The sequence below is a fragment of the Myodes glareolus genome, chromosome 6 (assembly GCF_982192425.1).
Source record: "Myodes glareolus chromosome 6, mMyoGla1.1, whole genome shotgun sequence".
Classification (NCBI taxonomy): Eukaryota; Metazoa; Chordata; class Mammalia; order Rodentia; family Cricetidae; genus Myodes; species Myodes glareolus.
Genome location: NC_142031.1, coordinates 15101453 through 15158783, shown reverse-complemented (window position 1 = coordinate 15158783; position 57331 = coordinate 15101453). Strand labels below are relative to the sequence as shown.

At 51.5% G+C, this 57331-nt stretch overlaps 2 protein-coding genes across 2 annotated transcripts; both read left to right on the top strand.

Annotated features, from left to right (window-relative positions):
* Window positions 1–570: 570 nt before the first annotated feature.
* Aldh4a1 (aldehyde dehydrogenase 4 family member A1) lies at window positions 571–27408 on the top strand. The gene is made up of 15 exons (XM_048426603.3): window positions 571–813; window positions 11320–11413; window positions 11503–11595; window positions 12547–12594; window positions 13247–13402; window positions 14856–15005; window positions 15082–15156; window positions 16222–16409; window positions 18643–18716; window positions 20191–20387; window positions 20565–20612; window positions 21324–21476; window positions 22060–22181; window positions 22933–23051; window positions 25817–27408. Exons 1-15 carry the CDS (start codon window positions 755–757, stop codon window positions 25927–25929), a joined length of 1689 nt encoding a protein of 562 aa, XP_048282560.2. The 5' UTR covers window positions 571–754; the 3' UTR covers window positions 25930–27408.
* A 3616-nt stretch (window positions 27409–31024) lies between these two features.
* Tas1r2 (taste 1 receptor member 2) lies at window positions 31025–46054 on the top strand. Its single transcript, XM_048426690.3, has 6 exons — window positions 31025–31481; window positions 33247–33547; window positions 36374–37150; window positions 38519–38728; window positions 43309–43432; window positions 44666–46054. The coding sequence occupies exons 1-6, from the start codon at window positions 31294–31296 to the stop codon at window positions 45592–45594; spliced, it is 2529 nt and encodes an 842-aa protein (XP_048282647.3). The 5' UTR covers window positions 31025–31293; the 3' UTR covers window positions 45595–46054.
* Window positions 46055–57331: the final 11277 nt, after the last annotated feature.

Sequence of the window (57331 nt, the reverse complement as noted above, 5' to 3'; positions counted from 1 at the left end):
CAGAGGCTGGGGAAAAAAATGGAGAAAGAAAAAAATAGAAGGAAGGAAAGAAAAAGAAAAATGCTAAGCACAGGCCCGCTATGGTTTTATCTCATACTGATCCCAATCTGGAAGGAAGCAGGCCCTGGCAGCTGTCTTGGCCCTGTGCCAGGCTGGAAGAGCAGACCAAGCTCCATCCAGGGCGGTAGCCCGAGGGGTGGCGGCGGGAGCTGGCCATAGTGTCACCCCGCGGGCTCGTGCAGAATCGTGATCCGCAAGTGGCCAGGTTCTGGGACCCCTGCTGCACCTGTCGCGTGGACCTGGTCCCTCTGCCCCATCTACTAATGAGCACATGCTCCAATCAGGATCTGGCATTAGCTACTGCAACTCTCCGACCAGACCTAAGAAGTATGCAACTTGCGGGTCCCGCAGATTGGCCCGGAGGCTTCCATGTGTGACTGTGATTGGTCAATGAGGCTCACGCCCTCTTGTCTTGGGTCATACCATAAGGAGAGGAGGAGAGGAGAAAAGATCATCTATTTTAGCGCATTTCTGCCAGGTTCTCTTACCCCGAGGTTGACAGTGGCATTTGTGATGTTAATTAACGCTGCTGTTTATTGACAGGAGGGGGTATCAGCAGAGGGAACCCAAGGCAGGTGGAAAGGATGATACTGCGCCTCCCTCAGAGGTGGTGCGCTCCAGGTTTGACTAGTCCAACCTCGCAGGGAGGATTTGGAGCTTCCCACAGACGCACGGGACCTTCAGAGTCCACTCGATGCTCTTCGTTCCAGTGCTGAGCCGAGCCATGCTTTCCCACGTCTGGAGGAGCGCAGGGTGAGTGAACCCTTTGCTATCAGAGCCCTGAGAACGGGGGGCGACTCTCTCCCTGCGGGTGCTCCGAGCTGCAGTCACCCTCTCCCAAGTCCCCAAGACTCCCCTAAGCTGGAGGGTCGCGTCCTGCAGAGTCACTCTCCCATGGAGACCCGGCGGCGTCTTCCTCGGTCTCCTTAGATGGTGTCTGTTTCTTAGCCAAGTACTCCCACGCCCCAGCGCTGACTCCTGCGGTCGGGTGCGGTGCCTGGACAGTGTCGCATGTCCCGTTTCTTCACTCCTCTTCCTCCGAACGCGGAATATTCCAAATTTGTTGACTCTCCCAGCCCTAGGACATCCCTCAGTTCACATTCTGTAGCCTGCTGATAATCCCGGGGACTTCTCTACCCCACTCCCTTTGCAGTTCAATAATGAGTTTTTGTTTTTCAGTGGGTGCCATGACTTTTATAACGTGTGATGCTGGGTTTTGAATGGTTTACAGCTTGAGATTTGAATAAATTCATTAAGATAAATTTTTGCCAGGTGGTGGTTGCACACACCTTTAATCCCAGCTCTGTGAAGACCTAGGCAGATGAATCCCTATGAGTTCAAGGCTGGCGTGGTCTACAAAGCGAGTTCCAGGACAACCAGGACTACACAGAGAAACCCTGTCTCATTGGGGGGAAAAGCAGTGTTTGGTTCGCACTTGGAAGGCAGAGGCAAGGTTCAAGGCCAGGGCTACCACACCTGTCTAAACTGCCACTTTTGTTCAGATTTCTCATAAGACGTAGATACAGTCATTACAATAATGAAGACTCTGACAATCTGCAGGACAGTGCTCTCTTCAGATCCAATTGCACACAGCTTTTCAACCAGAACCTTAGCACCCTCACCAAGATCCTGGTCCAGTGGGACTCAACAGCCAGTTGGGTGTGGGTGTTATTCCATCCATTCTGTCTGCCTTTTAGACAGCACCCCCACTTTAGTTGCTATTTGGCTCTGTGGCCTGCAACCCATTGCATCTTCTGCCACTGAATTGTGATCTTTCTGAGTTAATCAGTGACCCTCTCCCTGCCGCCCCTCCCCACCCCGCCACGCCCCGCCATGGGATGTTATGGGCGAGTTCCAACTCTTCTGTATGTTCTAGTGGGGAGCTGTCAGGAAGAGGAGATGGGATTGGAGTGTGTGTGCTTCTCTTTTCAGATTGAGACTCCAGTTCTTCACCTTCTTCTGGACTGAGACCACCCACTGCTTAGTGGTGAGAAAGGCTTATAGACACAAAGACCCCCGATTGACTATAGAAAGCGGTCCACATTAGAAAACAGTTCCGAATAGCAGTATCATTTAGCAAGCTAACAAGTACCGTGGAGTCCACGCCGAGCCTAGGAACTGGCTTGTCCCTGTTCGCAGCTGGGGAACTAACTCTCTGCCTGTTCGGACAGATGGAATTGGAGTTGCAGTTTGGTCTAGATCCAGATCCCCGCTCTTCAGTGTGCCGCCTTCTGAACTACTCGCTGGTGGGAAGAGGATTTTGCAACCAGTTCTCTGGGCTCTGGCTGCCTGCTTTTTATACAGTGCGGCTGGCCTGGCAGGATGCCCAGAAAGGTTTCTTAACAACAGCGGCGTTTGTTAATTTGTTCATTCATTCATTCATTCATTCACCCACCTTTGGGGCAGGTACTGGGGGTGGGGGCTGCTCTACCCTGCAAATGCTTTGCCACACTTCCGACCTGTGCCTCTAGTGCCAGTGGCTTCTTCAGCCGTGACAGTCTTCAGATGTGTTTTTGTTGTCACGGGTTGAGGGGCACAATCCTAGGACAACTGTAGTTGTTTGGTTCCTCTTTTTTTGTTTGTTTGTTTTTATTTGTTTTTTGTGTTTTCAAGACAACAGCCCCGGCTATCCTGGACTCACTTTGTCGATCAGGCTGGTTTTGAACTCGCAGAGATCCACCTGCCTCAGTCTCCTAAGGACTGGGATCAAAGATGTGCACCACCGCACCTGGTCTTTTCTTTTTCTTGTTTTTCTTTGTTTTCTTTTTTGTCATTTTGTGTTCTTAATAGATTGTGGACTCACATCTGATCCTTGCTTCCATGCCCAAGGTTATGTGAATGAAAATATTTTAAAATCTGAAGAGATATGAAATCCGAAAGACTGGTGATCCTACACATTGTGGGTACAAGCTGCATAACTTAACCTTTGTTTTCATAGGTCTATCATCCCTTCCTGGATGTCCCCAGGACATGGAGCTGTGACTGACACCTGTTAATTAATCCCTGGGCAAACACTGAGTAAATGAATGAACTTGTCGGTGAGCCCTTCCTTGTTAGCAGACATTTTGTCATTAAATCACCATGTGACCTTGGAGGAGGGGGTGGTGACAGTGGGGTGGCTTTTGTTTGTCTTTTTCTTCTTTTCTTTCTTTTCTTTTCTTCCCAGAGCCCAGACTGGCCTTGCAGTTACTAGGTAGCTGAGGGTGGCTTTGAATTTCTGATCCTTCAGAAGGCTTTCACATCTGAGGCGCTGGGACTGCGAGTATGCACCACTATGCTGAGGTTACACAGTGCTGAGGACGGAAGCCTGGGCTTTTTGTTTGAGTTTTTGTGTAAGGGCTGGGAATACAGCCTGGTGTTGAGTGTTTCCCTAGGGTCTGAGTCCCATCTCCAGCAATGCATTGTGCACACATGTGCACATCCACAGATGCAAATTCACATCGAGATAGGTACCTCGCGTGTTTGAAGGATCTGTGCAGCGATGTATCACTAAGAATATGGATGAGAAAGTGAACACAGAAAGGGGCAGAGGTCAAGGTCAAGGCGGAAAGGAAACAGGCTGCTGGGAAGACTGATGTTCATTAGCTTGAGACCCTCAACATGATCCCCTTCATTTCCACTGGCCTCGGTTGTTTAATCTGTGAAATGAGGAGAACAAACATCTATTATAGGCTGCCAAGAGGCTGAGAAAGACAGTCTATGTAAAAGATGAATCTGGGGGATAGGAGAGGCCTGGGGAAGTGACTCAGTAGAACATGTGCCTAGCCTGCACTGAGAACTAGCCAGGTATATTGTTGGATTATAAAGAATGTCCATTTCTGTCCCTTACTTGCCTTTGTACCAGATCCTTTGGTGAGTCTTCCTGTGCCCTGCCATTGTTACCGTGTATTCTTGGCCCATCTACATGCTTGGTTTTTGTCATGCATGGGCACTGGCTGTGTTGTCGGGTGCTGGCCTTTTGCATTGCTCCTAAGCCTGGTGCAGAATCCTGCAAGTGGAGCGTTCCCTACCTCGCCTGCTATATTGTTCCATAGCATATCTTCCCTTTTGTCTAATTAAAAAGGAAGGTTTCAACTTTAACATAGTGAAATTATATACAACAAAAACCATTACCAAGTAGGAAGTACACAGTTACAATATCCAGTCCATTTGTATTTAACAAAATAGAGAAAATAAATACTGTCTGTACTGCAGCCTGCATGAGAGACTGCGGGACTAGGAAATTGTGTTTGACTCCAGTTTTGTGTGTTTAGAACCTTTTATTAAGTTTTTTTTTTAATGTTTAAATGAATAGACATGGCTCCACATTGGGTGCCATTTGTAGGTGGGTTTTTTTAAATATTTATTTATTTATTATGTATACAATATTCTGTCTGTGTGTATGCCTGCAGGCCAGAAGAGGGCACCAGACCCCATTACAGATGACTGTGAGCCACCATGTGGTTGCTGGGAATTGAACTCAGGACCTTTGGAAGAGTAGGCAATGCTCTTAACCTCTGAGCCATCTCTCCAGCCCCCTAGGTGGGGTTTTTCATAGGGACTTCAGATCAACTCTATCCCGCCAGCTGGCTCCCAAATAACCACATAGAGCACATAGAGATATATGCTCAGCCTTAGCCTAGGCCCATTAGTAACTAGCTCTTACAACTTAAATTTAACTATATATATATGTAGATATATGCTCTACCTTTTCTCAGCATAGCTTGTTCATCTGCTTCCTCTGTGTCTGGCTGACAGCCCTCTTTTCTTCTTCCCAGCATCCCCCTCCCCCTGCACATCTCGCCTAACCTCTACCTACCTAGCTGTTGGCCACTTAGCCCTTTATTAAACCAATGAGAGCAACAGATATCCACAGCGTACAAACAGATTGCTCCGTAGCAGAGGACTAGATGGTGTCTGAGGTCCTCACCATGCTTCTGACATTGTTCTGGTTGGCTGACACTGGCGCCTGGCAACAGTGTGCGCCTGGCCACAGTAGGTGTTGCTGTCTGAATGGCTGGGAACAGAGTGCAGCTTGGACCCTCGCCCCACTGCTAAGCAGCTCTGTGACCCTGGGCAGGTGGCTTGGCTTCTCTGTTGTCATGGGGACAATAGCAGGAGCTGACTCACAGGGCTGTCTTTTCTTTGGAGATTTTTTTTTTCTTGTGCAGTACAGGAACTTTGTGCCTGTAACCCAAGTGCTTTACCATGGGGCTGAATGTCCAGCCATTTTTTTAACTGTTATTTTGAGGCAGAATCTTGCTAAGTTGCACAGGCTGGCTTTGAACTTGGCAATCCTCCTGCCCCAGCCTCGGGGAGTAACTGGGATTGTAGTTAACTTCATTACTAGGTTCATCTTGGGGGTTGTGTGAGTTCATGAATGCTGAGTAGCTTGACCCATCTCTCAGCCACAGTGGGCTGCCTTGGGTGGTCAGCCCTGACAGGAATACCAAGGATAGCAGGGCAACACTTGATCCCAGCACTTAGGAAGCAGAGGCAGGCAGATCTTTGTGAGGTCAAGGCCAGCCTGGTCTACACAGTACCTGAAGCTGTGCTGGTGACTGTCTAACCAAGGAGGTCTCCTTCTCTAGATGGAAAGTGAGTGATTCTGCTATAATGTGTGTGGTCAGGGGATTGACCTGTCCTGTCACCCAGGCTGGGTCACTGAGCTGTTCTTTGACCAGAGATTATCTCTCTTAAGTAAGAAGAGCCATAAACTAAGCTGGGCATGGTGGCACATGCCTTTAATCCAGCTCTAAGGAGACAGAGGCAGGTAGATCTCTGAGTTCAAGGCCAGTCTGGTCTACAGAGCAAGTTCTAGGACAAAAAGAGCCATAAGTATGTTCCATCACAGATGAGCTGCAAGGGAGTAATCCGGTGTACTCCTCTGTAAAAAGAGGCCACAGTGCAACCCGCTGCCTTTGGAGGGTGGATAAGTGAGATGGTACCTGGGTAGCTTTGTCAACTTGACACAACCTGAGAACAACCTGGGAAAAGTCTTAGCGAGAGATCAGCTACCTTGGGTTGACCTGGGGGGAATGTTTTAATTAAGTTAATTGTGAAAAGGGCCAGCCTGGTGTGGGTGGCACCATTCCCTAGGCGGGAGCTCCTGAGCTGAGCATGTGACACAGAGCATGTATGTGTTTCCTCTGCTCTTGACTGTGACTGTTACGTCTCAAGCACCTGCCTCTGACTTCCCCACAGCGTCAGACCTGGATTGTGAGCCAGCATAAACCCCTTTCCCCCTAAGCTGCTTTTCGCCAGAGTGTTTTATCATAGCAACAGAAAGAAATGATGCGGGCTCTGTGCCCAGCACCCTCAGAGCTCAGGAGATGATCTGTATTGTCTCCCAGGGCATCAAGTAAAGTGCTCGCATAACCTGCCCCTCCCTGAGCCCTGTACTTTCCTCTCCCCAGAAGCCTCCGCTGCTACCCTGATTACACCTAATTGCCTGATAAGGGGATTTGCCTTATCAGGCCCCAGATTACAGCTGGGAAACAGGAGGCCAAAGAAAGCAAGACAGCTCCTTTTGCTTTCTTCTTGACCTGGTATTCAGCTGGCAGGAGCGTGCGGGCCAAGTTCAGGTCCAGAGGTCTGGTACTGTTCAAGCTTTTTCTGTGGTGGTGGTTATTACGTGCTGGAATGGACACAGGCTGCTCCGAGGAGCCGGATGCTTTCTCAAGAGCAAGATGCTCAGGCTCTGTCAGGAATCCCTTCTTGGCTTGGAGATAATGGGAAAGGAACCCTCTTCAGACTGGGGGTTCACCTATGAGGGGCATCCAGGCATGGTGGGGATCTGAGGAAAAGGTAGGGCAGCTGGGCGTGTCCTGCAAGGGATGTGGTGGTGGGGAACGAACCTGAGGACTCCTGAGGATCCAGAATCTTCATTTTAGAAAGAGTGGTTTTAGGTTGAGTCTCCCCTGATCCAGTTTTCATGTTAAGCGCTGGGTCTTGGGGCCGCAAGCTGGCTTAGTGGGTAAAGGCGCTTGCTGCCAAGGCTGACAACCTGCATTTGGTTCTTTGGACCCACCTGGTCTAAGGAGACAACCGACTCTTACAGGTCATTTTCTGGTCGTCACTGGTGGGCTGCGACACGTTGGAAAAAAAGAAATGAAATATAGTCCTCACTGTGCTGTGAAGACCGTCATGGACCTCACTCCCTCATTCAGTAGTGGTCCCATATAATTCTCACAGAGGGCAGGGGGTTCATGGCGGAGCCCAAGGAGCATCTGCTCTTTGAGTACTTGCCTAACATGTGTGAAACTCTGTGCTCCATCCCCAACGCTGCATAAACCCAGTACAGAGAATCACTCCTATAATCCCAGCCTGTACTTTAGGAGGTTCAAAGTCATCTTTTTTGTTATTGTTGTTGTTTGCTTTTGTTTTTGTTTTTGATACAGGGTTTCTCTGTGGCTTTGGAGCCTGTCCTGGCACTAGCTCTTGTAGGCCAGGCTGGCCTCGAACTCACAGATATCCTCTTGCTTCTGCCTCTCAAGTGCTGGGATTAAAGGCATGTGCCACCACCACCGGTTTCAAAGTCATCTTTTACATAGAGAGTTTGGAGCTAGTCTGGGCTACGTAGTGAGACCCTGTCTCAAAATAAAATACAATAAGCTCGCTGTCTGCGGAACAGGGTGCCATATTGCAGCCTGTCCGTGTTGTACATGCCCTGTACACAGCATCGCCCGGTTGACAGAGGCCCCCGCTTGAGTGGCTTCCATCTGTGAGGTTTCTGAATTGATGATCTATGGTGCATTTACAATGACTAAGGTGCTTAGATGTGTGTTTCTCAGAGCACGTACCCGGTGCTGGCTTGACGGGGTTGCGTAGCTTTGGTTTTGGCACGAGCAGCCTGGAGATGGAGGAGGGGATATGACTGATGAATCAGTTCTGAATTGAGCTGGTGGCACTTTGACCCTTGGACGGGGTAGAGCCTTCGCCCTCCACCTCCCCATCTCCTCCCCTAAAGAGTGCTGAGTTTGCTGGCCCAGGCTCTTCCTGGAAATCCTGACATCTCCTGCTTCTAGGGCGAAGGGGAACATGGGCTCTGAAGCTTGGACTGGGGAGAATCTCTTACTGGCTCAGGTCCTGGATGCAGGTCCCGGGGGCTGGGTTGTTCCGGGTTGCTAAGGAAACCTGAGTTGGGTGCAACCCCTACCCTGTACTTCCTCTCCACAGAGGGAGGATTGAGAGCAGGGTCAAGTCTGCATCCAGAACCAGGCACCTTTGAGTCCTGGAAGTGTGCGGAGAATAAACAACTGGGTAGGTGGATTAACTTTGTATTGGTGCTGTGGGGTAGGTGTGCTGGCTGCATGAATGAATGAAACCATCCTGCCTAGAAGGTCCCTGGGGAGGCCTCCTAGCGCAGTGGTTCTTAACCTGTGGGTCGAAACCCCTTTTGACAAACCTCTATCTCAAAAAAAAAAAAAAAAAAAAAAAAAAGAAAGAAAGAAAGAAAGAAAGAAACTGCATTGTGATTTGTAACAGTAGCAAAATTGCAGTTACAAAGCAGCAAGGAAAGTATTTTTATGGTTGGGGGTCACCACAACATGAGGAACTGTATTGCAAGGTTGTGACATTAGGAAGGTTGAGAACCTTTGTCGTAGAGGCCCTGAGTCTTGTGGACTGATCCAGCTCCATCTTCATCTCAGCTCGTTGAGGGTGCCTGTCAAACAGGGTGGGACCACGAACCTAAGGGGGGAAGATCGCCTGTTGGAAGAGCCGCCTGTTATTTTTGGCACCACTTGACTCAGGTTCAACTTGATCTTTGAACTAGTCTCTCCCGGGCCTGGAGACTTTCCAGGGCCAGAGAAAGTCCCTGTGAGCCTGAGGTCACAGTGGGCCACTGCCCCAGGAAAGGTGGAGGGAGGTCTGTGGGGTTACTGTTTCTGGCATCACATTTGGGGGTGGCAGGGAGGAGAGACCTGGTGTGGGTGGGGTACACGCTGACTTTTTCCTACCTGAATGCGGTCCTGGTGTGTGAGGCCTTTGGAAACTCCTGGGCCTGGGTAAGTCTGTCCAGAGCTGGTGGGTGAGGAATGGCTGGCCTGTTCACACACAGCTGGAGGTGAGCTTGATTCTGGTTCCTCTGCTGAGACGGTGATGAATGTTGCTGACCAGGAGGAATCTTGACAGGCAGGAGTGCTGGTTTTGGTTTATCTGTTCCTAGAAATGGCAGTGTCCAACCTGGTAGGTGGTAGGGTGAGGCCTGGAGCCCTGCTGGACTCAGTCTATGTCCAGCTAAGGAACCACGGGCGAGGTTTTTACCATTCTACAGTCAGTCCCTAGAAATGTCTGCCTCTGCTCTCCCTGTTCCCGGGACTGCAGGGGGAGGAGACATGGTGGGTTTCTCAACTTTGCCTTCTTTTAGCTGTCCTGTCTCCATAGTAACCCTAGGAGGCTAGCCTCACTGTCCTGTACTGGAATGTGAGGCTAATGGGAGCCAGGATTGGGTAGCCTTGGGGGCTGCAGCTGTCTTATCCTACCTACACTTTCTTGGCCAGACAAGAGTGGGAGGAAGGAGGGTGACTTGGCTTGTGGGTGTGACTGTGGGGAGCATGGACATTCTCCCTGCCTCCAGCTAGGTGCTTACCCTCCCTCCTCTTCAAGATCTTGCCAGCAAATGTCTTTCTTCCTCATCTTCAACCCTATAGGCCTCTCCTTGCCTGTATTTATACCTCCTTTCTGCTCTTCCTTCCCTCTGGAATGTGGCCTAGGGCTGCACCCACCCCACGTGGGTTTGTTTTCTCCCTCCAGGGGACCTCTGGGCCCTCACATTCCTTCCCATGATAAAAGAAACGCATGACCCCACACCCTCAGCCTGGCCACTCTGTCCTGCTGAGCATGGTTGCACCAGTGGAGGCCCAGCCAACAGCATCGCTCTGACCCAGATAGACGAAACCTAGACAGCTCCCATTTTGTCTAAGCACTGTCCAGACCACTGTGTACCCACAGAGTAGTGTTTGCAGAGGGGTAGTTTTTCTCCCAACTCTAGCATCCCTTTTGTTTCCCAGCAACACCAATCCAGGGCACGCCCCAGCTTTCTGTGCTGTTCCCCCAGATCACCCAGTCAGTTATGGGCTGTCTGAGATGCAGCAGGGTTTGGAGAGAAATGGAAGAGGGAGGGCGCTGGGGGTGGAACTTCTTCCTGAACATTCCTTATAAACTTTCCTTATAAAAATGCCTGAATGACTTATTCTGTCAGGGGCAGCTGTTTGAGCAGCTGGTGAGGCCTGGCCTGGGGCCTTGTGCTCTGTGAATGTTGCCGACATTAAGATGTCCTCTGAGCTGTCCTCATTTACAGAAGAAACTGACGGCTGAGAGGACATCTCATGTCTGGGAAGTGGAAGAGCTGGGCCTTTAGCTCCGGAATGATGGACCCCGAGTGCTGGTTCTAATCCTCTCCATCTTCCCTCCTTTGCACACCCAGACAAGGAAGAAGGTGGAGGTCAATGATCAGTTAGGTTGTGGAAACCTGACCCTGGTTCCCCAGACCAAGGTTGCTGTGCCCAGCACTCAGCCAGTCATCCAAGTTCATGGTCCGTGTCTGGTGCTCTTGCTCACCTGAATGCTGGCTCTCTGCTCAGGGCATCTCCCTGGCTCACACCGAGAGACTCAGCTCTCACAGGCTTGCCTGTTCTGTGTCAGAGAAAGCTTGGCGCCCAATGTGGGACTTGCCTGCGTGCGCACATGCGCCCCCCCCCCCCCCAGCCTCCTGGTTGCCACCGCGGAACACAGCCCACCACTCCTACTACAGAGTGGCACAATGGGCAGGTGGTGGGAAGCGGCCCACTGCTCTTACTACAGAATGGCGGTGTTATTTCGGCTGTAAAGCTAGCCATGCATGAGCTGGGCAGGAATGCAGCCCGCTGCTCCTTTCTACAAAATAAGGTGCCCCTTATTTTGGGTAAAGCTAGCCAGGCGGACAGCGGGAAGTGGCCTGCTGTTCCTTTTACAAAAGCCTGATTCTGTGGGGGTAATTTTTAGAAAAGAAGAGACAGTGGCCTCTAACCTATACAAAATTGGCTTCAAGTGACCATGTGGGTTCTCATTCAGTTGCTTTAGAAGTACTCAGAGCAGGTAAGTCATGTGACGGAAGACACACAGAGGTAGAGTTATGACTTCTAAGTATTAGACTCGAACCAAAGCTGGCTGTCTCCTCAGACTCTGGATTTGCTTGGATTTTAGCCATTGTGGGTCAGCCCAGGACCACCCTGGAGACAGAGGGACTGGCATGGCGGCTGCTGACTTATCTGGTTTGTTCCCATGCTTTGTTTCCAGGCTGCGTTGGAAGCACACCTCCTCTCTGAAGGTGGCCAATGAGCCCATCTTAGCGTTCACTCAGGGCAGCCCCGAGCGGGATGCGCTGCTGAAGGTAACAGGGTGGGCTGTCCCCAGGGTGTGTGGGCCATGGAGCAAAGAGAGACCGGAAGTTCCCATCCACATTTCTGTGCCTCTCCCCAGGCTCTGAAGAACCTGAAAGGCCAGACAGAAGCCATCCCCTGTGTTGTTGGGGACGAGGAGGTGTGGACTTCTGATGTGCGGTACCAGCTGTCGGTAGGTCGTTGTCACCTCCCAGAATTTGAATTTCTAGGATGTCTAAAACTTCTAGAACAAAGGGTACCATACCCAGCCCACTCATGAGTCATGTCCACAGAAGGATCCTGGGAAGAGTGTGTCTGTCCCTGGCAGTTTCTTCTATGGGTCAGTTGCAAGCTAGGGACAGAGAACTGGGTTCAGCCCTGTAGAAACCAGGGTAGACCACAGTGAGCCGGGAAACTCAGAGTGTTCAGTTGCGGTGGGGAGGGGTAAAGGGCTCACCTTTTTTTTTTTTTTAATTTTTATTATTTTATTTTATGTTCATCAGTGTTTTGGATGTCCATGTGAGGGTGTCAGATCCCCTGGAACTTGAGTTACAGACAGTTGTGAGCTGCCAGGTGGGTGCTGGGAACTGAACGCAGGTCCTCTGAAAGAGCAGCCAGTGCTCCTAACCTCTGAGCCATCTCCCCAGCCCCAAATCAGGGCTGGCCTTTTTGCCCATGAGTCTATTTAGCTAGAACTCCAAGAGCACCGTGTGCTGGATCCAGTTTGACAGAACTACCCTTCCTTTCCCTGTGTCTTCCCATAGCTTTGTGACTGAGCCCAGGGTACCTGTGGGGGTCAGAGGACAGCATTGTGGTGTCGGTTCTCTCCTTTCGCCCTTATGTGGGTACTGGGAAATGAACTCGGATCTCTAAGCCAGAGTGGCAAGTGCTTTTACCCACCGAGCTGTCTCACGGGCCTGTTGGGAGGACTTTTAACAGAGGCTGGTGTGCAGCTTCTAGGCATGGAGAAAGGAGGAGGAGGAGGGAGCTGCCATGACCTAGTGCCGTAGGTGAATGAGCTGGGATGTGTAACTGAACAGGCATGTGTAACTGAACACAGAGGCTATGCTTCCCCCAAAAGGCAGAGACTTCTGTGGTCTTAGCCTTACTTATGAACCATGATGCTCCCTGCCCTTTCTTCCAGCCCTTTAACCATGGACACAAGGTGGCCAAGTTCTGTTATGCGGACAAGGTGAGTCCCTGGTGACCATGGCTGCCCTGCCGGTTTGGGGTGCACCCCCCTACCTCTCTCCCTGATCCTGGGAGTCTTTGGGTTGAGCCTGCAACCGCACCAGTCACATCCAGGTTAACTTAAGCCAAATTCTAGCTGTGTTGGTCAGAGTGGGAGCAGCACCGAACGTTCCCTGTCACGTGCCCAATGCTTCAGGGAGACCTGGGGAGGAAATGTTGGGGAGGGAAGGGGTAGATTCTGTAAATTTGCACCAGAGAAGTTAGAGACATAGAAGGAAACCAGGCAGAGAGTGAGAGAGGGGGCCCATGGGAGGGGCTGATGGCTCGTGCCACATGGTCACGAGTGTCGGTGGGGTCTGGGTCACCTGCAGCTACTAGTGTGTCAAGCCATGATTTTAATAGCAAGGATGGAGCCCCTCAGATCCCAAGGATGTGGTACTCCCTTAGTTAGACCATGGGAGAAAGGGAAGCAGGGGCTTTCTTTTGTAGCAGCTGAAAGGCTTTAGAATGACAGCAGGACAGACTGCCTCTAGCAGCGTGGACAGGACTGGGGGCTTTCTGCTGGTAGGTAGTGCCCTCCCTGTCTTTCTTCTCTGCCCTGGAACTCTTCCTGCTGGGCAGGGCAGAAGGAAGCCCTTTACTTCTCTCTCCAGGCCTTGCTCAACAAAGCCATCGAAGCTGCCTTGGCTGCCAGGAAAGAGTGGGACCTGAAGCCCGTGGCAGACCGGGCCCAGATCTTCCTGAAGGCGGCAGATATGCTGAGCGGGCCACGAAGGGCTGAGGTTCTTGCCAAGACCATGGTGGGACAGGTGAGGATTGACAGGCCCCGTCAGGCTGGCTTACTCCATTCCTGTCACTAGACATCAGCTGAAAAGCCTCTGTGTGCCAGGAGCTGTTGGAGACCTGGAGACAGTCCCAGAAACTTTTCTTGGAGTCGGGGATGTAACATAGGTTACCACGCTGGGCAGATTGTGCTGAGCCCACGTGTCCTGTCATGGCCCATGACCTCCCCTTTGTTTCTGTCCCCCTACTCTGGGCCAAGCCTTTGTCATTCAGGATACTCAGTTGCCCTGCTAACCTTCCGACATCGCTGTATGGCACTGCCATCTACAAATGTGTCAGGCGGTAGGCGGAGCCATCCAGGGATTCACAGGGCTCATGAGCTGCAGGTCGGACCCTGCCTCTGGTCTCCCTGCAGCCCTCAGAGGGAGCTTTTAAACATCCACATAGTTGTTCCTGACTCAGGGACCACCTGGGTCTCTCTCCCAGGTTCTCATCTCATAGCCGGGGCCCCTCCACCCATCCACTGTCTGGTTCCTCCAGTCACTGTTCCTTCCTTGCCAGGCTGTTCTGCCCGTGATGGACTTTGGACACAGCAGGAGTCTGTGGGAAACCCAGGCCTCCTCTAGTTCTGCCCAGTATCCCCTGCCTAGAAGGGACTCTGCCCATGTGGTCTGGCTCCACCCTGTCCTCTGGGGCTTCTTGGCATTCCAGGCCCAGAAGGGCCATTCTGTTCCTTTCAGGAGTGTTCTGTCCCTTGTCACTTAACAGTTGCAGCTCAGGTAGCTGCCAGATGCTAAGCGTATATATTTGCTGCCCCTGCGAGAAGTGTCTTCCTCAGTCTTCATCTTTAAGTTGTCAAAGGCGTCTCCTGAGAAATGGAGTCTGAGAAATGGACTTTTCAACTGAGTCACATACTGCTAGGAAGGAGCTAGTGTTAGGGGCACGGTTTGGCTTCCTCCAAGTGTTCCCCTAACAGAAGCTAAAACCCCTGCTGCGTGTGGCGTCCCACGGCTCACCTGTCTCCATGGTGAGAGCGCCCTCTGCTGCATAGAGGCGGGATAACAGCTCCCCGCCTTTTCAGTGTTGAACTTGTGATGTGAGTGAAATTGTCAGGAAGATATAGACATATAGACATAGACATGTGGGCTGTCACACTGGGGGTCTCTTTTTATTTAGATTGAGACTCAAGGGATTCTAGGTAGCATTCTGCAAGCAAGTCTTAGCCTCCTAGGCACCACACTCCAACAGTATGCCAGGAATTTTGAGCCGTGTAGCTCCCCAAGATGGTCAGGGGGTGTTTTTCTGGTCCAGTGTGCATTAGTCTGTCTGATGGAGGAGGTTTGGATGCCTGATAACCAGGTCCTTTCCTTCCTCAGTCCTGGGACCAGGCCTGGTCAGCCCACTGAAGGTTTCTGTTCCCTTCGGGGGGCTGGCTCTGGCCTGTCTGCCGTCCTTGAACATAGGCTGCCCTCCTACCAGGGAAAAACCGTGATCCAAGCGGAGATCGATGCTGCAGCGGAGCTCATTGACTTCTTTCGATTCAACGCCAAGTTCGCCGTGGAGCTGGAGGGGGAGCAGCCCATCAGCGTGCCCCCCAGCACCAACCACGTGGTGTACCGGGGGCTGGAGGTACTGCAGGGCAGGCAGTGGGCCAGGGGCTGCTAGGAGCCTCAAGCTGTGCCTCACCCTCACCCTCTGTCCTCAGGGCTTTGTGGCAGCTATCTCCCCCTTCAACTTCACCGCAATCGGAGGCAACCTGGCGGGTGCACCCGCCTTAATGGTGAGGAGCCGGGGACAAGGGGAGTTAGAGTTAGTCATGGCCCAGATCTCAAACCAGCACAGCCCCCGCCTTCAGGCATGGGAGAAGCGCAGATGGTAGCAGCAGGGGCTGCGGATAAGCTCTGGGTTCCAGCATAGCCTTGTTTGTTTGTGGGAGACCGCAAGCTGAGGCACAGTATTCGCCTCAGTTAAACAGGAGCAATTATGTGTGTTTGGCAGAGTGCATATCATTGGGTTTCAGAGATGGAGGGAGATCTAGACACCAGGGAGGTCCAGGCAAGAGCGAGCCACAGGTCCAGCCACTGCCGATGGCAATGGTGTGTGACAGCCGTTGGCACTGGGCTGATGATGTCATTTAACTAAAAAAGCAGTGAGAGAAGTGGTCGCCCCTATGCTCCTTGCCAGGTGACACCAGAGGTACACAGTAGGGACCTCCTTGTCGAGGCTAGTAAACAGTGGAGCAGATAGGAATTTGTTCAGGGAAGGTGTCAGTACCTGTGGGAGTTCTCAGTCTGATATGGGGGATACAGGCCAATCCTCAATAGACTGGGCAGGAGGAGGGCTGGTGCTGACCCAGTAGCCTGGACCCCAGGCAGGGCATCTGTGTCCCATGTGCGTCTTATGTCCAGGCACAGGAACAGCCTCTTGCATCCTCAGATGGGCCCCTCTGGTGCCTATGATAGATGCTGCACGTGTTCAGACCCAGCACACGTGCTCCAACCCAGCACACGTGCAAAAACGTCTGTACTTGCTCAGCCACACCCAGGAGTGGCCCAGAACACCGAGAACAGCCCTCGCCTGCAGTGAGGGCAGGACTCCGCCCAGGCTTGTAGAGGAAGGGAACCCAGGCTCGAGTCAGAGTCGAAGCCTAGGGCCTCCGTGGCAGGCAGGATCCTCTGGAGACAGTGAAGATAAATATTACCTGGTGGGCTTAGGTTGGGGGGACATGGGGTGTCGTGGTTCCAGGTAGGGGTGACCGTGTTATCAGGTGAGGTGCAGTGGGGTACATGGTTGGTGTGGTTGGTATCCCACTACCTTGTGAGCCACGTTCACACCTTTTTGGCAGGGCAACGTGGTCCTGTGGAAGCCCAGTGACACCGCCATGCTGGCTAGCTATGCCGTCTACCGCATCCTCCGGGAGGCTGGCTTGCCCCCCAACATAATCCAGTTTGTGCCAGCTGATGGGCCAACATTTGGGGACACAGTCACCAGCTCAGAGCACCTCTGCGGCATCAACTTCACAGGCAGTGTGCCGTAAGTCCGTGCGGGGGTGGGGTCGGGCACAGGTATAGGGAAAAGGTGCTGCTGTCTGGGGCTGTGAACCCAGAGGTCACACATTGGTAATACCTACGTTCGCTCTGTGACCATCCTCTCTCAATTTAATTTTGTTTTGTTTTTTTATCGGTCAGATAACAGAGGGCCCTTAGCTTTTTTTTTTTCCTTTCATATTTTGGTTTTGGTTTTTTTCACAACAGGGTTTCTCTGGCTGTCGTGGAACTAGTTTTGTAGACCAGGCTGGCCTCGAACTCACTGAGATTCGCCTGCCTCTGCCTCCCAAGTGCTATGATTAAAGGCGTGCCCCACCACCTCCTGGCGGTGGTCCCTGTCTTGCTGAGTGTTTGAAAGGATAGGAAAGGAGAATTCTGTGTGGCTGAGAGCAGCCTTCTACCACACAGGGCATGAATGGGCGGACTGAAGACAGGAGATATTGGCCTTGCTTCTTGGAAAAGGGTGAAGGATTTGCTAGGCATAGGTGAGGAGGCGGGGACAGGGTGATAGGAAGGGGAAGGACACCAAGGGGGCCTGCAGGCTAAGCCACGTCCCTTGGGCCTGGAGGGTGGAGTTGGGGGAGGGCTGGACCAGCTGCCCCAGTCACCAGCTCACTGACTCAGCAGGTGGCTTCCATCCCCTGCAGTACAGGGTTCTGTGCTATGGCTGGAAATAGCTAGAAGTAAGTGAATAGTGAAGTCCCTGGCTCGCCATCCCCAGCCCTGCCTCCCTTGGCCCCACCTCTCAGGTTTAGCCCCAGCGGCTCCTAGGAGCCTTTGGAATCTGCAGAAATGTCTGGGCTGTATGCTGAAGGTGACAGGAGACACAGAAGGTCGTAGGGAACGCTGTAAGCACAGTTCTGTCTCAGGCTGGGGCTGCCCATTGGACCTGGGGAGTGGCTGGCTTCATTTTCTTGCATTTCTAATAGCGATGGCCCGGCCATGTCTAACTGGGACTGTTTTATTTTAGAAGTCCATATTATGTATGCTCTGGTCTTCCTGGGCCTGTGTGTGCCATGGTGCCATTAGCTAGAGGTGGACAGCACTTTGTAGGGTCCTCCAGTCCCACTCTAGGCCCTGGGTCTGTATATCTTGGGTCTGCCCATTGCTGGCCCTCCTGGCCATTGCAACTGTACCCCATCCTAGGAACCGGCTGGGGCTGCTCCAGAAGGCCTGCTCAGGAGGTTGTGGGTGCCAGGGATTGGAGTAATGGCCACGGACCAGGCAGGGATGTTAGAACCTAGGGCAGAGCAGCGTGGCAAGCCGCTGGCAGTCTGCAGGGCTGGGGTGTGGGTCCAGGACCCTCTGGCCTTGGCAGAGAGGACATCGTTGACCGGGATAGACCCTGTCAGACATATAGGCTTGGGGGAAGTGGAGTCCTGTGTAGATCATTGACCGAGGAGCCTTCTGGGCATCTGGGTAGAGGCGACAGGGACAGCCTGGTGTCCTGTTTTGCATCTGTAGCTCTTGCTGTGGGGTACCTACAATGGCTTCTTTGCACCTTCCCTGCCTGGATCACTGGTGTGGGTGGCAGCGTGAGGGTTGCTGAGGAGGCCTTTTCCCCAGAGGCCTTCTCTGCCAGTGCTCGGGTCTCTGCCTGTTAGCAGGCGGAGTGGGCCTGGCCCCCGCTTGCCACGCTCTGGCAAGCTACTAGGCCGAAGGTAGGAAAGCCGTAAATTAGCGTTAGCTACTGTGGCTGGGTGATTAGCATTTTTATTGTTTTGTGGTGTTGAGGTTGGTCACAGTGAAGCCTAGGGAGGAGGTGGAGTCTCTGGGGCGGCAGGTGGGGGCACAGCCTGAGTTGTTGGGTTGGTCCATCAGCCAGGCACTGGGCCAGGATGCCCCTCATAGCCACAGGTTTGTGTATTCCTTCTCAGGCCTGCAGTGTGCCCAGCGTGCCCCGAAATTTTGACTCACACTGCAGTCCATGCACACGGACGGTTCTTGTTCTAGGCGAGGTGCAGAATTGAAGGCTTGGAGATATTACGTCATGAGCCCAAGATCACACAGCCCTGTGTCAGACCAGCACTTTCTGTTTTCGCATCTGGGCCTTCTTTGTGCCACCTTGCTCCCTAACCCCCTTCCCAGCTGCCACCACCCACTTAGTTACATCCTGGTACTACGATGACTCCTTCCACACTGCCGGCGCTCCTCCCAAGGTCTTTTAGCCTCTTCCTAGTGAGACATCTTGACACTGACGCTCTACTCTTTGGTTTTAGCACCTTCAAACACCTGTGGAAGCAGGTGGCCCAGAATCTGGACCGTTTCCGTACCTTCCCACGCCTGGCCGGAGGTAAGCCCCGCCCCTCACATGCTTTCAGGGATCTTCTTCCTGGGCTTGTATGAGAGAGCAGGAGATAGAGCAGAATGGTCAGGATTCTCTCGGGTTGCTGGGAACCCATAGTGAAGAGTTCTCTCCCTGCCTCTTCAGCAGCCCGCTTGGGAGCCACGTGTGGCTACGGAGCATTTAAACATGCCTGTGTGTGGAACTGAGGGCTGTGTTCCTGTTAGCCGTTAGCACACATATGTGGTGTGGTGTGGGGGATGCTGTGGTGGATGGCATGGGTCTGAGCAGGAGAACCAGGAGCCTGGTTTGTGCATGTGTGTATCTCTGTGTAGGGGGACAGGAGTAGGAAATTGGCTGAGAAGACAGCAGGGCCACCTCTCGTTGACAGTGATAACTCCTAACTCCTGAGAAACCATTCCTTGGTCACAAAAGCTTGACACATGTTGTGTGGAGCAAAGCCAGTGAGTCCTCTTCTGCAGGGCTTTGCAGAGCCTTTAGTACTCCATTTATAGACTTGGAAAACGTGACTGGTGTGCGATGTTTCCCAGACTCCCCGGGCCACAGAACCCCGTTTTTGCAAAGCCCCTGTTTGTAGAACATACTCTGTCTGGGGCACACTTGGCAGCAGAAGCTGTGGCTGGCGGTTTAACCCTCTAACCGCTAGTGTGAGGTGGGCCCGTGGGAAGGCCCTTCCTGAGCTGGCTGGCCTCTGACAGTGAGCCTGGGTAGGCTGTAGCATTTGAGTTTCCCAGCCCTAGGCCGGACGGTAGAGGTGTACGCCTTTAATCCCAGCACTCAGGAGGCAGAGGCAGGTGGATCTCTGTGAGTTCGAGGCCAGCCTGGTCTGCAAGAGCTAGTTTCAGGACTGGCTCAAAAGCAACACGGGAACGGTCCTTTCATTTGTGAGATGAATGGGGGACTCTGCAGGGGAGGGTGTGGGTGGCCCTTTCCTCTCAGGGCCTCGGCCCAACATGGAGCCAATGACTTCGTTGCTTTGCCTCAGTTTACTCATCTTTGAGATGAGAGGGTGACAATGGGGTAGTCCTTGAGACACCGGGAGACAGCTCAGGGTGCTTCCTCCAGCACCTGGCAGGTGGCATGTGCCTTTGTCTGCTGTTATCTGTTGTTACTGAGCAGGTAAACTGAGGCTGAACAGTGCTGTGACAGTCTGAAGGTCTTCACTAAGGGAATCGGAGGGCTTCCCTGAGAGGTTTCAGGAAAGCCTGGGTGGGCTCTTGGGAGCTTGGCTTGCTGTGCTCCTGCCTCATGTTGACCATTTGGTTTTCTCATCTGTGACGGGGAGCAGGTGCCGATGCTCTCTGCTTTCCTGTTCCCCTTCCGGGGAGTGGGGCAGGCCTGGCTCCTCTCTGTTCTAATTGCTCTCTCTCACTGTCTGAATGCAGGGCTGTGGATTGCTGTGGGTGGCGGCTTGGGCTGCAGCCAGCACCCTCCATTCACGTCCACCCCCTGTGCCCTGTAGAGTGTGGCGGGAAGAATTTCCATTTCGTGCACAGCTCGGCCGATGTGGACAGCGTGGTGAGCGGGACGGTGCGCTCGGCCTTCGAATACGGAGGTCAGAAGTGCTCAGCCTGCTCGCGCCTCTACGTTCCCCAGTCTCTGTGGCCACAGATCAAAGGGCGGCTGCTGGAGGAGCACAGCAGGATCAAAGTGGGCGACGTGAGTGGCACCTCTGCTGCGCCCAGCAGGTGGCTGATGGGATTGGCTGCAGCTCTCTCTGGCTCTTTGAGGCAGGGTGCTTTCCTTGGGGCTCTGTGCATGTGGGGTGGGCTGTGGGGAAGGGACTCCCTTTGTCTCTGGCCTGCAGGGTCTCATTGCTCCTTCCCTTGTCCCCAGCCTGCAGAGGACTTTGGGACCTTCTTCTCCGCAGTGATTGATGCCAAGGTAGGAAGGGGTGGGGTACAGTACATTCTGGCGGAGGGATGCTGCGCACAGATGTAGGACAGAGAGGGGCAGACTAGTCAGTGTGACTTCTAACCAGGCACGCCCCCTCCCCCCACGCCTTGAAGAGGACAGGATCACCCGTGGCCAGAAATAGCTCTTGTCTACACACCCTTGAGCCAGGCAGACTCAGCAAGCCCCTAGAGCACATATGTGTGCACACACTCATGTACACACACAGAGACAGGCCCACATACGTGCACTTGAGATCACAGCTCTGAAACCATAGTGTAAATGACCATGAAAACATATCTCTAGTCACATGCACATATCATGTGCTTAAGTGTAAACATGTAGCTATATATGCACCTGTTTGTATGTATTCTCAGAGTGTTTATATATGTTTATAAAGTGTGTGGCTTTACCACACAGGAGCTTACGTACATACTACGTAACACTCTTATATACATGCACACGGATCCCACATACATAGCATACATACTCACATGCACACACCATATACATACACAACACATACATGCACTTATATACACACTACACACACACTACATAATCACAGATACATATACACTATGCATACAATCAGACACAGACACACACTACCGATACACATAGGCCCTTTAGGTAGAGGTGTTTTGGGGCAAGTGTAAGGGACAGCTGTCTTTGACCTCCTGCCCTGCTCACCTGCCCTAGGCCTTCGCCCGCATCAAGAAGTGGCTGGAGCATGCACGCTCCTCTCCCAGCCTCAGTGTCCTGGCAGGGGGCCAGTGCAACGAGTCGGTGGGTTACTATGTGGAGCCGTGCATCATCGAGAGCAAGGACCCCCAGGAGCCCATCATGAAGGAGGTGATTGCAATGGGCTGTCCTTGGGCAGGGCGTCATGCTGGTTTCTAATGCTGTCTGGTTTCATGGATGAGGAGGTCTGAGGAGGGGTGGCCTGGCAGGAATGGCTCACAGCTGGAGTAAACAGACCTGGGTCTTGTGCTCCGGAGCTCGGCCCTGTCCAAGACTCTGTCCTTGCCACTGTCGGTTCTGGCTGTGACCTGCCACTCTGTTGCCACAGCTACCACAGCCACTGTGGGATTATGGCAGCTTGGGCTCACTGGCTCACTATCTGGCTGTGGCTGATGCCTGAGACGGGGAAGGGGCAGGATCAGGGAAAACCCCAGCCCCTCGCTGGGAGAGGGACCCTGAGGAGGGGTGCCTTAGCACCTACTGTTGAGGAAGCCTCCTGCTCCTCAGGACCTGGCTGCTTTACTGTCCAGGTGAGGGCATGGCAGGGAGGCTGAAAAGTTCTAGGTTTTTTGCCAAATGGTAAGGAAGCCAGGCGTGCAGAGACCAGAGGGAGCCTGGAGGAATCTGCCCGGCTCTGCCCGTGCTCAGGGCCAGAAGGGGATGTCAGGTGGCTAACCCTTCTCTCCTCTCCCAGGAGATCTTTGGTCCAGTGCTCACAGTGTTTGTGTACCCCGATGAGAAGTACAGAGAGACGCTGCAGCTGGTCGACAGCACTACCAGCTATGGCCTCACGGGGGCAGTGTTCGCCCAGGATAAGTAAGTGGCCTCAGCCCGAGAGCAGTGCTAGCTGGTCAACTGGCAACTGAAAAGCTAGCAGTGCTAGCTGGTCAACTGAAAGTTGAGTGCCAGCTCAACTTTCATCCCCACCTCCTGGACGCAGTTCCTGCTAACCTCTCTGCCTTCCCTCTGCACGTTTAGACCGATAGGCAGGCCACCCCATACAGGGCACACAGCAGGCTGACTTGTTAGAAACAGATATCGGGAGCCCCCGGTGACCACTGTCTGAATCTCTAGGGACAGACCTAGGAGCTCATGATCGGCCTGTTGGGGCCCCACTGAGCTAGGTGACTACTCTGCCCCGACTGCCTTGCCCTGGAGACTTGCCACAGCGGGAGGCACATCTAATCTGGGTCCTGCCACCCTAACCCCAACTCTTTGCATTTTCCTTCCTCCTTTGCCCTGCAAGCGACTGCGTCTGCCTCCAAGAGAGCAGTAGTGGGACTGGAGCCCAAGAGGAAGCATGGGGTGTGACTGTTAGCTAAGTTTCCATGAATGGCCGGGTTAGACTGAGGCCCCCACTCCCATTGCCCCACAGCTGTAGCCTGATCCCCTGTGTTCTCCACCCAGGCCTCCCATTGGCCCCAGGGGAGGAGCTGAGCCTGGGAGACTAACTTGCCCGGGGCTCACTCTAGCAGCTGGAGTGTCCTGTTCCTACCATGGCTGCTTGCTTAGCTGAGAGGCCAGACCTGGGGCTGGCGGCCCCTCTGATCACTGTCCTGTCTCCTAGGGCAATTGTCCAGGAGGCCACGAGGATGCTGAGGAATGCCGCTGGCAACTTCTACATCAACGACAAGTCTACTGGGTCCGTGGTGGGCCAGCAGCCCTTCGGGGGTGCCCGGGCCTCTGGTGAGTGAGTGGGAGGTGGGTCCTGGTCAGAGGCCATAGGAAGGCTGTGACTAGGAACAGAACAGCCCACTGTGGGCTGTATGGATGTTCAAATGCAATCATGTCAGGGGCTTCCAAAGCTAGGAGGGCTTTCTTCTGTTGTACAGGGGAAGAAGCTGAGGAATGGGGGAGGGCTGTGAATGTTAGCTTCAGTGCCCACGCTTTTACCACCAGGCACAAATCACCTGAGTCCAGGGCTCTCTAGGTGATCATAGATGGAGAATCTCTGGACGCGTAATGAATTGCCAGGGGCTACTATGCCCTAGTGGCAGCCAGGGTCAGAACACACGTTAATAAGGGATGGATGTTTCTACCCATGTAACCAGCATATAACATTTACGGCTGTCTCTTCAAATGTGTGTGTGTGTGTGTGTGTGTGTGTGTGTGTGTATGAGAGAGAGAGAGAGAGAGAGAGAGAGAGAGAGAGAGAGAGAGAGAGAGAGAGAGAGAAAGAGAGTAAAAACACTCAAAGGCTTTTCTTCTAGGTCTTTGAAATATGTGGCTTAGTTGTTACCCATATTCACCCTATGGTACAGAATGTAGTTCCCCAAGAGTTATTCCTGACTTTAACTCAGTGTCCCCCAAATTCCCAGCTTCTAGTAACTGCTGTTATTGCCAGCTTCTGTGAGGTCAGCTCTGTCAGGTCCCGCGAGAGCACGCCATTCTCATCTTTCTGAGCCTGGCTTATTTCTTACAGGATAATGGTTCCTAGTTCCCTTTTCGTGACTGAATAACATCCCAGGATGTGTAGGTGCCATATTTTTTCAACCACCCATGTGTCAATGGGTCCTTTGGTTGTTCCCATTTCTTGGCAGTTGTGAGCAGAGAGGTGAAGGCTGGTGCACAGATATTTCTTTAGCATGCTGGTTTGATTTCCTTTTCTGGATAAATACCCAGGAGGGATTGTTGTAGGTTTCTTTGAGGGGGCATGGTACACAGGTATAGTCCTAGCTGTCTTGGAACCAGCTCCGTAGACCAGGTTGACCTTGAACTCACAGAAATCCACCTGCCTCTGCCTGCAGAGTGCTGGGAATAAAGGCATGCCCCACTGCCCGGCTGATTGTTGTAGTTTTTAAAGAGTGATTTCTAAACCATTTCATAATCTTGTACTAACTTACTTTTCTATGTGTAAGGCTTACTTTTCCTTTACATCATCCTTAGCATGTGTGCATGCGTGTATTGGTGCATGCATGTATGCATATGTGTGGTGTGTGCATGTGTTCGTGCGTGTGGTGTGTGCGTGCGTGTGTGTGTGTGTGTGTGTGTGTGTGTGTGTGTGTGTGTGTGATTAGCTTCTTTGTTGATTTCCTTTCTGGGCGATCTGCCCTTTGCTGGAAGTGGAGTATTTAGTTTTTGCCATTGTATTGGTGTCTCCTTCTCTCTTTGTGTCTGTTACTATTTGCTTTCTGTGTTTTGGCGTTCTGTGTATTACAGCTGCCCTTCTCTGTCCCAGACTTTCTTGTTTATACCCCTCCCTCTCACCGCCCCCTGCAGCTTTAGCTGTTTAGCTTTTATCTGCTGTGAACTACTCCTGGGTCTTTAGATTCCCTTCATATCTTCTTCCTGTGTCCTCAGGGGTGAAGTGAGTTTCTTGTAAACCATATGTAATTGGGTCTTGTTTATTTATTTACTTAAAAATAAATAAACTTTTTTGGCTGGGTAAGATGGAACATGCCTTTGATGCCAACTCTTAGAAGACAAAGGCAGGTGGATCTCCTAGAGTTCAAGGCTATCCTGGTCTATATAGAGAATTCCAGGCCAGCCAAGACTGCATAGTGAAACCCTGTCTCAAAACACTTTGGCCTAGAATGTGCTATGTAGAATAGACTGGTTTTGAACTCACAGAGATCCACCTGTCTCTGCTTCCCAAATGCTTGAATTAAAGGCATACACCACCACACCTGACCCAGCATCTTTTTTTTTTAAAAAAAAAAGATAACTAAAAAGATTATATGTATGTGTGTGAGTAACAGGTCATGTGTATGTAGGTACATAGAAATCCAGATGATGGTGTCAGATCCCCAGGAGCTGGAGTTACTAGAGGTTGTGAGCTGCTTTGTGAAGATGCTGGGAACTAAACTCTGGTCCTCTAGAAGACCAGGAAGTGATCTCTTCAGTCTGGGCCTTGTTTTTTTTTTGTTTTTTGTTTTTTGTTTTTTGTTTTTAAATCCATTTACTCACTGCAACTTTTAATTGCAGAATTTAACCCATTTACATTTAAGGTGATTATGGATAGGTAAGGCTTGCTTCTTTCTTTCTTTCTTTCTTTCTTTCTTTCTTTCTTTCTTTCTTTCTTTCTTCCTTTCTTTCTTCCTTTCTTTCTTTCCAGCTTCCTTTCTTTCTTTCCAGCTTCCTTTATGTTCAAGTGATTCACTCAGAGATTGTGTTTTAATTCCTGTCTTGGACTGTCCACCTCTCTGTTTCTAAAGAGCAGCTTGGCTGGACAGTGTTATTTTTGGTTGATGTTTTATCTCTTTGGTACTGTGAGCCTCAGCTTCTCAGCTGCCCTCTGGCTGTGCACACTTTGGCCCCTGGCCATGCACGTTTGGCCCTGATGTGCTCAGCCAGCTCTGAGACTGTGCATGTGTTTAGTGTCTCCTTCTCTAAGCTTCTCAGCGGGGTGCATTGTAGGTGGAGCCACCATTTGCCCCATGCTGCCCCATTCACTCTGCCAGCCTGCGTGCCCACCACCTGCCAAGAACCAGTGTGCATTCTCTTTTCCACAGGAACCAATGACAAGCCGGGAGGCCCCCACTACATCCTGCGCTGGACATCGCCCCAGGTCATCAAGGAAACTCATACGCCCTTGGGGGACTGGCGATACTCCTACATGCAGTGAGCTCTGCTCATCACCTGTACCGTCCACCTGTCTGTCCATCCCGATGACTGACATCTCTGCACTGACCCCCCGGTTCCCCACCAGCTCCTCCTGGACTCTTCGCAGTTGAACTTGACCCGGTCCTGGCCTTTGGGCTGCATCCTGACCCCTCCTCATTTGGTGTCAGGTGCCCAGGCTTTGGCTTTGGGTTATACTGGGGAGGAAGAACCAGTTCACCCAGAAATCTCATCGTCTACAGAACACCCTGGTGCCTGGCAGGTTCTCCACCTGTCTGCTTCTCTCCTCTCATCCCAGGCCTGGTGGCTCAGAGACTCTCGGGACAGAGAGACACTCTCGGGATCCTCTGGGGAAAGGAGATCGCTTTGGTGCATCCTCATCACTCAGACTCCCGACCTTGGCCTTGGCCCTTCCACATATTCAGTGAGATAGAACCTCAGTCAGGAGGCAAAGGGGTGCCAGCTGGTTTTGCCCCTTGGTCTTCTAGATCCTTCTGCAGGCACTTGTGCCCAGCCATATGCCTTAGACCCATGTGCCTTCCTCTAGGTCACCTGGGTGTCCCTGAGCCCTCATCCCTCCTGGCCATCTGCTGGGAGTGGTGGTCATCTGGGAAGCCTTGATGTGGGCCTCCATTTTATACCCTTGTCAGAGCAGCCAGCCCAGGGGTGGCTAGGGTGAGTTCCTACTTGAGTCCCGGATGATGTTGAGAGCCTTTCCCTTCAAGGGGTCCACATAGAGCTGGTGTGGCTGTCCCCCAGGACCACTCCAGGTCACCACAGTCTACACTCAGGGGCAGGTACCAGTACCAGGCCTGCTCTGAGCTCTTCCTTTCAGGGTCTGTGCTGTCTCCCAGGGAACAGGGCTGGGCTGCAGTGTTCCCAGTTCTGCTGGTTCTATACAGAGAGAGGGTGGGGCACATTTACAGCCACCCAGAAAAACACCAGCTACCAAGTCAAAGTTGTGGTGGTTGTGAAGGGAGATGAGGGGCTGGTTAGCTTCTCTTTCCAAATCTAGTGTATTGCCAGTGTCTGGTCATACGGTGCATTCGATGACCTTGGTGGGATGAGTGGGCTCTGAGGCTGGGGAGTCCCTGCTAGAGGAAATAGTGACTCCAGAGCCTGATCTGAACTCTGGGTTTAGAGCATGGCTTTCTCTCTCCCACCAATGTCATTGCCAAAACACTATGCAAATTCCCCAGCCTTCCATCTCTCCAGCTCTAAAATGGCGATGATTCCCCATGTACACAGAGGATCAAGTGAGCTAATCCATGTGGGTTCTGGATAGCGTAAGACACGTGATCAGACATGTCACCTGTTTGCACACTGTTTCACCACCACCGCTGTGTGCTGTGGTGCTTCATTTTGTGTATCAGTTTTGCTGGACCACAGTCCCCAGAGACCTGGTCAACCATTGTCAAAGTTTCTGTGAAGGTATCTTTTGGATGAGAGTAAGATTTAAATAAGTGGGCTTTTAAAAATTTTATTGTGTGTTTGTGTGTTTGTATGTACACACGTGTGTACTGGTTTTTCACAGAGGCCAGAAGGGGAGGATTGAAACAGTTGGGGCTGGTGTTGCAGGCATTTGTGAGCTGTGCAGTGTGTGTGCTCAGACCCAAACTCTAGGTGTCTGACAGCACTCTAACCAATGAGCCATCTTTCCAGCCCCAGCATGTTTGTTTTGAGACATGGTCTTGCTGTGTAACCCAGACTGCCTCAAATCCGGATGTCTCAGCCTCCCGAGGGCTGGGTTTTGTGTGTCTCTATGCCTTACTGTAGGAAACAGCAGATTTTTTCGTAGTGTGAATGGATCTTGTCTGATTAGTTGAATATTAAAATACAACAGTGGATGAGCTCGCCCAGGTGGGGAATTTGCCAGCAGACTGCTCTCTGGAGACAGTTCTTCCCTGGCCTTCCCACCCTCCCTCCATCTGTCTCATCACACCCATCTTTCCCCCCCCCCCCGTTTCCCTTTCTGCATCCCATGGAGTCTGTGTCCCTGCAGAACCTTGGCTAATACACACATCAAGGACTCCCTGTGTCTCTGTACTCTCAGTTCCACTAGAAAATACCTATTTTACTGAAGGGGAAACTGAGGCAGAGCTGACAGAGTACTTCTTGGCTGTCTTAGTTAGGGTTTCTATTGCTGTAAAGAGACACCATGACCACAGAGACTCTTACAAAGAGAACATTTAGTTGTGGTGACTCACTTACAGTTTCAGAGGTTCAGTCCATTATCATCATGCTGGGACATGATAGTGTGTGGGCAGATATGGGGCTGGAGAAGTAGCTAAAAGGCCTACATCTTGCAGGCAGCAGGAAGTGGTCTGTCTCACTGGGAGTAGCTTGAGTATAGGATACCTCAAAGACCATCCCACAGTGACACAATTCCCCCAATAAGGCCACATCTCCTAGTAGTGCCGCTCCCTTTGGGGACCTTTTTCTTTCAAACCACCACATCAGGAGGGTGGTATTTCTGGGATGTGAGCCTAGCTATGTCTCTGCTGTACTCCCGCATCCACACCTGGTGATGTGCATCCACACCTGGTGATGTGCTTCTTGGGGAGACCTGCTCCACTAATCCTTGGAGCCACCACTGATTCCTGCTGGAGGAAGGAGCCAGTGATGGTCCCTGCCCATGTCCAAAGCTCTGGGCTCAAGCTAATTGGTCACAGTAGTTTCCTTCTAGGTGGTAGCAACATGGATGCACTGGCTATGACTCGTAGAAGGGAAGGATGGCATCTCTAGCTCCGTTTATGTTTCTGAGTGAATGGTGCCGATCACTCCAGGGCATACTGAGTAACTTTTACAGTTCTGGAGATGAACCCTGGACTCTGGCACCTGACAGGCAAGCACTGAGGTCACTGGCTTCTGGGCTTCTCTGTCACTGTCACTATGTGACCCTCCCATGATGTCTCCTTTTTTACTGCAAGGACTCAAAGCCGCCATGGTTCCCTTAGGGTTGCAGTCTTGGCTGGCTCTCAAGGCCATGCTCTCCGTTTGCACTTGCGTTCCTGAGGCTTTGCACGGTCGATGCTGTCAGTCCCCATGTCTGCGGTCCCCCGCAGAGCCCCTTCATTTGCCTGCTGTGGCCAGGGCCCCAGCCACAGCCCTGAGTCTGAACAGGTGCCATTTGACTGTGGCCGGACGTCCCTGCCACCCCTGCTGCATGTACTCGCTCAAGCGTGTGTTCTAAGGAAATGAGGGACCATCTGCTGGACGCTGACCCGGAGCTTCAGCAGGATGGGGCAGAGGAAGCGGCAGGGTACACACCTGCTCCCTTTGTCCAGTCCTGTCTTCATTCCCTTAGCTCTTCATCGGCCCAGTGTCACCGGCCCCAGTGTCGCTGTCCTCCCAGTGTGCGGAGATTCAAGGCCAGGCTGGTCTAGAGCTGAGGCCGCGTGCCTGGTGCTAGACTGAGGGCTTTAGAGAATTTAGCCTTGGGCTGGCAAGGTGACTCAGGGTGAAGGCACTGGCTTCCAAGCTTAACGACTTGAGTCTGATGATAGATGGCAAGAACCCCCTCCTGCAGCTTGCCCTCTGACCTCCATCCACTCACCCTGGCATGTTGTGCACATGATAAATTGGAAAAAATCATTTTGATCTCACCCTTCATAGCAGTGCATAAAGTGTATCCTATCCCACCCATGTCCCTGCTGGGGACACTGAAGGACACGTAGGTGGCGGGGTACCAGTACAAGAGGAAATGATGGCCCAAGCTTTAGTTTCCATCCCTGGATGTTAAGCCATGGGACACCACTACAGCTTCTTGTCTTGGCTGCCTGGTGGATTCCCAGCCCCGACCCTTCAGGTTCTCAGCTGGGGACCAGATGAAACATTTAAGAGAGAAAGTTCTGGGGTGGCAGCCCACAGAGCGGGACACTTGGCGAATGAGGACCATTCAGCCTCAGTATCTATCCTGGAGGCTGCACACTCAGTGGGGACGGGGACCTATGGATGGGCCCCATGGTCCTGCTCATCAGCGTGGTGAGGGGAGAGTGATGCTCTCATCCCCTTGCAGAGAGCATCCCACATCTACAGAGCCTCTTCAGATTTTTTTAGGATCTTCCCCACCCCCGGTCTCTGGTAGCCCAGGCTAGCCTCAAACTCTGTCCTAACTAGCTTCTGTTGCTGTGATAAAATATGGACCGAGAGCAAATTGCGGAGGTAACAGTTCTTTTCCACATATAGGCTGTACTGCACCATGGAGGGGAGTTGGGGCGGTAACCTTGGGAGCGGGAGCTGAAGCAGAGGCTGTTATGGGCTTGCTCCCCAGGGCTTGCTCACTTTGCTCTCTCATACCATGGGGTAGCACCTCCCACAGTGAGCTGAGCCCTCACTCAGGGCTCATGAATGAGAATGTAGAATTCATGAATCTACCATGAGTTCATGGTAGATTCATCTACCATGAATCAAGAAGCCCCCTCTAGTGATCTGTCCCCAGGTCAGTGTGATGGAGGGGCTTCCATAGTCAAGGTCCCTCTTCCCAGATGACTTGAGCTGGTGTCAAGTTGACAAGTAACTAACCAGCGCCCTGTAGAGAAAAGGCTCCAATTCCTGAGTGTTAGATGCTAGCCCTGTACCACTATGCCCACCCACTCTTGAGATGCCTTCTAACATCCCATGATACTGAATGAGGAGCTGTGGAGGCCCAGCCTGTGGGGACCCAGTGCAGACCTCCCCAGCACTCCCCGCCCAGTGTCCCAACAAGGTAGACTGGCTACGGAGCCTGCCTTGAGGAAGGCCCACACTCCCTGCATCCTAAGCTAGCTCAGAGCCCCATGTGTTCAGGAGGAGGGTAGGTTCAGAGGCCAGAATTGAAGAGACAAGAAAAGGTATAAAGGTCATGAGGGTACAGAGTGGAAGGCGGTGGGGGAAGGAACTTGGATGGCCAGGAGTCCCTATCCTGTTCCCTTCTATCCATTGGGTATGCGTGGTGGGGGCAGCTCTGGGTTGCATGTCTACTGGTATGCCTATTTCTTCTCTTTGTGTGCTAAGGGGGGCACAAAACCAATGGGCCAGATTGGCCTCCCTGTGCCCACGGCCATCCCTTCTAACTTCCCTATGTGCTTTGCATGTCCACCACGGCTGGCTGTCGTCTTCACAGCCAGTGTCCACACAGGTATGAGCTCAGGCAGAAGGCTGGGTGTGACCACATCGTGAAGACACCTTGTCTTTCCAGGACACGCAGGCCCCGCTGGGCCCCAGAACTACATCCTGGTCTAGCCTCTGTTCTTCCCCAGAACCTTTAAGGCTGCCCACCTGTCCCCAGGCAGGATCGTCACTATGTAAATGTCTGTGCAAATGCCTCGCTGTGGAGTGACAGGCCCTGCACTGCGGTAGTGGCATCTAAAGCTGTCACTTCGCTGTCATGGGGCCCCGAGCAAGGACACTCCACCTGCTGCTTCTGCTCTACGCTCTGACAAAGCCAGTTGAGCTGATAGAGAACTCCGACTTCCACCTGGCTGGGGACTACCTCCTGGGTGGCCTCTTTTCCCTCCATGCCAACGTGAAGAGCATCTCCCACCTCAGCTACCTGCAGGTGCCGAGGTGCAACGAGTGAGTCCCCGTACAAAGCTACAAGTTGTGGTGGGGACGAGGCATGGAGTCAGGGCCGGGGAAAACATAGTCCTCAGAAGGCCAAGCCAGGGCCTGGGATGCTTCTCCTCATTCATTGCTAACCCCCTAGTCCTGGAGCCAGCCTGCTGGTCTCCTGTGCCTCCCACCCCCTCCCCCTGCAGGATTTGTGCGGCTGAAATTTGAAGCAGTTGTGTTTGTAACCCTGAACCCTAGATTGCCCCTATGTTCCATCCCTGCTAAGACAGGATGTTAAAGCTCACAGGGTCACCACCAAAGCCATCCTCAGCTCCATGTTGGAGCCCTAGGAAGACCATGTCAAAAGCCTTGTCTAGATGCCAGGCAAGGCAGAACCAGGCAGAACGTGGTGTTTGGGTATCCAGTTCAGACATCAGACACTGAGAAGTGCTTTGCAGTTTTCAAGGTTGTGGCTGGGGAGACAGGGAGTGCTTCCAGGCTTGGAGAACCTTCTCCTCCCATCTCTGTGAGCCGTTTGGGGTGACAGCACCACTTAGAGATTGAGTGCACACTGGAGCTATCCTGACCTTGCCCAGGAGGTGGAAGATACTGGGAGATGGGGAAGATGGAGGCAGAGAGGAAAGGCTGGCTAAGGGTTGCCCATGGGAATTCCTCATTTAGATGACAATGAAGAAGATACTTTGGGCTTGAGGCTGGTGATGGGGTGGTCCAGGGACGGCAATAAGCGTGGTGCTAGGTTTTCTGATGCCTGTGGAGATGATGGCGAGGTTTGTAATGATCAACAGTACCAGTGGCAGAGACATGACAATGACACTAATAACGCTGACTGCAGCCATAATGGTGCAGTTAAATGGGTATAGGGACGATGGTGGTGATGGTGAGGGAGGTGGCGATAGTAGTGGTAATGGTGATGGTGATGGTGATGGTTATTGTGTTGTTTGATGGTGGTGTTGATGGCATTGGTGGTTTTGATAGTGACTGTTAACAGTTATAATAATGGTACTTATGCTGGTGATGATGGTACTGATGAGAGCCATTGTGGTGATGATGTAATGGTAGTGATGGTGATTGTGGTAATGATGGTAATATTGGTGGTAATAGTGGTGTAGTGGTAGTGACGGAATATGGTAGTGATGGTGGTAGTGGTGCTGATGGTGGTGATGGTGGTGGTGATAGAGACTGTTGATGTTAGGGATACTATAGTGGTAGAAATAGTGGTAGTAGTGTGGTAATGGTGTTATTGATGATGGTACTGCTGTTGATATGGGCATAGCAGTAGTGAAGGCATATGGTAGGGATAATAGCAGTGGTGGTGATGGTGCCATTGTTGGTGATGGTAATGGTGTGTGGTGGTCCTGGTGGTAGCAACGGTGCTGTTGCTGTTGTTGGTGGTGATAGTGATGTTGCTGGTGATGGTGATGCCGTTATCAGTGATGCTTACAAAGATACAGTAGCAGTGAGGGCTGGGATAGGGAGAGATGATGGTGACAGTGGGGAGGATGGCAATGATGGAGGAGATCCTTGTGGGTGTGGGTGAACAATGATAGAGATCACAGGGCTCACAGTGTGGTCACAGGGACAGTGGTGACAGGATATGGTAAATGCTAGAATCTTCTATAATGCTCCTTGTCAAGCTTTCCCATGTGAGGGAGTGGGGCAAAGGTTTGTCTTATCCCTTCCCCTCCCTGTGGCCCTGCCCCTCCCTCACAGTGTGAGCCCCTCCCCTCCCTGCGGCCCTGCCCCTCCCTCACACTGTGTGGCCCTGCAGGTTCGAACTGAAGGTGCTGGGCTACAACCTCATGCAGGCCATGCGCTTCGCCGTGGAGGAGATCAACAACTGCAGCAGTCTCCTGCCAGGCATACTGCTTGGCTACGAGATGGTGGACGTGTGCTACCTCTCCAACAACATCCATCCTGGGCTCTACTTCCTGGCGCAGGAGGACGACTTCTTCCCCATCCGCGAAGACTACAGCTCCTATATGCCCCACGTGGTGGCTGTCATAGGCCCAGACAACTCTGAATCTGCCATCACCGTGTCCAACATCCTCTCCCATTTCCTCATACCACAGGTGATTCCTGGGAGATGTGGCTGGGGAGGACCAGAGGGCGACTGTCCAGAGGGTGAGACGCTCATCCCTGTCAGCCATGGTAGGAATATGAGCAGGGGCAGACAGCAGTTCAAGCTTAGGAGGCAGGCTGACATACTGGGAGTCTCTTCACCCCTCTGACCTCAGTTTCCCCATCTGTAAAGTGGGCTGATAAAGCTCCATTCAGGACTGTCTGTGGGTTGAAGTGGTCAACCTGAAGGAGTTTTTAGCACACAGTAAGAGGTCTGCACTGCTGTCATTACCACAAACTGCATCTTTCTCAGGGATGAGAACTAAAGAGCATGCTCAGTTTCCCAGCACAAGCCCTGACTCACAGTAGGCCCTCAAGGAGTGCCACCCAGGCCTGGGGACAGGGCTCTTTTGGTAGAGTCTTTGTTGTACAAGATCTGGAGTTTGGATCTTGAACATCTGCATAAAAAGCCAGGACCAGCACTGGGAGCTGAGGATGGGTGGAGACAGGATTCCCTGAGCTCACTGAATGGGCAAGTTTTGTCAAGCTGGTGAGTTCCAGGTTCACTGACAGACCTTATCTCCAAAGTAGAGTGGACAATGATTGAGGAAGATGTTTAATGTTAGCTTCTGGCCTCCACATGTGGGCATATGAATCTATACACACATGCTCACACATATACATGTGTGTGTATAAACACATGTGCCCACATTGTGCACACACAAAAAAGTGCTGATAGGCTGATTTGATTTCTATTGCCTTTTAAATGTGGGGGGTGTGGTCTCTCTACATAGCCCTGACTGTCCTAGAACTCCCTCTGTAGATCAGCCTAGCCTTGAACTCACAGAGATCTGCCTACCTCTGCCAGCCGAGTGCTGGGATTAAAGGAATGCACTGCCATGCCTGGCATCTTTTAAATTGTTTTGAATTACATTTTTTTACTTATGGGGAGAGAACGCACACACATGTCAAGGCAGGTGTAGAGAGCAGGGAACAGTCTGTGGAAGCTGGTTCTCTCCTTCTACCTAGCAGATCTTGGAAGAGTGAACTCATCCGTAGGCTGGGCAGCAAATGTCTTTTCCTTCTCAGTCACATCTTAACAAAGCTCTGACCGCTGTTAATCTGTCACCAGCCACACGGGTGAAAGAGCCCAGTCCAGCAGAGCTGTAGAATATTAACTGAAGATCAGACTGGTACACAGTAGGCTGGCACAAGTATTGGAACTGCTACTGCAGCCCTTACCTTGTAAAGTACCAAGAGCAGGATCAGACACATAGTAGGTGCTAAGTATGTGCTAACATGTTGATGTGCAGTGTCTGGTCCAGGACTGAGCTCATCCCTTTATTCATGGAACAACTGTTTCTTGGTCACCTACTGTGTGCCAGGGATGGTTGCAGGTGCTGAGTAAACACCTGGCAACTGAGCACAATCCCTGCCTACGTGCAGTCTGTCTCCTAAGGGAAGACACAGCCAACATGTGTGGATAAGTGAGTGATGGAGTGTGTTAGAAATGCTGGGGTGGAGGTGGAGGAGCCGGAGGGGGGTGGAGTAGCCGGGGAGTAGAGGTGGAGTAGCCAGAGGTGGAATAGCTGAGGTGGAGGTGGAGGAGCCGGGGGTGGAGGTGGAATAGCCGGGGTGGAATTAGAGTAGCCGGAAGTAGAGTAGCTGGGGTGGAGTAGTTGGGGGTAGAGGTGGAGTAGCTGGAGGTGGAGTAGCCGGGGGTGGAGTAGCTGGGGTGTAGGTAGAGTAGCCAGGAGTGGAGGTGGAGGAGCCAGGGGGTGGGGTGGGGTGGGGGTGGGGGTGTGGAGGTGGAGTAGCTGGGGTGAAGGTAGAATGTTTTGGGTGAAGACTGAAGCAGGCTTGAGAGAACTGGACGTTTCAGCCTGGTGATCAGATGGGCTTGCTGACTGCAGGACAGAGGCTCAAGGGCTCAGGGGAGTTGTGCAAGCATGGGGTAGGGGGTGGAGGGAACGTTCCAGGAAGAAGGGTTGGCAGGTGCAATGGCAAGAGCAGGGAGAGCCGAGCCAGAACCTGGAGGAAAGAAGGAGGAGAGGAAGGCAAGAGGCCATGAGGATGGTGGCTGGGATGGAGTGGGGAGGTCGGTGATGGGTCTGAATGGGCACCCTCAAGAGACAGCTGAAAGGCCTGGCTCATGAGTGTGTGGTATGTGCAGAAGGTCAAGGATGTCACCAAAGCTTTTGGCCTGAAAACTCGAAGGGACAGATTCCCTAGGTCAAGTTTGAGATGGGAGGCGAACATTCCCAACTCCATACCTGAGGTTCAGGAGGGAATCTGGGGCCAAAGCTGGATAATGGGGTCACTGACTTGAAACAGTGTTTGTACAAGAGGCTCAATGAGACTTGTGAGGAGGGAGGGGGTGGTGGAGGGAGAGAAACGAGGCTGGGAGCCTGCATGTCCGGTGCACTGAGACTGAGGTCACAGCAGAGGAGATGGAGTAACCGGGGACCGAGAACTAAGCCTTATGTGGCGGTCTAGGAGGACAGGTGGCCAATAGAGAGGCTGGGACGCTGCTGCCAGGAGAAAAACCGTGCTCAGGATGTGTGGTTGGAGCTTGGTCAGGATTTCTAAGTGGTGGGAAGGAGACAGATGTGTACCACCTAGCCAGGGTGTGACCCACAGTAGGTGCCCCGTCAGCAGCAGCAGCAGGTGATGAGGAGACTGATGTGAGTCACCCAGGCAAGTCATGGTGTATGGTAGGGTCTCATATTTACTAAGATGGCCACGGTGATGGCAATGTAAACACAGCCCTGGGCACTTATGTGTCCCCATACGTCATCAGGGTGGCGATGTCAGCTCCTCTGACGCCTCTCTGGCAGATCACGTACAGTGCCATCTCCGACAAGCTGCGGGACAAGCGGCGCTTCCCTGCTATGCTGCGCACGGTGCCCAGTGCCAGCCATCACATCGAGGCCATGGTGAAGCTGATGGCCCACTTCCACTGGAACTGGATTGTGGTCCTGGCGAGCAACGATGACTACGGCCGGGAGAATGGCCAGCTGTTGACCCAGCGTCTCATCAGCACGGGGGAAATCTGCATTGCCTTCCAGGAGGTCATTCCCGTACCCGAACCCAGTCAGGTCTTGGGGCCCGAGGATCAGAACCAACTGAACAGTATCCTTGAGAAGCTGCGGTGGACCACAGCGCGTGTTGTGGTGGTGTTCTCGCCAGAGCTGGCCCTGAACATCTTCTTCAAGGAAGTGCTGCGGTGGAACATCACGGACCTTGTGTGGATCGCTTCCGAGTCCTGGTCTATTGACCCAGTTCTGCACAACCTCACAGATCTGCGTCACACGGGCACCTTCCTGGGCATCACCATCCAGAAGGTGTCCATCCCTGGCTTCAGCAAATTCCGACTGCGCTATACCAAGCCAGAGAATCCCATGCCCAACAAGACCAACCCACGGGCCACCTGCAACCAGGACTGTGATGCCTGCTTGAATGTCACCGAGTCCTACAACAACACTCTTATCCTTTCGGGGGAGCGTGTGGTCTATGGTGTTTACTCAGCCGTCTACGCGGTGGCCCACGCCCTGCACAAATTCCTGCAATGCGACCAGGTCGGCTGCACCAAGACAACGGTCTACCCATGGAAGGTAAGGGCCTAACCTTGCAGGCACTGGCTCCACCATTGCCATGCTCAGGGACTCAGGGTCCAAGCACAATGCATTCCCCTACCTCCAGATGTCCAACAAGCACAAAGGTCTGATTTCAAATCCCCAGAACCCATGTGAAAAGCTGGGCTTGGCTGTGTGTGCCCATAACTCCAGTGCTGGGGAGGGTAGAGATGGAAGGATTGCTGGGGTTGCTAGCTGCCAACTGAGCTCCAGGTTCAGTGAGAGACTCTCTCTCAAGGGAGTAAGGTGGACACTTGGTGTCCTCCTCTGAACTCTGTGGAATACGCGATACATATACACGCCCCCACAAGGATATACCCACACAGCTTCGCTCTATTTCAGCCATGTCTCCCCACTGCATAGCCTCAGAACCTAGGCCCACTGCTCTAAGTACTTAAGGTTTGAACCGTGAAGTTCTTTGAAAGGCATTCGGCTGCCAGCTCGATTTGACTCTTAAGTGCTGAGACCTTGGTAGCCCTCATCATTGTTCGGAGCGGTGCTGCACTGATCGCCTGGTGCCCATAGGGTGCATCCTTGTGGTTGATCTTTCACACTTAGAAAGACTGAGGGATCTCAGTCCCAGGGATCCAAAGTCACCAAGCCAACTAAGGGCAGAGCTAGGACTGCAATTCAGCTCCGGGCTGCTCTGCTCAGAGCACATTCTAGCTAGCACCCGTTTGGGGAGATGGAGTCAGAAAGAGCTGACCTTGTGGTGTGGGGCAGCAGGAAGGACTGGGTGCAGGGGAAATTCCAGCTGACATTTTCTATTGAGAGGACCTCTGAGGGACGCCCCAGGTGACTTCTAGGAAGGGGGAAGGGAGAAAGTTAGTATTCCCTATTACTGTTCTAAGATTTTTTTTCTTAATATTTTTCTTTTTATGAGTGTGTGCCCATGTGTTAATCTGTGCACCACATATGTGAAGTGCCTGTGGAGGCCAGAAGAGGGCGCTAGACCCCCTGGAACTGGAGTTACAGGTGGTTGTGAGCAGCAATATGGGCGCTGGAAATTGAACCCAGGTCCTTGGAAGAATATTCAATGCTCTTAACTGCTGAGCCGTCTCTCTAGCCCCCATTCTAAGTTCCTAATGTGACTCCAGGACTCAGAAGACAGGGTCCTTCTGCCTCCATTTTTCAGAAAAGGAAATGGAGTCCAGAGAGGTTGGGCAAAGCGTCCCAGAGAGCGGCAGACCTGAGGGCTAGCTCCAGGCACATCAGGCTCCAGAGACCCACCACCTGCCAACTGCCGCTTTCCCGATGCTCACATTTGGCAGGTGTGAAGGCTGATGCACGGCTGACAGGCTCTCAAATGTCTGCTCCTGTCTCTGATGACCTTTCTGATCCTTCCAGCTACTCAGGGAGATCTGGAACGTCAACTTCACCCTCCTAGGCAACCGTCTCTTCTTCGACGACCACGGGGACATGCCCATGCTCTTGAACGTCATCCAGTGGCGGTGGGACGACGGCCAGAATCCCTTCGAAAGCATTGCCTCCTACTCCCCCACCCAGAAGAAGCTGACCTACATCAATAATGTGTCCTGGCACACTCCCAACGACACGGTCAGCTTGGAGGGTAGTGCCTGGGGACTTGTCAAGAAGGGCCCTCAAAGATGCATCAGCAATAGCCGGTGGGGCCTCCATTTGAGGGGCAGGGTCTGGGGTCACGTCCTTCTTTGCCAGCTGAGAATTATGGAGTGTAAGGTGTGCTGGCTCCAGGAGATGGGGGACTGGGGGGGGGGCTCTGCTCACAGCCCAGCGATGAAGTGCATGCGACTCCTATGTTAGCCTGAGGTGATGGGATTAGGCATGTTCCTTGCAGCTGCCAGCAAATAACTGATAAGAAGCATCTTAAAGAATGAAATGTTTATTTCCGCTGGAGGTTTGAGGATACAGTCCGTCGCGGTAGGGAAGGAAAGGCAGCAGGAGCCCAGGGTGGCTGATCACAGTGCATCCACAGACAGGAAGGAGAGAGAGACTGGATGCTGGTGCTCAGTCACGTCCTCCTTTTTATTCAGTCCGGGGCCCCCAGCCCCTGGGACGGTAGTGCCCACACCCAGGTTGGATCTCCCCTCCTCTGCTAAAACTTTCTAGAGACGCCCTCTCAATCACACCCAGAGGTGTTTCCTGCGAAGTCTATGTTTCACCAAGTTGTTAGGATTGCCCATCACGGGGACTGAGGCTACGTAGCGAGACTCTAGGACAACCAAAGAGGACTGGAGATGTATGTAGCTCAGCTGGTTGACATTGCCCAGCATGCATGAAACCCTGGGTTTGAACCCAGCAAACTCAGAAGGTGGAGGCAGAAGGATCAGATATTCAGTTTCATTCTTGGTTACATAATGTGTTTGAAACCAGCTTGGGTTAGAGGCCCAGTCAACAAGGAAGAAAGAAAAGAAGGAAGGAAAGACGAAGGGAGGGAGGCAAGGGAAATGAAGAAGGAAGGAGGGGAGAGGAAAAGCAGGAGAAGGGTATGGCTAGCTGGTAGAGCTCCTGTTCAGCATGCCAAAGACCCTGGGTTTGATCACCACTGAGTACAGAAGCAAACAAACAAATAAGAAAGGACCTCAAGTCACAAGAGCAGTGGTTCTCAGTCTTCCTAACGCTGTGATCCTTTAATACAGTTCCTTATGTTATGGTGACCCCCAACCATGAAATTATTTCATTGCTACTTCATAACTACAATTTTGCTACTGTTATGAATCATAATGTAGATATCTGTGTTTTCTGGTGGTCTTAGGTGATCCCCAAAGCATCATACCTCCAGGTTGAAAACTGTTGCACTAGATTGTAAGAGTCAAGGTCTTAGAGGGGTGGGGGTGGGATTCTGGTACTTAGTGGGGAAACAGACCATGGCAAACCATCTGTTTCCTCTGAAGTCCTCCCGCAGTAAACGAGAAGGTCACAGGAGGAGGGGGTTTGGGTTATAACAAGAAGCTGGGGCACGCAGGGTAGACTGCTGGGCACCCAAGAACAGTCCCGTGTCTCTGTCTTGGCGATAACCGCCAAGGTCCATTTACAACAAGGCAGCTGAGGGCTGGGGACCGTAGGATTGAGGCCTACCATCACTCCCAAGCAGTCAGCCAGAGGTGGAAGTGAAAGATGGTTGCCACCTGTCACTTACCCATCAAATGCCCCCTTTGCCCAGACAGGGCTGCCCAATATCCCAAAGGCTCTGGGGCCTTCCAGGCTCCAGCGGGACAATCTCATGCAGCCAGCAACCCGCTTCAGCTACTGGGCCATGCCTTTCACTCTCTGCCGTGGGGTTGTGGTGTAAGAGGTCCACCTGGAGCTTCTAGGCACTCGGTCACGTGGGCCCTGCAAATACAGGGCTTAGTGATCCACAGAGCAACCTGTGGCCAATCCTGCTGCCCATTTCTCTCCCTTGGGGCACAGTTCGAGTCCTTGGAAGGTGACAGGAAAATGGTGCTCCAGCGGTGATCTGCAAGCAGTCTCTCCAGCCCCTTCTTCTGTGCCTGGAGAATATGTCTGCCATGATTTCAGTCTTTTTAATTTGATTAACGCATGCACCATCGTCAAGCCTGCCTAGCGTCTGTCCTGGGAGATGGCCATGCACACTCGGGAAGGTGCGGCGCTCTGTTGCTGCTGGGCAGAGCATCCTGGTAGAGTGTGCTATTTTATCGTACTGGTCAACTTTACCACTTCATTGTGGATCCTCTGTTTAATTCTCTGCAGTGACTGAAAGTCTGATGTTGCCATGTCCACCTGTTATTTTTGAATACTACAGCTATCATGCTTTCCTTCAGTTCTTGCTTTATGTATTTGGAGTCTCTCTTGTTAGGGGCATATGTGTTTATACTCGCAGCATCTGTGGTTCCTGTGCCAAAGGCTTACATGTCCTTCATGCTCCTTTTTGGGGGTCTCATTGGGTTCCTCCAGAGATTCATCTTTTATTTTATTTATTTATAGATTGAATTTTTAATCGAGTGGGTAAAAATTCAGCCTCAGTCATCAGTCAGTCAGACCATCGCTCAGTGAGTTTTCTTATTGATTCCTCTGTGGGGATATTTCTGCTACTAGTAGGTGAAATGCTCTATGTGCTCCTGGATACCCTCTTCATGCCCCCCACTGCAGCTTTGGAGGCTGGGCTTGGCCCCATGATCCAGTTTCCTGGGGATCTGAGTTGCTGGTTCTCAGTTGGCTCTTCTGTCTTGTCACTGTGAGGACTCCAGGCTCTCTGTGGTCAAGCTGGAAGCCAGCCCGCTCCAGTTTCTCTCAAAGCCCCGTTGACGCTCTCCTATAGAGCCCTTTTTGCTTTAGCACTCTCCGAGGTATTTAAAACTGTCCATCTTATTCATAAAAATGCTCATCTTCAATGCTGTCCTCCAGTGTTGGCATCAATTCCTGCCCCAAGTTTGTGTGTGTGCAGGCATGCATGCATATGTGTGCTGGTACATATGTTAGCATGTACACGTGGAGGCCAGATTTTAACCTCTGCAGCTGCCCTTCTTCTTTTAGACAGGGTCTCTGACTGAGGCCTAGAATTTGCCAATTTAGCTAGGTTGGCTAGGCAGCAAGCCCCCCCAGCTTCTCCTGTCTGCAACTACCCAACACTGGCAGTACAGGCAGGAGCTACTACGCCTGGCTTTTGACATGGTCACTGGGGATGGAACCCTGGGCCTTGTACTTTTGTGGGAAGCACACAACCAATGGAGTGATTTCTCCAGGGCTACCCTCCATGTGTGAGTGCATGGATGGGCGGGTGGAAAACATGATGAAGTCGGTCCCAGGGGTGCAAGGCAGGGCCGATCTGGTCACTCAGGAGCTGGTAGGACATCTTGAGGTCAGAGGTGGGACAGGAGACCTGGCAATGAGTGGTGGGCTATGGCTCCAGATAAAGGACGTGTGTGTGTGTGTGTGTGTGTGACACACGCACACATGCAAGCAGGCACTCGCACACTGAGGCCTGTGCACCTGCACAGCGCATGCTCATATTCCTGGTAGAGAACTCCACATAAGGCACCAGGAACCTAGCAGTGGATTAGATGTTTAATTCTTTTACATTGATGATGATGATGATGCGTGTTGGCAAGCATGCCACAGTGCACACACGGAGGTCAAAGGACAACTTTGTGAAGTCATTTCTCACCTTCCACCTTTACATGGGTTCAGGTCGACTGACTTGGCTGCCGGCTCCTTTCCTAGTTGAGGCATCTTCTCAGTCCACGGATGTTTACTTTTGGCTGCTGAGAATCACTAAAGGTTTTCTCTGAAGTGCTAGGGAGGGCGACAAGTTATCTAGAAATGTCAACTGATGGCTGGGTACAACAAGGACCTGGGTGTAGGGGGTCATGAAGACAGAGACCTCAGACTTGAAAGAGGTCCAAAGAGACAGGGTCAAAAGAGACGGGCTCTGGTGTTGAGGGGGGTCCTTCTGTGGTTCCCTGGTCCGAGCCCTGGGTCCTTCTTGTGTATGCTCATAAGAGACAGTTTTCCTTGGTCACAATGGCTCACCCCAGAGCTGTGGTGCCTGAGGTAGTTCACTCTTTCCTCCCTCTGCCATGCTCTGGCTACACAGGGCTCCCCTCATTCAGACTCAGCCACTTCCTCTTCCTCATCCTCCCTCCTCCTGTTCCCTTTGTGTATAATTCACCCATTCAGCTCACACTTAATGACCTTTCTGTGCTGAGCTCTCCTGCAGTAGGGACAATAGGCATGGACACTGCCCCTGTGTTCGAGTTCCCCTGAGACCCCGCTCTTCAGAAGGACATGCAAGTGGAAGTCTTGATAGGAAAGCATGGTAGCGGAATAGATGGTGACGGTCCCGGCAAGGATGAATCCAGAATCTCTCGAGATCTTTCATGTCTTCCCCACTAAGATCTGGTTTTCCTTTGGCCATGGTATCCTCTGCTATCGATAAGATGGCTGCCAGCACTCCCAGGGGTGCGCTCGATCTTGTCTACATCCCCAAGAAGTCTCTGTCTTAACCCTTGGGTGCTTTACCAGAGGGTGGTGGCTTGGATTAGGTCACAGACAGATGAAACCAAGAGAGTCCTGCAAAGACCCAGTTCTAACAGCTGTTCAGACAGGGCCAGGCTCCCCTCTCCTGAGGAGCATCCTGCTAGGTGGCTTCCCAGAGGATGAGGAAAGAGGACCCATTGTCTCTTGTCTTCCTCCTCCAGATCCCAGTGTCCATGTGTTCCAAGAGCTGCCAGCCTGGGCAAAGGAAAAAGCCCGTGGGTCTCCACCCCTGCTGCTTTGAGTGTATGGACTGCCCAGCGGGCACCTACCTCAACCTCTCTGCAGGTACAGCTCCCACCGCTCCTGCTCAGCCCTTCCTCAGCAGACGTCGGGTTCTGTACATGGCTCAGCACCTCTACTCTGTCCTGGAGTTCTCAGGGGTCCCTTCCCTTTGCCAGGGTCTCTGGGGCCTTCCCAGGGAATGTGAGTATTCAGTGGCCAGAGACCAGGCCTGGGGCCTCTTGTGGTTTCCCATGAAACAAAAGCCCAGGAACAGGTTTCTGTGTGGTACTCTGGGATCAGTCCTCACACTGTGTGCCAAGCACTTTACCCACTGAGCCATCTCCCCAGTCCCGTTGACTAAATTCTTGCTTGGAAGACTCTAGAACACCGCCGACTCCTGTGTTTAACTTCACAGTAGTGTAGCCCAGTTCAGGGCTGAGTGGAAGGCTTTCTCCTGACCTCATTGACCAAGAATTAATTGAGGATTTCACCTTTGAATAAAGACACTTGCTGTGTGCCCAGCAACACGCAGGACCCCAGCAAAGTGACGATCAGGTTCGTTGAAGGCATCTGCTGGCCTGTCTGTCACAGTTGTCAGTGGCATGAAGAGAGGGACCCGGCTTGACCGGTCTTTAGAGCTCTCCACCTCTGGTACCTGCCACAATGTCTGCCGCTCAATGGGGCTGGGGACAGATGGTTGATAAAGGGCTTACCTTGTATATACAAGGGCATGGGTTTGATCCCCGGAATCCACATGAAACAGAGGCAGGCCTGATGCTCATGGAGTCAGTGCTGGGGAGGTTGAGACAAGTGGATCCCTGGGGCTCACTGGCCAGTCAGTTTAGCTGACTTACTGAGTTCCAGGCAAGTGAGAGACCTAGTCTCAATGAGAGAGAGAGAGAGAGAGAGAGAGAGAGAGAGAGAGAGAGAGAGAGAGAGAGAGAATGACATTTGAGGAATAATACCAATGTCTTCCAACGTGTATACTGATGTGTACATACACATACATACACACACACGTGTGCACGCACGCACACACACTCACATGTCCAATGTAGGCACACACACCCCCACACCCAAAATGCTAACTGAATGAGGTCCTTGAGGATGTGGTTTTAGGCCTCTCCCACTAGGGGGCGATATCTTAACAGAGAGGCTGCAGGTGGTGGGGTGGGCATTACTCAGCCATTGCAATAGGAGTCCATTTAGTCTTTCTCTGGCTCAGAGCCCAGGCCCAGAGGACATGGGCTCTCAGGTGGGGGACCGGTTGACCGGAGATGCTGTGGGTTCTTGCAGACGAGTTTAACTGTTTGCCATGCCCGGGTTCCATGTGGTCCCACAAGAACGACATTGCTTGCTTCAAGCGGCGGCTGTCCTTCCTGGAGTGGAACGAGGTGCCCACCATCGTGGTGACCATGCTGGCCGCCCTGGGCTTCTTCAGCACGCTGGCCATCCTGCTGGTCTTCTGGAGACATTTCCAGACACCCATGGTGCGCTCCGCCGGGGGCGCCATGTGCTTCCTGATGCTGGTGCCGCTGCTGCTGGCGTTTCTGATGGTGCCTGTGTATGTGGGACCGCCCACGGTCCTCACATGTCTCTGCCGCCAGGCTTTCTTCACTGTCTGCTTCTCCATCTGCCTGTCCTGCATTGCGGTGCGCTCCTTCCAGATCGTGTGCGTCTTCAAGATGGCCAGACGCCTGCCGCGGGCCTATGGCTTCTGGGTGCGTTACCGTGGGCCGTATGTCTTTGTGGCCTCCATCACGGCCATCAAGGTGGCCCTGGTGGCGAGCAACATGCTGACCACCACCATCAACCCCATTGGTCGGACTGACCCTGAAGACCCTAACATCATGATCCTCACCTGCCACCCTAATTACCGCAACGGGTTGCTGTTCAACACCAGCATGGACATGCTGCTGTCGGTGATGGGATTCAGCTTTGCTTACATGGGTAAGGAATTGCCCACCAACTACAATGAGGCTAAGTTCATCACTCTTAGCATGACCTTCTCCTTCACCTCCTCCATCTCCCTCTGCACTTTCATGTCTGTCCATGATGGCGTGCTGGTCACCATCATGGACCTCCTGGTCACTGTGCTCAACTTCCTGGCCATCAGCTTGGGATACTTTGGCCCCAAGTGTTACATGATTCTTTTTTACCCAGAGCGCAACACTCCAGCTTACTTCAATAGCATGATCCAGGGCTACACCATGAGGAAGAACTAACCTCGCCCACCGCCCTCAGTGGCAGAGACCCCAGCCTGCTGCTGCTGTTCCTATGCCATTCCTGTTGTTTGGACATTTTTACCCACCTGGCGCTTGTAAATACCCAGACTGTGCTCTTCCCTTCTGCATTGTTTCGCCAGTCAGGAGCTGCCGCTCTTTTATGGAAGAAGCCACCCTAGGTGTCCATGGGACGCCATGGACAATCTGATTTATAAGCTTACCGCTGCCATCTGGTGGTCACAGTGAGCACCTGCAGGCTGTGGCCCATGCCTTCCAGCAGGCTCAAGGCTGGTGGCTGAGGCCGGCAGTGGGGTCCAGCATATTCCCTGGCTGTTTTGTGCTTCTGCGTTTCACATCCAGTTCCCCGGGAAGCACAGATCTGGTCTTCTATGTTCTAATGGAAAGCTGGGCATCGTGGGTCCTTCTTTGTTGCTTATGAATAAACTTCCCTTGGGTGAAATCAATGTCCCTTCTTGATTTCGGAGGTTCGCTGAAGGAAGGGCCCAGGAACTCAGTCGGGGAAATTCATTGTCTCTTCATGATGGGTGACCTTGAGCCAACTTGTCCTTGAGCCTACAGTTGTCCACCTCTGAAGTGGGAGCCATGGTTGCAAATGTTGGCGTTTGAGGGCTGAAGAAATAGAAGATGGCACAGGCTTGGTAGGAACTGCAAAGAACTACTCCTCAGGAAGAGGTGTGGGGACAGTCTCAGCATGGTTTGCATAGACAGCCATGATGGGGCCCTGGAGGGGGCCCATGGGTCCTAGGAGGAGCTTCCTTAAGAGAGACAGCCACCACAGATAGCAAACACACCAGGGCTGCAAGAGAACACGCCTTCACTTCTTCGGAACAAGAGAGCTCCTTGTTCTCTGGGGTGTGCAGAGGGGGACACACTCTCCACTGTGCTACCTAGGGGATGCACCAGGAGTCCAGGGCAGAAGGGCATTAGATAAAAGCGAAGTTATAATTCAAGGTTGTTTTAGGCCTGTGTATCAGGGGACCTGGGCCTCCAACTGTAGGAAGAGGGAATCTTCTAGGTTATAACAGGTTTGCTGACCAATGCTCTGTGCTGAGAGTGCTGTGGGGAGGCATGGCCTGACTTCTGAGGGGGCGGGGGGAACTAGACAGAAGGTTCATAGCTTAACAAGAATCTATGTTGTAAGACAGTATGGTAAAAATGCACATAGCAGCTGCTCAATAAATGCCAATCATTACAAATTCACACACCTCTGAAACCACCAGGGATGATGTAAATCTGTGCCTGTGTGTATGTATTCTTTTACATATGGGTCACGTGTATGTGCAACTGTACCTACACACATGTGTATAGGCATGTGGAGGCCAGAGAACAGCATTAGGTGCTGTTTCTCACAAACAATAGTGAGAAGTAGTCTCTTATGGGCCTTGAGTCCAGAGCCCCAAGGATCTGCCTGTCCTGTCTACAAGCACATGCCACCATGCCCAGTGTGGAGGTGTGAATGAGAATGGCCCCCATAGACTTGTATATCTGATTGACTGATTGCCAGTTGGTGGAACTGTTTGGGAAGGGTTAGGAGGTGTGGCCTTGTTGGAGGAGGTGTGTCACTGGGAGCAGGCTTTGAGGTTTCGGGAGCCCATGACATTCCCAGTTAGCTCTCTCTGCCTTGTGGTTATTGTCTCAGCTACTGCCCCAGTGCCATGTCTGTCTCCCTGATGCCATAATCCTACCATGATGGCCACGGACTCCACTACCCCCTGATGCAAATTAAGTGCTTTCTCTTCTAAATTGCCTTGGTCACGGTATCTTTAGTGCAGCAATAGAAAAGTAACTAAGGCATTTGGCTTTTTCTTTTTCATGTAGGTTCTTGGGGTCTCATCCTTGTGTGCAAGCACTTAACAACTGAGCCACCTCCCAGCCCGTACTTTTCAATGTTTGTGTTTCAAGGACCGTCTACCCTGGAGCCCACAGTGCCAGCCCCTGTGGGAACCGTCCCTGTGGGAAACCCAACTTTCCTAAAACTGCTCCTCAGCTCTTCCCACGGCAGCAAACAAGGCTTACAGGCCTCAGTGCTCCCGAGCCAGTGTGCTGTGGCCACCTTTGCACTGCCACACTTGGGACACACTTTGTGCTGCTGAGCATAGCTCTGTCTAGTACACCCCTATCCCGTGGTGAGCCCCAGGCAGGGGCCTTTGACACCATTGTCCGTGTCCAGGGCTCAGGCCTGAGCCCTCGCTGCTCACCGAGGATCAGTTTGAATGTGAGGTTCCAAACTGTTCTCCAGAAAATCCAAGTGGCCAGCTCCGAGGCACCCAGATCTCAGGCAAGGGTGCAAGCTTCAGAGTGGTGGTGCTGGAGCAGGACAAAGGGCCAAGCTTCCTGAGGGTTTGCCACTGAAGGACGGATCTTAGGGAGTGGTCAGTTTTCCAGCAGTTGGGAAGATAGGGCTGTTTCCTTTTATGTTAAAGGACAGAAGTGTGGGAGTGGGGCCAGCTGTGGATGGCATGAAGAAAGATGGGAACATAGACTAGAAGGATAGGCAGCTGGGGCCCTGGGGCAGAGGCTCAGCTCTGGGTCTCTGGGCCTGTCCTTTCTGAGTGTCCCCGCCAGTGTTCTGGGCACAGTGTCCACCCTGTCCCTCTGCTCTGTGGCCTGAGAAGCTGCCCTAGCACCATTTGATCCATGTCCAGTTGTGTCTTCCACAGTCCTCAGTGTGAGCCTGGTGTAGGGGCTGGAGATGATGAGGGGAAGACCCTGGATTGGGTACCACTTCCCAGAGGACCCAAACAGAGCTGTAGAATATATGTACAAAATGGTAAGAGGGCATTAATTAGATGAGTCTTCTGGGCCTGAGGTTGAATAGTCCTGCTATAGTGGTCTGCAGGAGAGCTGGGGACCCCACAGCTACTCAGACAGAGAAGGACCAGTTTGAGGACAAAGGCTTGGGCACCCCACATCCAAGTTCAAAGGCCGAAGGAGCTAGAGACTGCTGCTGTCTGCTGCAGCAGAAGCGTTCTCTCAAGGATGACTAAATGCCCACTAGCTCCCCTCTTCTATGCTTCATCCTGCCAGACCCGCAGGGAGGGTCATGCCAGTCATCCCAGGAAGTGACCAGGAGTGTGCTTTCCCAACCTTCTAGGTGGTTCTTAATGCAACAATGGAAGCTCTCAGTAGATGCTAAGGGTGTGGGTTATTTTTTCAGAAATGAGGTCTTTGTGAAAGTTTCCTTCTCCATCCTGTCCATATTTCCCAGGGGAACTTGGCGCCTAGACAGAGATGCCTGGCTCAGTTGTGAGGTTTCGAGGAACAATTTGTAGGGTCTGGTCCTGACTGTGTGTCCCATCTGTCCCCCTTGCCTGAGGGACCAGATTGTAGGAGCACAGGGAATTTTAATCTCTTAATTCCTCCTCCTCTTTACATCCTCTGTGCCTTGGCTTAATTTTTTCTCTTTTTTTTTTTTGTTGAAAAAGAGCTAATGGCCTCATTTCTGGGTTCCACTGGAAGACCACCATTAGCGGAGAAAATCCCAGAACCTCACCGACCTCAGGGAGTACCTGGTGTACACTTTCTGCCTGGTTGCTGTAATGGATGGGGCTTAATCCTTTCTTCCCCTCCAGTGGCTGAAGACACTCTTCCCTGTTAGACAACTATTGTGTTGTGTGTGTGTGTGCACATGTGTTGTTTTGTGTGTAAGTGTGAAGCATTGTGTGATGTGTGTGGTAGGTTGTATGTATGTGTGTTGTATGTAGGTGTATGCGTATGGTGTGTTTGGGGTATTGTATGGTGTATGTAGGTACATATACATGTGCATGCTTGTCCTTGTGTATTTGGTAGCCAGAGGACAACCTCGTTCCTCCTCTGTCCTCTGTGTGTTGTTCTGTCTTTTTTTTTCCTTTGGAGTCATGGCCTCTCACTGCCCTTACCCAGTAGTCCAGGCTGGACTGCAAACTCTAGGTAGCCCCGTCTCTGCTTTCCCCGAGTTGGATTACAAGGGAGTCTGGCTTTTTTTCCACATGTGCTCAGGTCCTCATGCCTGCAAGGTGAGCCTGTTACTGACTGATCTCCCCAGCCCTGACAACTCTTGGTAGGTCAAGTAAGACCCTGATTCTCTGGATTGCTCTTTAGGACACTAGCTGTGCTTTCGGGACCATGCCTTAAGCTTTCCCATGGTGGCCTTCCTCTGTGACAGCAGAAGGAATCTTTTTTGAAGATGTGCCCACTCCAGTATCTTCCATGATTTCTGTTGTCCTCCCATCACCCCCGTATCTCCCCAGACACCCAGAAGTACCTGTTCTCAGAGCCAGAACTCTGTGGGTCCAACTTCTGGGGTGGCAGTGGGGGAAAGGTGACTTTTTTTTATCTACAGTGATTGGCTCAGGTGAGCATGTGACCTGTATTGACCTAAATCAGAGGAACTTGCAGGACTTGTGCTGGGACAGAGGATAGAAACTAGTAAGGTCACAGGAATGACTGGGGAAGATTTCAGGATGGGTCAGGCTCATACCTCCTGCCTGCCTTCTCTGTGGTCACACTGTGCACTCACCTCCTGCCCTCTCTGTGGTCACACTGTGCACTCACCTCCTGCCTTCTCTGTGGTCACACTGTGCACTCACCTTCTGCCCTCTCTGTGGTCACATTGTGCACTCACCTCCTGCCCTCTCTGTGGTCACACTGTGCACTCACCTCCTGCCCTCTCTGTGGTCACACTGTGTACTTGTGCACTCACCTCCTGCCTTCTCTGCAGTCACACTGTGCACTCACTTCTTGCCCTCTCTGTGGTCACACTGTGTACTTGTGCACTCACCTCCTGCCTTCTCTGCAGTTACACCGTGTACTCACCTCCTGCCTTCTCTGTGGTCACACTGTGCACTCACCTCCTGCCTTCTCTGTAGTCACACTGTGCACTCACCTCCTATCTTCTCTGTAGTCACACTGTGCACTCACCTCCTGCCCTCTCTGTGGTCACACTGTACACTCACCTCCTGCCCTCTCTGTAGTCACACTGTGCACTCACCTCCTGCCCTCTCTGTGGTCACACTATGGACTCATCCCCTGTCCTTTCTGCAGTCACACTGTGCACTCACCTCCTGCCATCTCTGCAGTCACACTGTGCACTCACCTCCTGCCCTCTCTGTAGTCACACTGTGTACTCACCTCCTGCCCTCTCTGTAGTCACACTGTGTACTCACCTCCTGTCCTTTCTGTAGTCACACTGTACATTGACCTCCTGCCTCTCTCTGTGGTCACACCTACTTCTATTCAGTTTCTAAATCCATCACACCATCTCAGGGTCTTTGCATTGGCTGCTTTCTTCTCTCAGAATTGTCCTTCTCTCTGATGGTCCCATGGCTTGTGTCCTTGTTTCTTTTGTCCCTCCTGACCGACAACTGTCCTCACACCCATCACAGGGAGAATGCTTATTTCACTACCTTGTTGTGTTCATTGGCCCCAGGACACAATAACCACAAGTACCCAGTGTTGTGATGAGGACGCTTGTTGGTTTCCTGGCTGCTCGACCATGAAATAACCACACAGAAACTGTATTAAACAAATCACTGCTTGGCCCATTAGCTCTAAGTTCTTATCAGCTAGCTCTTATATTTAATTTAACTCATTTCTAATAATCTGTATATTGCCTTGTTGCTGTGGCTTTCCGGGTAAATTTACAGTGTCTGTCTCTGGCAGGGCTACATGGCTTCTCACTAACTCCTCTGTCTTCTCCCAGCATTCAGTTTAGTTTTCCCCACATACCTCTATTCCAAGGCCCAAGACATTTCTTTATTAATCAATGGTACTCACAGCATACAGAGGGGAGTCCCACATCACTTCCACTTTTCTGTTTAATAAAAAGGAAGGTTTTAACTTTAACACAGTAAATTACATATAACAAAACAGTTAACAAGAAATAATTACAGTTACAATATTTATATCTACTTTATCTTTTATCATAACTAAGGAAAACTATAACTATAAATTTTTCAACTCCATCAAAGACTCCAGAAGGAAATAATGTTACCTAAGTAAACAGGAAGTACATTGTAAGCATCTTCTAAAACTCTAGAAATGACAGAGATATCTTGCTGCCTGGACAGTCACCCAAAGTTCTTCTGTACCATTGGGGCATTCATCTTCAGCCTACAGGCCCATAGTATCCAGCAGAATTTTCCATGAAGCAGGAAATTTCAAAGATAGTTCCACCTATATTGGCAGTTTGTCAGTCACTTTCTTCTGTGTCCTGTTGAATGTCTAGTAGATTCTTTGATGAAGCAGGAACCCTGAAGGATCATCTCATCTTTAGGCAAGTTCGACAGTCATTTCTCTGTCTTATTCAAATGGCTAACCAACACCATGGCCTTTTCGATGCCCATCTTCCTCTTGAAGTAATTGGTGCTGGTAGGAGCAGATTTGTCTCATCGTCATGAAAAGTCTTAAGCTCTTAGAACATTTTAAATGCCATATTCTGAAGGTCTCTGGAAGATTTAAAGGATACCTTACTAAAATACATCTCTCTCTCTCTATAGAAAACTTAACTAACATGACTAGAAGCTTGACTATTATAGATGATTATCTATTAACCTATATTTCTTAATTTTATATTACATTTTTAAATGAGCTGTACAAACACAATACCTTAATCAAGAGCAGAAATATACATATAACAAAATTGACCTTAACTTTATTTGTATCAATAAACTAAGATCCATACCAATGCAAATCTCTATAGCTTATCCCCCTTTAAATGTAAACAAATATTTATAAATAATATTTGGGAATATGGGCATAGTTATTTCTAAACTACTTCCTCTTTCTTGTTGGGGAAAGTAATTTTGGGGGGTTCATGGTGACCTTTCAGGGGGGTCTTGGTTCATTAAAGCACATTAATTTGAAATGAACCCACAGGTTCTCATCCTCTGTAGAAACAAAAGAAGAACCTCTTTTTCAAAGCAACATATCCTTAGACCCAAATTCTTATAATATACATGCCAGTTTAGCTTAGTAGCCCATACAATTAAATGTATCTCTGTACTTAGCTCATTCAGTCAAAAAATTCAAAGAAAACACAGTAATATACATAATCCAGACTCTCTGTGTGTATTTCATCTTTACGTGACTTGTTATTTTTTACTTCTTTAATCTATTACTGCCTGTACTGTCTCTCTAAAGACTTTACCTTTTTAAAAATATTATTTACTTCTTTTTATAACTGTCTATATTCTTTTTTATTATTGTCTCTCCCAAGCCTACGTAAATTTATCTAACACCCCATTTAGAGGTCATTTTTATCTGGATTTGTCTTTATTGCTTATCTGTAATTATTTTCTGACCAGAAGTGCTTCTTAAAATGCTAAGTGCTTCTTATGAACTTAAGTGGCATCATTGCTAGGAGAAATATGGCACTGCCTGCTTGCCCCACCCAGTCCAGCATGGTGGAGCTGTTTGCTGCCTCTGAGAGCCATGCTCACAGCCCCATTTTTAGGCACACAGTCAGTCTATGTTACCATTAGGCAAGTTGTAGCAGTCTGTTCACAAACCCCATTTAAATGCTTCTAGCTGGACCTCCAGAAAGAGCCAGAGGTTGCACTGGCAGCATGGTCCAGAAAGTCAGCATTTCAAAACTGTAGCATTTTTTTCTGCTACCACTGAATCAGGAAAACCTCTCTTAAAGGAGCCATGCATCTTCTTGCTTCTAGCAAACAGAGACCACCCAAGGAAATGCTGCTACCAAACCATGCCTAACTCTGTTCTTTTGTGTCTAGGATTCCTTTTTAAGCTTTTAGGTTTTACGTGGATGTAGCTAGCACATGTTCAAGTGTCATTTATTGTGGGGAGGCTTGTTAGTTTCCTGGCTGCTCAGCCCCAAAATAACAACACAAAATCTGTATTAAATAAATCACTGCTTGGCCCATTAGCTCTAACTTCTTATCGGCTAGCTCTTACATTTTAATTTAACCCATTTCTAGTAATCTGTATATTGCCACGTGGCTGTGGCTGCTGGGTAAAGTTCCGGCCAAGGAAAGCTCCTGATGTGTTGATAGTTTGTGTCAAACTGAGGGCTGAAGAATGAGCAGTGGCTCTGAGCCTGATAGCCTGAGCTTGACTCCTAAGAACCCAAGTAGTGGATGAATTGAACTGCCTCTACACACATGCACACACAAGGCAGACGGATATGCCTCTACACACATGCACACACAAGGCAGACGGATATGCCTCTACACACATGCACACACAAGGCAGACGGATATGCCTCTACACACATGCACACACAAGGCAGACGGATATGCCTCTACACACATGCACACACAAGGCAGATGGATATGCCTCTACACACATGCACACACAAGGCAGATGGATATGCCTCTACACACATGTACACACAAGGCAGATGGATATGCCTCTACACACATGCACACACAAGGCAGATGGATATGCCTCTACACACATGCACACACAAGGCAGACGGATATGCCTCTACACACATGCACACACAAGGCAGACGGATATGCCTCTACACACATGCACACACAAGGCAGATGGATATGCCTCTACACACATGCACACACAAGGCAGATGGATATGCCTCTACACACATGCCCACACAAGGCAGATGGATATGCCTCTACACACATGCCCACACAAGGCAGATGGATATGCCTCTACACACATGCACACACAAGGCAGATGGATATGCCTCTACACACATGCACACACAAGGCAGACGGATATGCCTCTACACACATGCACACACAAGGCAGATGGATATGCCTCTACACACATGCACACACAAGGCAGACGGATATGCCTCTACACACATGCACACACAAGGCAGACGGATATGCCTCTACACACATGGCACACAAGGCAGATGGATATGCCTCTACACACATGTACACACAAGGCAGATGGATATGCCTCTACACACATGTACACACAAGGCAGATGGATATGCCTCTACACACATGCACACACAAGGCAGATGGATATGCCTCTACACACATGCACACACAAGGTAGACGGATATGCCTCAAAATACATGCACACACAAGGCAGATAGATAAGTGTTGGGAATATTATATTCAGGTGTGTGACTTTTGTTTATGTTGCATTTGTTTAACTCTGTGAAGCTGTGTTACTGTACCTGTCTAAAACACAGGATGGTCCTAACAAAGAAATGAATGGCCAATAGTGAGGCAGGAGCAAGGGTAGGCAGGGCTAGCAGGCAGAGAGTATAAATAGAAGGAGAAAAGAGAAAGGAGGAACAATGAGAGGAGGACCCAGCCACCCAGCCCCACATGGAGAGAGAAGTAAAGAAAAGTATACAGAAATAGAGAAAGATAAAAGCACAGAGGCCAAAGGTAGTCCGGATAACATAAGTTGAGGAAAAACTGGCAAAGAAACAAGCCAAGCTAAGACTGGGCATTTGTAAGTAATACTAGACCTCCATGTGTGTGATTTATTTAGAAGCTGGGTGGTGGGCTCCCCTCAAAAAGTCAAAAGAGTAAAATATCCCCCAACAGGTATGTTTTCAAAAAGGGTGAGAGGTGGGTAACCAAGGAAGGAGGAATGCCGTAGAGTGTTCCAGGAAGAGACCCAGCCTGAGCAAAGGCCCAATGGCAGGGAGACCCAGCAGCCCAGAGAGCAGAGAGTTAGGGAGCTGTACCTGAGAGTGAGGGAGGAGGGACAAGGGGAAGAGAGGGACAGAGAGGTGAGATAGGTTGAGGTAGAGAGCAGGAGAGAAAAGCAGGGGTGGCAGGAGACCATGTGGAGAGGCGAGGCAGAGGCAGGCAGCTGTGTGGGCAGTGGGGTGAGGACTGTACATGTTCTATAGGGTAGCCATGGTCATTAGCAGGATACCTGTCCCCAGGGAGTCCCTGACAAGTAAGATTTAGACTCTGTCCTGAGACAGGGCCCAGGGGGTTTGGGGAGAAAGAAAGCAGGAGGCTTGTGGAGGTAGAGTTTAAGGACTGAACAAGGCTAAGAGACCCTTGAGGAGTGGACCGCTAGGTCTGATGGAGCCAGTGATGGTCATGGGTTTGGAGCCACATCAGCTGACTGGCTGTGGCGGGGGCGAGAGGGGGAGCTGGGGAAGAGGAAGGGATCTGGGGAGGGGGAGAGGGCTGAGGTTCTGGTTTGCAACTGTCTAGGACCACCGTTGGGTGTTTTGGGCTACACCAAGCCTCGAGCCATGCTTGACACCTGGTCTACCACGCTGGTGTCTGCTCACTGGTTTCTTCTGTAGTCCTCCCAGTGCAGTGCACCGATGTCAAAGAAGTCTAGCAGATGCCAGAGTCCCACGGAGAACTTGGGACCCCACAGGTCAACGGCCATCCAGGACCAACACATTTCCGGTGCAGTCCAGTTCTTGGGGTACAAGCAACAGGGTCAGAGCCTCCCTTGCCTTGGGTCTCCAATCCTTGGATGGGACTACCCAATTGAAATGTCTAGGGTGGCAGCAAAGGCAGGTCCACTTCTACTGGGGAAGTGACTGGCTGTCCTTCCATTGGTGATGTATAGGCCATCTGCTTCCAGTTAGCAGCTCCAGGCGCCTAATTGGCAGATCAAACAATCCGATGTTCCACGTTAGATAAGTTGTTAATGCACTCTATGGACGCCGACACTTTCTGGATGGATTCCAAGGCCCGTCTGACCACCGCGGGAGAGGGGCGCTAATGAGAACCAGGCCCTTGTGCACAGAGTGAAAGGGAGGGTGTGCGAGTGTGAACGGCTTTGAAGAGGCTCGGCAGAGGCACCCACGGCTGCCAAGGAACACGCAGGAGCTGCCGAGGACCGTGGTCTTGAACACAGAGGGGAGAGGGGCTCTCTGAAGGGATTGTGATATATACCCCAATGACGGCTGAGGACTTGAAGGAATCCCTGGGTCCAGCCATGATGGAATCATGAATGAAATGCGGCAGATTTGACACAGGGGACGTCCGAACCTAGAGTTTCCTTGACTTAAAGGGTTCCCGGTAAGTGACGGTGGCTTCATTACTGGGAAAACCAGGAAACAATGTGAGGGGTCAATGAGAGGGGACATTTTGTCTACACCTGAAGGGACAAATTATCTCAGATCACTACATGCCTGAGACAATGGGCCTGGGTGTGGTTTTTATCTCCCCGGAATTACATCTAAAGACACTGTCACAGAAGTCTCAGTAGAGAGTCACAGTGTCCACTCACAGGGTCCCATTGTCCCTTCTCAGGATCACAGTGTCCCCTCACGAGGTCACACCATCCCCTGTCCCCTCACGGAGTCCCAGTGTCCCCTTACGGGGTCACGCTATCCACTCATGGGGTCATGCCGTCCCCTCACGGGGTCACAGTGTCCCCACACAGGGTCACACCATCCCCTCATGGGGTCATAGTGTCCCCACATGGGGCCATACCGTCCCCTCACAGAGTCACAGGGTCACAGTGGTCCCTTGTGGTAAACTGAATGCCTTTTGTGTTATGATATGGCTATAAGCCTATGGGAGCCGGGAAGTAGAATGTGGTAGCTTGAGTAGGAACGATCCCTATAGGCTCATATCTTGTCTCTAGGGAGTGCCACTGTTTGAAAGGATTAGAAGGGTTAGGATGTATGGCCTTATTAGAGGAAGTGTGTCACTGGAGGTGGTCTTTGAGGTTTCAAAGCCCGTGCCAAGCCCAGTCCTCCTGCCTCTGCCTTTACATCAGAACGCAGCTCTCAGCTCCAGCTCCAGTGTTGTGCCATGCTTCCTGACATGACGAGAAAGGAGTAAATCTATGAAACTGTAAACCAGCC

What these genes read in the sequence shown, in the direction of transcription:
- Aldh4a1 (XM_048426603.3), top strand. Translation starts at nt 755, where the DNA reads ATGCTCTTCGTTCCAGTGCTGAGCCGAGCCATGCTTTCCCACGTCTGG. An exon ending in AACTTCACAGGCAGTGTGCC is followed by an intron (nt 16,410 to 18,642) that starts GTAAGTCCGTGC and finishes CTTTGGTTTTAG; the next exon opens with CACCTTCAAACACCTGTGGA. An exon ending in CCGCAGTGATTGATGCCAAG is followed by an intron (nt 20,613 to 21,323) that starts GTAGGAAGGGGT and finishes CACCTGCCCTAG; the next exon opens with GCCTTCGCCCGCATCAAGAA.
- Tas1r2 (XM_048426690.3), top strand. Translation starts at nt 31,294, where the DNA reads ATGGGGCCCCGAGCAAGGACACTCCACCTGCTGCTTCTGCTCTACGCT. An exon ending in CCCATTTCCTCATACCACAG is followed by an intron (nt 33,548 to 36,373) that starts GTGATTCCTGGG and finishes CCTCTCTGGCAG; the next exon opens with ATCACGTACAGTGCCATCTC. An exon ending in GGCACACTCCCAACGACACG is followed by an intron (nt 38,729 to 43,308) that starts GTCAGCTTGGAG and finishes TTCCTCCTCCAG; the next exon opens with ATCCCAGTGTCCATGTGTTC.